A 69,628-nucleotide genomic window follows, 5' to 3' on the forward strand; every position below is an offset into this window, starting at 1 on the left:
TTAAACACCAGCCTGCAGGTGGCAGTGTTTGCATGATGAACTGTTGAAGAGCAGAGCTGCTGACCACTGGACCAGTTCTGCTCCCTCAACTTTATCATATTCTTGCATTTGTACTGATCAACTCCTATATTTTGCCTCTTCTCCACCTTTCCTGTTTATATATTTATAATATATTTATATAACGACTTATAATTATTGGTTTTCAGAGGAGCACTCACAGCTCTGTTCACACGTCTCGTCACATGTTGAAGTTGATCATTTTTTCCTTGCTGTCAGGGCCAATGCAACAAATTCCTGAAACTAACTTCTAGAAATTGTTTTTGTCATTTGAGATCCAGTCCAGTCCAGCTGTACACAAGGCCAGAGAGTTCAGTCTGGTCACAAGTCTCTGTGTGATGCTCATTCTCTTCCTGTCTCTGCTTATTCAGTGCCGCTCAGTTCAGGGAAGGGAAGGAAATACCAATTTGGCAGCACTACAGGGATTACTGTGGTAGTGGGCATTTTTAATCTGGGACAGACTGCAGCATTTGTCTGCACTTAAAACTGTCATCAGTCCTGCCCTGTATATCGGCCTGTCACCACGTCCCATCCTGTAAAAAAAAAAAAAACATGAAACACTGCTGGAGCTGATTAGACTCTTTAAAATAAATAAATAAAATAAATAAACGGCAACCTAAATCTCACAGCCAGGGGTTTACGCTGCCAGAGCCCCCATTACTGGTACTCTACCCCCTGGGAAGAGTTTAATGTCAACAGACCCTCCTTTTGTAGGGGTAGAGGAGAGTCTCCATCATAGACATTAAATGACATGTCTGGATGAAGGGAAAGATTTCTGATATAAACAAGTCAGGGTCAGACCTGTGCAGTTCACCCTGAACATGCAACTGAAGTGAAAACAACCTCTAACGGCCTCAAATCCAACGTAGCAGAGGGGACATACCGTATATGCTTCTGCACGCACACAAACTGAGCATGCAAAAGAGCATATGCTTAATCACCACTGGAGTTTCCCAGGAAATAAAAAAGCCTCTGTGGATTAAATCCTTCGAGCTGAACATTAGAGAAGTGCAGAGTTCAGCTCTTACAGGAAAAAAAAAAAAGGCAAATCATTATCTTCCACAGAGAGAGGGGAAGAATCAGGGGTTGAAGGCGGCAGGCTGTGATAGTGAGGAAGAAAGGCGTCACGTTGAGAGGAAGACAGACTGATAAAAGAACGAAGCCATCGGCGGAGGAAGAGAGAAAGGGCCCCACAAATTGGCAAAGGGAAGTCAGGGTCTCTCTGCTTTGCATTTCATTTACATGGCTGGCCGTATCGACCAATCGGATTGGGAGCGGAGCCCGTGGCTTAGGAAGGCGAATAAAGACTCCAAATGCCTTCACTGCTCTCATCCTCTCTCTCATAATACCCTGTCTGCCCTTCTTTTCTCTCGCTCCCTCTCTTTTCTCTTCTCACTGTCATAATACCCTTTCTCTCCCCATTCTCTGCTCTCTGGCGCGGTACTATAAGTAGACCCTGTCCGATGTGATAGTGGGATGAGGAGAGGGGAGAGAGGGAGAGGAGGGGAGAGGTGAGGAGGAGGAGGAGGAGGAGGAGGGGAGCTTGCAGGGATGACTTTTGCTGCCACCCACTAAAAGTAAAAGAGGCAAGATTGTGCACGTGTGTGTTTGCATTTTAGTGTGTTTGTGGGTGCATGTGCACACGTGTACAAGTTTTGTTTTTTTTTCTGATATCAAGCAGACACAAGCAGAAACACTTTCATTCAGTGTTTTTTGTTGTTTTTGTTGTTGTTTGGGGAATGGTTCCTGCAGTGATCACCTACATGACACACACAGTGTAACACCAGCTGAACATTTGCTAACCTGAAAAGTCCACTGCCACAGAGCACATTGTAAACGCACACAAACACACCCGTAGGATACATAATAGATGCTAATTAATTTAGAAATGACTTATAATTAATAGTAATAATGCCTGTGTGATTACATATTACATGAAGTAGATGAAATTAAGACTGATAGCTATCATGTCACTTTTTAATGTACAATTGATGTACAATTTCCTGAGTGGAATGTATTGGTACACACACACACACACACACACACACACACACACACACACACACACAAGAAATGATAAACTTCCCCTTGAATTCATTTGAATAATGGCATGTAGACAGACACATTAGGAAAACCCATGAATGACCCCAGGCATTTCTCACAGGAGACATGCAACCACTTAATGTTAAAGAGCACACACACGCACACACACACACACACACACACACACACACACACACACACACACCCTGAGGGTATAATTTTGTGCTGTATTACGAGTTGAATAGTTTACTTTCCATCCATGCAAGAGAGGCCTCTGTCTGCGAGTCAAATGAAAGTTTAGGAGAAAGAGGAGGAGGATGAGACGGGAGCTGACTGACTTCTGTCATAGTAGTCAATGTAAAAATCCTCTATCCATAACTTTACTTCAATAGAAGATCTCTGAAAGGCTGCAGAAGATACAAACATCCACCTCCAGCCACCAGCAGCACAGTGCATCCAAGCCCAGGCTGCAAGTTTATGGTTGAAAAACTGGCCTCTTCATCCATGTCAACATCAATAAAAAGTAGTGATGGCAATGATTGATGAATTTTAAACTACTGAGATGTTAAAGTAAAGTACAAGTATCTGAAAACCACCTCGTGTATATGTGATTTTCTTCATCAGTCCAGATTAGACAATGTTTTTGAAATCTTGCATTTGTACAGAACTGGTTTCCTCAAAAGTTTAACACTTTAAACAAGGAGGTTGCTCAGCGAGAAACAGAGAAACAGGATCTCTGGTCCTGGCTGCTCAGGACTCGGTGCCTTGCCTGAAGGTGTGAAGAGTATCATGATCAACAGAAGAAATGACTGTCATCTCAGCCAGTTCATCACTGCCACCTACCTCCATACCGAGGATAATCTGTGGCAACACCTCACTTGTCATCATTATTCATCACCGACATCATCCTCATTATCCTTTTCCCTGTCCAAGCACACACACACACACACACACACACACACACACACACAGTCCCCTCATTGCCGTTAATCATCAATAACAATACCTTATTTGTCAGGGAGAAATGTTTACAATGGAATCACCCCCCCCCCCCCCCCCCCCCCCCCCCCCAGGCGTGTGAGGCCTTCCCTCGACACCACAGTGTGTCAGTGTGCCACCAATTACTGAGCACAAACTGAATGAGGTCACAACAGGATGGGGTCATTAGCAAAACAAACCCACCGACCCCGTGGGGCAAAAGGAGGTGAGGAAGAGGGGGAAGGCAGTGGCAGAAGATCTCCCCCTCAATGTCCCACTATGACTGTATTTACACGCAAGCCACCCAAAGGCCTCTCACCCTTCACCACCGTCCAACAAGTGTACGAGGATTTAACTGTCCCTGAACACACACGGTTGTTCTTTTCTTTTTGGCTGTACATCAGGGGTCTTGGCATCCTTTTACATCACCTTCCTGCAGTTTCTGTGATAGGTTTAATTCAAACATGTCATTGAAATATTTTAGATGACACTTAAGAACCGAATTACAAAAGCAAGTGTTACAGGGATGACTATTAGATTTCCATGCAAGCAGCTGATGGCCACTCTCAAGCCTCTGGATGATGTTTGCTTTCTTTGTTTCATCACTAGTGACAGTTTTCATTCATGTCCCTGTCTTATATGTGATAAATTACTCGCTGAAAGCACTCAAATGTATTAAGATGAAATTACCCTTCTAACTAACATACACACTAAAGCATAGAACTACAACATACTTGAGGTCCCGAATAATATTTTTTTTGCTTTTGCTTTGCTCCAAAGTTCATATATATGAAGCAAATTTATTTTTTAAAAATCACTTATCAAGCATATCTGCTTCCATTTTATGCATTCAAATCAAGTTAGAATGACATGAAAAATGGGGCTTGTTTTCTGTCTCACACCTGAGACTGCGATGAAACAAATGCTCACTAGACTTCATAGGACATTGTGCAGTGAAAGGCCTGTTGACTCATCTATGAGTTGTTGTAAGTTAAAGCCTTATAATAGCACAATGGACTGTGTTGTTTGTGCTTTTATGGGGTCCATGCTATTATTATTAATGTTGATGTTCTGTTTTGAGGACCTTTCTTGGTGATGATCGCCTGTTTGCTCCTCTGTGTTGACGTCACTCTGTTTTTATAGTTGAAAAGTAGGACAGCAGATCTGTTGTGGGTCACAGTGGCATGGCAACCCCCCCCCCCCCCCCATACACACACACACGCACGCAGACACATGTTAAAACCCACTCAAATAACTACTGAATGGTGCAATAATAATAAACACATACAAAAATGAATCCACAGTGAACACACAGCTCAAAGTCTCTCCTGCACCTAACAGCTTCAGTCACCATAAACATCATCTGGCATGTCGTGCGCCGCGTCCACAGTCATTATTTCCCAAACTATGAAAATATTGAAGATGCTAAAAGCGATTAGCAGTGAGGCTGCCCGGCGTGTGTGTGTGTCCTTTGTTGGCCGAGGCCATATTTGTGTTTGTGTATCTCCATTGTGACGCGTGTAATCCACATGCTCTCTAATCCCAGAGCAGGTGGTCAGGCGTGTGGCGGCTGTGGGGGTGCAGAGAGGGCACACTCCTCCTGCTCCCCTAAACACACACGCGCGAACACACTCACACATGTATGATTGATCCATAAACCCACAATCACATCAATGCTTGCCCCACACTTGCATGCTTTATATCATCACAGCAGAGAGGACACCCACAGAGACACACACCTGCACTCATTTAAACACACACCTAATTGCCACAAACACACACCCTGTTACAAGACTTGTAACTGGAGAAAGATTTCTGCAGGGAAGCACGTGCCAGTGTTTCCAGTGCGCCCCTCCCCGGCCACCTCCACCCGGCGTGTGTCCACGACAGACACGCTCGCTTCCAGGAGCTCAGTGCTGCCCTTAACAGGTGGGCCGAGGCGAGGCGGGGCAGCGAGAGAGGCATCTGTCGACAAACTCTGCATCCATCCTCCTCCACTGTACGACCTCTCCATCTGCCCAGACGGACACAGAGTGAGGAGGAAGGCCGATGATGCAATGGATATCAGGAAACTATAATCATCAGGCCTGTGCTGTAGCTTACCTGTTTGTCTTTACAAATCGTGTCCTGTTTGTCTCTAACTGCTGTAAAGATGGACATGAATGGAGTTTCATAAGATTTCCTACACAGTATGGCTGTCTGATAAGCAATATGAGGCCCCTTGACCTTTGCCCTCTGCATTGTAACAGCAGTACAGGAGAGGTTTGACAGTTGAGTTCTCTGCGTAAGTAGCTGTCCAGTTATTGAGCTGCTGGCATTGATGTGACCTTATTTTAAGATATCCAAGCAGTGGTTTCTAAGAATATATAGATATGTATAATATGCAAGTGTGTAAGAAACACCTTCCGCCAGTCCTGAAGCATGATCTGCCTCCATCAACTGTCCCTTCCCCTGCTGATAAATCTGCCAGAATATGGCTCACATGTTCAGCTGTTACTATGACCAACATCAACAAACACAGTCACTGTCTCTGTAAGGTTAAAGTGAGGCTCTGGTCACAGTTTTTCCAAGATTGCGTAATAAAACTGGTCAATTCCTGTTTGTACATATCAGATAAATAATGGCCTTTCTTTTTGGATTGATACACACAGTGTTTCCATGTGAACAGGCTCAAATTTGAGGTTTTAGTTGGATGCTGCTTGCTTCAGAAATAGCGTGTAATATACCTTAAGGTGTAATGGTTTCAGCAACAGTCTCTGGTCACACTGTAGACCTCTGAACACTGAAAGGTAACTTCCTTCATGTTTGTAGTACACAAACACTAGTAGACTAGACATAGCACTACTCTTACAAGACAGACAGCTTCAGATAAGGAAATTGAGATCAAACTTTGCTGAACAAACAACCACTGTGCAGCGTTTTTTTGATTCTGTTATTTATCACTACCCACACTGCCTCCTCCTCGCCGTCCTATAGCTTCCTCGATGAAGCTTCACTCGATCGTCTGTTTGCGTCAAATGCTTTTAGCTCTGGTTTATGGATGTAAATTTGGCCATTAAATGCATGTAATCTGTCATTACAACATCTCCCTTTTGCTCTTATAAGGAGATTTATGATTTTTTTTTTCCTGCTAATGGTCTGTTCTCATAAGGGCAGGAGTGCTTTGTTGGCTGAATGTCCACTGTCGACATAATCCAGGGTTGTAAGGTCCTGAAGCTAAATGGATGCTTTGGGGGGGAAAAAATAAAAAGAAAGGAATATTAACTAGGCATTAACTTTATGTAAAGCACTAATTCTCTGATGGCAATTCATTTTTTTTTTTTTTTTTTAACATATGCTGGATTTTCTTTAAACCCATAATCAGCTTTCTTCTTTATGTCTGTGTGTGTGCAACATATGTGAGTTTTACACTGCTGTTTTTCCTCAAACAACAATATCTAAGCATTAGTAATATTTTTGGCTCACATGTGTAACTCCAGGCCATATGGTGGAGACACCCAGCTCAAATCCCAGCACCACCCAAACCTCATTTAGTTCAGCATTTCGCTAATGTTTTCTTTATAAGAGGTTTGCATACATTCATAACAGGCTCAAGTCTTGAAAATCAGTTAATTCTACATAAATTGAGTGATTATTGGGTGAGATTAATGTACAGATTATTATACAAATCAGAGACATTTTTATGATTTTAAAAGCAGGACTGTGCTCTTCATGGAATGTATAAACGGTTTTTCTTAGCCAGCGGGGTTTCTCCACTCGAAAAGATGACTAAGAGAAATCAAACAGCATTTAATTGATTCAAATAGGAAAAGATAGGAACACACACATTATAGCCTGTGGCCTTCATCTGCGCACAATGTACTTACATGTTCTTCAGACGCTCTCACAGAAAACATAATTTTATCTCATATAAAAATGATTTTGTGTTTGGCAGAGTGTCCTCACAAGAAAATTAAAAACATGCGTGCAGCGTGCCATGGCTGCAGTACCAAAATAACATCAACAGAAGGCGAAAGCAGCTACTATTATTGAAGCAGCGCTCAGGTGGTCCAGTTAGGAAGCATTTTCTGCAGCAGTTTCCATCCTAAATTGGAAAAGAGCCAAGTAAACCTTAATAAACATGCTACACTCCCTCCTAATTTTAATCACAGTAACACCAAACCCTCCATGGGGTCTGGACAGAAATCTGGCACAGTCAACAGCAGACGCATGTCGTCCAACAATGTTGAGACTCGAGACAAACAATTTTGTGTTCACTTTGTTATACAAGGAAAACTTTGTATGGTATCCTGTTTGATGACACTATGGGACATGGAATGACCTGTAAAGAGTATTATACTGATCATCAAAATGACAATAATTAACATTTTAGGCACATGTGAACCCAATTGAATTACCTGGTATCGACTGAGCTTCAGCAGGGGGAGTACAATTTAAAGTTATCTATGATCTACTTGAGAATTTCTCTACTTCATACTCTTCTTCTCCTCCACTACATGTTAGGGGGAAACATTGTACTTTTATTCCACTATATTTACTGGTTGCTTTTTAAATTAGAACTTCTGTTCACTTCTCAAATGCAGAATAATTCAGATCAAACCAGCAGTTCCCACTGTCTTTTTTGTGACCTGTTATTAAAAATCACTGTCTGGGGCCTCCTGTCATCTGTCAGATGTCTGTAGGAAACAAACATTTCTCAGCATTTAAATAACTGTTGGAGATCCAAACAGGTGAAATTATGAAATATTTCATACACAAAAAAGCAAGGATAAGTGAAAGATTTGAGGGGGAAAAAAACATGTGTAGCAGAAGGTTGTTTTCTAATTATTTCCTTTCCCTTTAATCAACTCATGACCCTTCAGATTTATCACATGACCCTTCAGAGGGGGCCAGACCTTTAAGTTAGGAATCGCTACACAAATCTACTGAACCATATAGTATCTAAAGCAGTTAAAACTAGCTCCACGTAGACCAGCTATGACAGTCAAATACTGCTTATGTGTAGATGCAACAGTATTAACAATCTAATAAAGTAATTTGTAAAATATATCAGTCACAGGGGCCATTTTTCTGCAGAACAGGTGCTTTTACTTACTCATGAGTGCCTTATGCACTGTTTTAGACATAGAAACCAACAGAGTCCGTCTACTGTTAATTTTACTGTGCATTTGCACCATAGAGAGGCAGCAGTAAATGAAAGCATATCAATTAACACAAGTTCAGCAGCACCTACTTTAAAGTTAACCCCTAGTTGAGCGTTTGGAGCAATTAAGAGAACATTATGCGTTGCTTTAAGTCCCATTAAAACATGGCACATGGCAACATTTAGTATGTGCATCTGAGTTTAATCTCACCAAATTGTGTAATCCACGAGATGAAATCACTCTAAACATTACATGGCTTAACACAGATAGAGAGGGTCATGAAGAGTTAACGCTGTGTACTTTTAACCATTTACCATATTCCTCAACCGCCAGTCTGACAGGAGTACAGAAACGCTATTGTTTCATTCATTTAAATGAGATTCCTTGACTGTTGTTGTTGCAGATGAATTATGTATGTGTTGCTGTGTTGATATGTGATAGACATCGTCTCTCGGGGAATGTAGGACACATACTTATGCATAACAATAGCCTTCAGTTATATCCTCACCAACAAAGTGGCCGTTTATCTCCCATGTTCTTTTCTTCATAAAAGAAACTATATTCAGTTCATCTTGTACTTATTTTACGCAACTGCTGCTGAGAAATCAGGTCCATATCCCACTTTACCAAATGGCGGTTACTGTGTGCAAATATGCAGGACTGATGCCCTGTTGCCCCAGTACTTTCACTAATTCTTTCTTCTTATAAAACAAAGTCACATGCCTGCCAGTGACATTGTACGGCTGATAATAGCATTAGCCTATTTAAATTCACTCTGATAGGCTTGTTTAAATCATGAATTGTTAATCATAAACATTTCTTGATGTTGTATGCCTTGGCTCTTGTCTCTCCAGACAATAATTGACATATTGGTTTGGTCCCAATGGGCCTCGTTGTCTTGGTCTGACTCAAAATACAATCGCTGTCCATAAGCTGACTACAAAAAGAGCTGCAAAGGATGCATGATATGGTTTTTTACAGCCGAGACACAGACAATCTGAAATATTTTCACATCTAAATCAGCCATTACTAATATGGATTTAACTGGGTTCAGGTGTTCAGACATGCCTGTGGTTTGAAAATAGCTTTTATGATTTCATTCAAGTGCTAATAAGGCAGTTTTGCTGTATTTAGTGATGTAACAGTGAGTTAAAATCCCAATTCCATATTGGTCAATATTGCCAGTAAAAAGATATGGACTATTTTGTAAAGCTCTTATAATGACAAATAGACTCTTTCCATGCTATAAATTTCATTATATATTCTAAATATATGTATATATAGTAGGACTACATAAATCGATCTGTATCTCTGGCAAAAGTTGGTATTGCCAGATGCAATTATTAACTGATTAACTGAGTATATTTATATCTTCATTACAAAGTGAATCTTTTGAGTTGTCCTTGTTCGTGCTTTATTAAAACAGATGGGAAATTGCAGTATCAGTATCATAGAATAGAATAAAAAGTCATAACTATCAGTTCTCAAACACTCTCTTTTTGTTACATTTTCTCTCAGCAGTAGTAGTAGTAGTAGTAGTAGTAGTAGTAGTAGTAGTAGTAGTAGCAGAGCAGGATTGAGGGGCCCCTCCAGCGGCGGTCGGACCTCCTCTCCGCCGGCGGGGAAACCTGGAAATCCTCGGCCGCGGTGAGGTGGTGCCGCTTGGGGAAAGCCCTGCCTCGGGGCGACGGTCGACAAAATGTGCGGTCGCTTCGGCCAAGAGGAGGCTTCCGAGGCTCTTTTTTTATTGTTTAACATCCTCATATGGGATGAGAGGATTAATGAAGCGCGTCTGCCGGACCCATATGTCCCCTTTAGTGCCGCTTGTGCTTAATTAAAACCGAATGGATACTCGGGGGCCCCTGGTCCTCCTGCTGCAGGAAGACTGACTGACTTACTGCTCTCTGCTGACATGTATTATTGAACCTGTTGAAACTTTGAATATGACTCTGGGATCAAGGAAAAGTATATTGAGAAGAGAGCTGTAAGAGGTAAAAGATGTGGAGAGATCAGTTTTATTTATGAGACAGTTTTATTTGACTGATTTTTCATTACAGAGCTCTGATCTTTATGCACACATGATTTAGCTGTTTTATTCATTTAGAACTGAATTTTACTGAAGTTAAATTATAGCCAATAGATTAGATTATCATTTGAAATGTCTATTTTTTAACCTGAATTATTATGTTCTTCCTCAATTGCACATCATGTTTCTGTGTGTTTCATTGTTTTTATTTTGTTTTTTATTTCTATTATTTGTCTTAATTAAGGCAATTAGAATTAAGTTTTTAGGTTGCTGTTGTTAAAGACTCCAAACTCTTTGTCATGGTAACAAATTCAGCCAATTAGAAACATTATTCCAGTGTCATCCCTAAAAATCAAAAGATCTAATAGGCCACATTTTTCATAATGTGACAATAGTCAGTTGTTTGTTGTCTTGTAATTGTGTGATAGCCAGGGGTCAAATGGACAAGAAAGCACTTGAACGGCAGCAAAAAGCCATGCCAGAGTTCTGAGAAGCCTCTCTGACATCTCCTGTGGCATCTCTTGCCACATCCTAATTAGACCAATAGCATGAACCTTCCTCTTTAATCCATCTCTTTAAAACCGCAAAGAGGCTGCATGGCTTTATGTGCACACAGATCCATATGTGCAATGCAGGGCTAATCAGAGTCCCTGCAACAGATGCCTGGACACATTGATTTTTCATTGAGATCGTTGTATTCATCATAATTTATGGACCAAAGGGTAAAGGCTTGAAACACATATCATTATGATAATATAATTTTGATATTGGCCAGATTATGAATTATCCAATAATTCCTTATCTGCTGCATTATCTGATCATTTAAGTTTCAGCTCAGTCTACAAATTGATGATGTCTTTAACCACTCAGTGGTGTTCTTTAATTTCTTCTTCTTTAATTTGAATAGTTTATCCGTCTTTATCTGGATCACAAATGGAGTTATTGTTTGAAGTCTTAACATCCACTTCCCTTTTCGCTGTTTTCTTATAAAACCCATTTTTAAACTCATGTTTGCCCCTGGACTCTTGAGCAGCAGAGCTCATTTCACATTTCTCTTTGTGAACTGGCCAGCGGTGCGCCCTGAACCAAAGAGCAGCCGTCAATAAAAATGTTGGATTATCCTCTTTATGAGACAGGATTAACATAGCTCTCCCATAATTCACATTCCTCTTAGCCTGGGCAGAAATCATGGACTCTAATGATGTAGGCATGAAAAGTATATAGGCAAGAAGTGGATGGAATTTGGCACCGTACTGACACTTTTAAGGCAAGATCCAAACCAAAAAGGGTAAAATCTAAATAAAGATGTGGGTAAAATGAGCTGGGTTTCCCTCCTCAGGCTTGCTGACATGCTGTGGTGTGTTTGTGTGCAGAAACAGGTGATGAAAACTGGAATAAAGACAGAGGATTTAGATGGATTTACACATGCAGTCACAGTGTTGGGTCAGGTCAAGTGGTCTTTATTGTCAGTATGTGTGTTTGTGGCCTTCTCACCGCACTTTACAGCTCAAGTGGACATTGCTTGCTGCTGACTTAATTTACCCTGCCATCCCTATTTCATTCAACTAATATGTCCTTAGAATAATTTACCATGGAAATAAATCTATCAAATTCACAGCTGGGTTTGTGGCACGAAGAAAAATTGCATACAGGTAGTACAAAGAATCACAATTTCCAAAAGAAATCTAACACAGGGGAGAAATAATTCAAAACACATAAGGGACATTTATGAGCACACGCAAACGGACTGATTGTCTCTTGAAACTAGTCTTAAACATATTTCTCATAAATTAATAGTGCATCCAGGTTCATGTCAGAGCTGCTCTCTCTCTCTCTCACACACACACACATACACACACACATTCTCTATAACACACACACACACTCATGCACAAGGCTTTGATCAAAGGGCCCCTTCAGCGTGCCAACAAAATAAAAAAAGAGACAAGAGAGGGGAGTCTTTAAGGAGCTTAGAAGAAAACCTGACCTATTCCTCAAACTCAACCAAGTTAGGCTTGGATCTTTCGCTCTTTTGATCCTTTTTTCCTTTTGGTCAACACATTTGTTCCATGTCCTTGATCAAAGTTGGGGAGAATCAGTCTGAATGTTCAATAAATTAACCCAACAAGTGAGACAACCGGCTGGCAGTCCTGCTCTGCTCTGCCCGAGGTAGAAGTAGGGCCTGTAGCCGTGGAAAAACGCCGCACTTGCTGCTCCCAACCTGGGGTGTTAATCTGTCTGTTATAGTCTGCAGTTTGTCAGAAGTGTCCCTTTGATTCTCTCCTCTCACAACACTTGAAACTTCCACGCTGCTTGGTCTTTGTAATCCAAACAGTCCGCGTTGAAATTGAGCTTCCATGAGGAGGCTGTTTGGTCCTTATAGTCCAGGCAGTCTGCAGCGCCGCTGAAGCCCAGACCGGCCGCTCCGTACGCCGACGAGGAGAGGGAGGACGCGGGGCTCAGGTGGCTGGATACCCCGTTGCTGCCCATGGGGCTCATGGCGGAGCCCGCGGCGGATAGTTGGTGGTGCATAGGCGAAAGGTAGGAGCTGCAGTCCATCCCGGTGAAGTAGGACGAGGAGGCCGTGTAGCCCTGGTTGTAGCCCGACGCCTGACTGTAGGTCATGGGATAGGAGCGCTGCATGCAGGAGGAGGAGGTAGACAGCGGGTCGGAGAGCGGGGATATGGAGGCCGGGCTCCAGATAGACACCGGTGCCGTGCTGCTGCTCACAGCCGGGAGTGAGGTGGTCGAGGGCGGCGTGAACTGCCCGCTGGCTCCGCTCTCCGAGCTGGCCTCTCTGACCGGAGAGCCTTTCTTTTTCACCGGCCTGCTCACAGCCTTGTTCTGCGCTCCACTTTGGCTTTGCTGGGCCTGCTGGCGATGTTTGGCTCGTCGGTTTTTGAACCATACCTGGAAGAAAAATGGATTTGAAGTCATTAGATTTAGCTGTAAGGACTTTGGAATTGTTTTGTTATTATTATTTCCAGGATTAAAAATATTCCAGAAACCCAGTGAAATGAACGATAAATTAGTGACTTCAGCAGATTATTAAAGTTATTAAATTGCCAAAAATAAATAAATTATAGCTATGTGTTCGTTCATAAATTGTGTATGTTATTTTCCAGACTATCCATTATATTCATTTATATCCATGGGCTTTATTATATATTTAGGTATATTAACTTTATTCTGAAAACAGAAAAGTGATTCATTCAGAAACAACATTCACAGTTGCAGAAAACGACAAAATAGCATCATTAAATATCTCATTAAAGTGACTGCTATCGAGCACTTCAACGATGAAGAGCACACCTTGCCCTGGAGTGTCTCGCCTCTCAGAAACAAATGACTAATTATGGACGGCCATGAATAGACTGTGTGCTCAAAGTGTCTGTGCTGGTGGACTCACCTGCACTCGGGACTCGGGCAGGTTGATCTTTAAGGCCACCTCCTCTCTCATGAAGATGTCAGGGTACCGAGTCTTGCCGAACAGGTTCTCCAGCACGTCCAGCTGGGCCCGAGTGAAGGTCGTCCTCTCTCTCCTCTGTTTGCGAGGAGTTCCTGATAAGTAGAGGGGAGAAAACAATGCTTTAGAAAATACAGATCGAGGAAATAATAATATTGCTAATTTAATTATGTAAACTTATGTAACTTTATTGTAGACAACTGTTTATTAAAAAAAATACTGTCCCTGTAGTTTAAAGGCAAGATGATACTCAAACAATGTTTAGTAATGATAAATGAAGCTTTAAACGTTCTTTTAAGGCACTGATGTTATGAGAAATACAAGCCATTCATCATTCACGTGTTGATATTAATATGAAAATAAGTTCCTCATTGCACACGACTGCAAATAATTCTCATTTTCAGGTTAATCAGCAGCCTGCATGGCATTTTGATTTGCCCATCCAAGCGGTTGCACCCTGGGGTGGTCTGTACTACCTTGATATCCCACTGAAGGATGCAGCAGGTCCACTCCTGAGGTAGATAAGCTCAGTCCGTTCATCGTGTACGGCGGCTGCTTCAAATAGGACATCATGCTGGCGGCCGGACGAAGGAGCACCAATGAGAAGAAGTCAGAAAAATGGGGCAGAAAATCGTCTTTTAATCCTCTCGCGTCTCCGTTTGTATTTCACCTCCTCCTCCGGATCGACCTGAAGCAGGACACAGAACAGGAAGGTTTTACGGCTGTTTGGAATCTTCTGCGTCCGCTGAATTTTACGCGCAGCCTTTACGCACCGCGGTGGGCTTAAAGAAGTGGGCGTCCTCGGACTCGCAGGACTCTTAAAGGCGAGTGGAGACCCCCAGCTGTCCCTGCTGGACTGAGGATGCTCTGTCTGGCTGACAGGCGTTTACGCCATCACCCCCCACCACCGCACACACACTAACTGCTACTATAACCCCGCCCCTTACCGCCCCCCCTCTTGCCCAAACACACTCCTCTCTTAGTGCCACCAAAACAAAACATTGTCGTTAAAATGCGCACACTCGTTGGGCCCCAACCGGGATCCCAATTAGCATATACCCACAGGTTAGGCGAAGCTAAATAGACAGCTGATTGGGGGGGCATTTGCAGAAACAAAGCCCACTGTTGACCGATAAGTAATGCTGATAACAAAAGACTTTAGGGAACAAACAAAGAAGCCAATACTGCAAACTGTGCGCTCATTCCCATTTCTATATCTCAGGCCTATTGTTGGTTTCCACTAAAACCCTTGTACATTCAAATGTAACTAAATTAAAATACGAAGGACAACTTTAGCAAATAATTAGAAACATGCAGGCACTCCCCAGAGTGAATTCTGACATATTCTGGACACTCCTCGGGGCGGCTCCCCCTCCTTTCCTAATGAATTGCTCCTGGTAATTAGATTTGGAAGGTGAGACTATTGAAAAGTGTTGATTAGAGAGGAACACTTAATCTTAATCTAAACAAACAAGGAGATAGCTCACTAAACTTGTCTCCAGGTGTAGAGAAAACCAAAACTTTTTACAGGGACAACGTTCATTTTGGTCTTGTGATTTACTTAAAAATTATTAAACTCTAATGGCGAGAAGACATTGAACGAGCTCTGCTAACATCTTATTCAAATGATCGAGTTCAGACAAATTATTGAAACTTTTGCAGTGATAAAATAACAGAATAAAAATGTAGCTTCAGCAATACTCTGTTCTGTTCAGAATATTACAGACAGATCAATCAAGTTTAATTCGCTGATTAATATTTTTTAGATAGGTGTGCTTTTATAGGAATATTATAGAAATATTAGCCCTATTGCAGCAGATTAAATATGTACAAGGACAACATTATTTAAGTATTGGAGATACAAACTAGTACCTCGGAATTCTAATGAAATATTAAATCTATTTTTTCCTGTAGAGGTGAAGCCCGCTGTTAGGCCTGATAAACTGTAGGAGGAAAAGTACTGAACACAAAAAATGTTTCAAAGCTCTTATATATATATATTTTTTTAGTAATAGCTAATTAATCTACACACCATATGCTTCTGTCTGAGGCCTCTGCTAACGTTTCCAGTGACACCTACCTGTAGAATAAAGTTCGCAGGACCCCGGGGTGCGCCTCTCTGCAGTCGGACCCCTCGTTTTTATACAGCCAATAACGGCCACTCCTATACTCAATCTGTCACTTTTTGCACCCGAGGTTACCGGTTGCTCCACATCCGTTCAATAACAAATATCCTGCCCAGCCATTAATTATTATTGGCTACAAGAGATTTTTTTTTCTTCTTCTTCTTCTTTCTGTAAGAAATTAACGAGATAATCCGGACGGCACGCGCTGGCCTGATTACAGGACGCCAGCCACGACTCCGCATTCAGGCCTCCTTAATTTTCTGCGTCACGAAAATAAAACAAAGACTGGCATTGTATTTATCAGACCAGCTGACTGCCAGACAACCAACCCCCCCCACCCCCTTCAACCCCCCAAAACCCAGCACAAGCAACCCTGAAACTCACTTTCCCAAACCGACACATGCACCTTCATATGAACCTTTAAAACTATTATTATTATTATTATTATTATTATTATTATTATTATTATTATTATTACTGCAGGCTCGCAATATATTTAAAAAGTAAGTTGTGAATGTTGAATACTGATCTTTATTTATTTATTCATTACATAACACCAGAAAACAACTTTTTTTAAAGTGCAATATTACGGATGGATTTGATACGATTTAAGATATTTCTGTTAACCTGCAACTTGACTCGAGGTGCGTTTGCCCTCCCCTCTCTCCATGCCTCAATACATCCGGAGCCTGTAGTCAAACATCCAGCAGTTAGAGTGTATTATCTGGGGTCGTGGGCTGCTCCATCGTCCCGCTATTAATCGGCTGAGTGCCCCTTTGCTCCGAGCCTGCAGCCCGGAGAGGCGAGAGGGAGAAAAGTTTTGAAGCACGCCTACCCAATTATCTCCCTGTGGGCAATCTGCATTTCCATCGCATGCAGCTCCTGATGGCTTTCACCACCGATTTAAGAGATAAATTAAAAAAAAAAAAAAAAAAAAATCAAAACACTCACTTAAATCCATGTACAGGAAAAAACATTAGGCTGCTCAAACAGCCGAAGTTAAATAAATCACTTACTTGAGTTGTCAGACGTTTGATTTAGAAAAGGTACTTTTGTGAACGCCTCTCTCTCGGCGGTGCAGAGTGGTTGAGCTATCAAACGGCTTTGATTAGTTTCCCCCCGGGTAAGCTTGTTGGATGCGGATAATACTCAGAGATGCTCAGTATTTATGGAGAGCGAGAGACTGCGAGGAATTTTAGCAGCCAATGGAAATGAGAGGAAATATGATGGGCAGAGGTGTGAAAGGATGCAGCAGCTGGAGTGAAGTGGCCTGGTGGTGGCAACATCACCCCCAAAGCACCACAGACTAAACTCCGCTACCATCAGTTCAACATCTGAACTCAAACATATTAGACGCCCTTCTCTGCAGTAACACGTACTTTATTTCCAGGTCGAGAGATGCCAGTAAAGGTGTGGCGCATTGACCAACAAGCAACCAATCAGAGCCGAGCACCTGCATGGTCAAATCATTTTGACATACATACAAAAAAACAAAAAAAAGCTCATAATAACAACCAGAAGATTAAAGCTGCAGCTCGCAGATCTAAAAGTCGAAATGAGCTGAGCAAGCAAACCTGAAGCAGTGTTTTGTGGCGAGAGGTGAAAACAACTTCTGTCACGGTCTGATTCTGTGTAACCCTGTAAAGGAGATTTAAAAGGAGGGGGAGCGTGAGGCTGTACACCCCCACGACCACTTCTACTAAAATAAATAATAATAAAATAAAATAAAATAAAACAAAGACAGCAGCAGCCCGAATTATGTGTTGTTTATCAAATTTCCGTGAATTACAGCACTTGAAACAGGATTTGTGTGTGTGTGTGTGTGTGTGTGTGTGTGTGTGTGTGTGTGTGTGTGTGTGTCCAGTTGCATTTCAGGGCTCAAATAGAGCGCCTGTGCTGTATCTCACACAGGGCTAATTGCGCTCATCTCCCTCTGGCTGATCTGAATCCAGTTGTCTCTCCTCAGCGTAAATGTCATTTTTAAAACGTGCTGACAAAACTCTGTCCTCAGCAGCCCGGAATGAAGGTTTTGATTGATGCTCCCAAACAAGCAGCAGGTTAGAGAACTAATTAGGAGTCTACATGCCAGATGAACAGCCTGCGAGGCTGCTGGGCTCTTAGACATCACTAAAATCAATACTATGGACTCCATAGAGCAGAAAAAATCATTTACAGTTGCCTTGTGGATATTTGTGGCATATCTTATTGTTTATGATGATGCGCAATTACATAAAATCAAATTTAGGAAGAAGCTTTTATTATAATATTGTGATTTGACTTTTTTTTTTTTTTTCAATCCTTCGTGTGCAGTTTTACTGTAAGTGGAGTTTTCCCTTTTTCCCTCAGCGATCACACTAAAACAAACAGCCTAACCGGGCTTAAGTATCTGGTCCCCTTGTTGTCCCACAGCTATGTTCTTGGCTCACGCAGAGTCCTTTCATCTTCAGCTCTGATATATAATTCATCGGAAAATATCTAATAGCCCTGGGGAGCGTTTCAGCTAAACGGGGCCGCGGTTGTAAGAAAGGTGAAGTCGCTTGTTAATGTCTGTGGCAATATGCCCTCCCCCTGTCTCCCGGCCAATTGACGAAGTCACGGTTTCTCCTGCTGTTAGGGAGACGAATTGAAGGCTAAGAATCGTGGGACTGAGATACCACTCTCTCACACTTACTGGATAATACCGGCTGGCATGAGGGAAGTATGATGTGCTGCCTCCTCTCTCCTCCAGCAGCCTTTTGTTTGCTCCCCATAGGACTGCTTAATATGGTTACACACCAGAAATGAGGGCAAAAATCACAAGAACCCTCTCTGGCGGTGGGATTTTTATCCATTAAATCATCCTCTAAATTCTCTAGATCTCTGCATTCCTTCCCTCTAATTGTCATCTATCTATCTATAAATCTATCTATCTGTCTATCTTTCAAAAGTGATGAGTCAAGAGTATCATATGCATTAATATAATGTGCCACTTGCTTCTTAATAGAAAAAGGAAAAACTAAATACCTTCAGTATTTCAGGCCTTTTGGTTTTTATCATTGTATATTTCAATAACAATTTCTACTTAACTTTTAACAGAAACATTTCTGTGATTTTGTTTTGTACTTGAAGAAGTACAAAGTTGGGGTCTTCAAAGACACAGAATTAGAGAAGGACAGATGAACTCTGGATATCTTGAATTTTAGACACTATACAGCATTTTTCACAGGCGGTGCACTGCTCTCTGCAGTAAAATTTACATTGAATTTGATTTGAGTTTTAATCTATCTATCTATCTATCTATCTATCTATCTATCTATCTATCTATCTATCTATCTATCTATCTATCTATCTATCTATCTCATGTCCAATTATCTAATATTCAATCTCAATATTATTGGACTTGCACCAACTATTTCAGTTCCCTTCAGCTGTCCATCTCAAGGTCAAATCAATGACTTGGCCCACTCAACCAACCCCATCTGTTACACACACTGAACTCTCTTGGACATATCTGACGCTTGCTTTTTGCCATCTGCCCTGTAAAACTCAAATTGATAGATTTATTGATAAGCATGGCGGAGGAAGCGATATTGATGATTGCACGACAAGCCAAAATGAGCGTCCATGGATATTGAATAACTGTATTTTCAGAGGAGTCAACTGGAGCTTCGGATAGCAGGTGTTTCTGAGGAAAAAAACAGACAGGTTGCAGGACCTTAAAGGTCCAGTCACACCACAAAGAGACAGCGCTCGTGGCTTGTTGACGTGGGACCAACTCGCAGGCCTAGGCAGTGAGCTACTATAGCTGGCAAGCTAATTAAAATGCTAGCAGGCCGTTATTCAGCAGCACCAATTTGTGCACAGTGAGACACTTACATCTGGTCAGCAGAGAGACGCTTTCATAATAAAAAAAGACTTGAAGGATAACTTGTCTTTGATAGTATCTGTGTGTTGGGTTTTATATTGCACCTGCAGTATTATTACCATTTAACCCCCTTAGCACTGACCTCCACATGTCTTACATCATATCGTATTCATGCCCTTCATTGAGAGACATCCACCACTTGTGGTTTGCCTATGGGAGGGTTGAATGTCTTGTCCCTGCTGGTACCTCGTTAACCTCCCACAGCCTGCAGCTAGTGTTAGCCAAACCGAGATTCCTCATACCTGGGTATTGGTCAGCAGGGACCAGCCCCGGGAGCCCTGGACCCCCCATCGGGCAAGGGGAGGGAGGCAGGCGGGACAGAGGAGGGCCAAACAAAAACACAACCTGGCATCCCCACGGCAAACAGCCCACCTACTGTCAGCCAGCATCTGGGGCACAGCACACAGCTCCTCTATTCACATTCTGATGACGGTAAATACTGAGCAGCACACACATTCACTCTCACACACACACATACTGGTGCAAGTTGCCGGGCTTCTACAGCAAAATGTCACCTTGCAAACAAATTCACTCCTCACAAACCTGCAGCAGAATGAAAAAATATCCAACTTTAGTGTCTGTAGATGAAAAGTATTTTTGAAATGTTACATAGTCTGTAACTGCAACCAGTCAAGGTTTTGTAAAGAGATAAGCTCAAACAATATGCAGAGGTAGCTTTTTGAGGCCACTCTAATATTGCACTGTGTAACTGTACCTCCACGTAAATAAAGTGCATGCGGAGAACAAAGTTCGGAAATTGCGAGATAGAAAGAATGACAGAAAGAGATTTGGGGAGAGAGTGACAGAGAGAAACAGGGAGGAGGAGTGTAAAGTTAATCCAGTCTGAATCGATGGGCCCGGCTGCAGGAGTGACACTGAAAACAGTTTTTCTTTTCTTTCTTTTCTCTGCAAATTTGCTCTCCCCTCTCCCTCTCTCTTTGCTTCCTCCCGTGCCTCTCGCTATTTTTCTGCCGTCTTATCCTTTTTAATTAGAGGGGCTATTCTGCTGCACAGAGGACCTTAATCCCCAACTGACCAACAATGCAAAAAGCCAGCCTTTGAACAGCCGACCTGCACCCCTCTTGGCCCCCAAACCTTCCCCCACCCTTACCACCAATCACTGCGCTGCCCAAAAACTCCATTGCTCCCATCGTTGGGAAAACAAGGCTCTCTCCGTTCACCATCTTTTCCAGCATTTTGGACAAAGCACTTGGGGGACCACTGCAAAGAGAGAGCGTCTGAAAGAGCATTTCAATATCCGCCCAAGGTTCTCATAAGGCTTTGGTTTGGTGCTGGGACAAGGCTGAGGTCAAATGGCAGGTGACTCTGAATGAAGGAAAGTTACTAAAATGACCTGGTAACATCTGATGTGTATGGACAAGAGCTTAAGAAGGAAGCGTTATAGCAGAAGAAGTAGTAGAGGGGAGAAGACTGCACCTGTTGAGTGTTAGAGAGGCCAAACCAGCATGTCTTTAAAAAGTATATTAAAGCATTTATTTATTTATTCACTTGATTGTTCTTGAGGTTTTTTTGTTGTTTAACTGGCATTGGATACAATCTGAAAAGTAAATATAGTTGTATCGTATTCATATTGTATATGCACACCTAAAGATTTGTATTTTAGAGGATTTGTTTTGTTTTTTTTAATTCCTATACTGAAGAAAGAAGAGACAGAAATCACAGATGAGGTCAAGTTAGCAGTTCTGTGTCGAAGATGAAAAAAACATCTTTTGTTAAAGGAATAATTCAAGGTTAGAGGCAGGTTAGAGGGCACTGCTATTTAGAGCAGGAGCTGAAGCAAATTCCCCCACTGGGTCTCATTTCCATATGTATGTGCATCTCAAGATGGAGTCTATTAAGAGTAACCCTTGTTGTCTTGTTAGATGATTGTGTGCCATTATCAGCAAATTACCTACAGATTGAGATGATAAGTCAGGGCCAAGGAGGAGAATGTAATGAGGGTTTGGGGAAATTACTCATAAGAGATAAAAGATAGATAGTAAATGTATCAACCAATCATGTGTACCAACCTGCTTTGTGCGTTTGATCACGCTGTTTTCTTTTATTGACTGAGGGTGCAGTTAGAGTCCGCACTGGTCGTCCAGATATCTAAACTAGAAGAGGGCAAAATAATTAGCCTCATAATAATGTCAGTGCGAATGATAACAATTCTCCAACTCTGCCTAAAAGCAACTGAACTAATTTTCCTGTAATTTTGTTCAAGTTGATTTTCTATCAACATTTCGCCAACATAGCAGTCTGACAAATTGCCACTGGAGCACAATGACAGTCCTCACACTTTCAACCCTGACTCGCATGTGAATGACAGAAAAATGAATTTCCTTTCACCAGCGATGACTGCTGTTTCCTATTTTTACGCCCGGCGTGCTGGCTCGACGCTCCCTCACACAGACAGGGAAATACACAGGCCAGCCAAACCTTCTGCCTGGCTAATCACAGGCCCAATATTTCCATAGCAGGCAATTAGCTTCTTGCTTTTATGTGTGAAATGGCTGAGGCGAGAGAAGGAGCGAGTCGGGGAGAGAGGCACAGTAAAAACAGAGAGAGAATAAAAGAGCAATTAAGATGTTGGGTGAGCGGAGGACAGAGACAGGCAGTCTGCTGCCGTGTGATTTGAGGCTTGCAGACCCAGTAATTAGCCCTTCATTGTGAGATAATGGACTTGGCCGGTCTTCCTGGTTCCCCGAGCTGCCCAGCCCGACTCGACCCATGGAAGGTCAAAGGGCACAATGTGCAGTTTGGCTCCTATATGTCTGTGTGTGCTTGTGTGTGTGACTGTCAGTGTGTAACCCATCTTTCAAGACTTGCATCATCTGATATTAAAGTCGGAGTCAGAAAATGCAAACAATGATAAAAGAAAGGGAGTCTTTGCATGCAGGTAAATTAATAATCTCCGTAAATCTGCAAAGGTTTTGGGATAAATCCTTGCTCTGCTTTAGTTTTTTAAGGAAGGGTGTGCCAGTGGCAGCGGCGCCCGGCTTTGAGGCGCTGGGAGTCATCACTCTCCCGGCCCATCGCTCCTTTCTCCCGCCATCTTTAGAAGAGCAGTAATCTGTGAACCCTGAATCATAAGCTTTGGGTAAATCTATGTAATACGGGTAATTCGATGAAGCAGTATTTTCCTGGTGAGAGGCAAAATCCTGTTGACTATTCAAGGATTGAATCATCCAACAGTAATGCCATTAGACCAGTGCCACGGATTCCTTGGAAAATGCTGTTTAATTGCCAGTAACCAGCCATTGTTTGGTGACGGGCAAGCACTAGCCGAGATGAGGTGGGGGGGTTGGCGAGTGAGGAAGCGTGTGAAAAAGATGGCCCCTTCAGCTTCAGCCAATCACCATTGAGAGACGGATTTACTCGGGCTCGATGAAGCCCGCGCTGCAAAGTGGCAGAGGCACTGGCTTAACTAAAGTCTTCAGGAGTATAAATGCAGAGTAACTCTTTGCTTTTAATACAGGATTTGCTCAACAATGCGATTTAGGGGGGTGTCTATTCAAGATAGACATTTTTTTTTTTTTGACTGGCGAGGTTTTTAAGGATCAAGCCTTGTTGCTCATGTTTATTAGCGCGGGACTGCACAGCTCAGGGATTGTTGGTCGTTGTAATCGTCGAGCAGTTTATCCATGTTTGTGCTTGGCTTTACGTACATACACCCTGACACTAAGTCCCATTCTTTCCACCTGTATTGAAAATCTTTAAGAACAATAACTACCTACATCCAGCCGTTGATCCCAAGCCACACTTAGGCCAGCTTCCTCACAATAAAAACTGATATTAGCTGCCCAAATCGACATGAACTGATCTAAAGCTACTTGAGGAGTGTGTTTTTACTTTTACTAGTTAATCCAATTCTCAGCACACACAGATTTTTTAGGAGAATTTGAACATTTGAGCTGCATTGTTGTCCCTCCCCGCGGCCCACTCGCTCTCAGGCCTGTCCTGCAGGATGCAGATTGGAAGTGAGAGGTGTGGCGGCCGAGGCTCGCCTCCATTGTGAGCTGGTGCCTGGGAGACGAGCAGCACTGCCAGACCAGACACTGATTGGGTTTGACACTGCGTCCAGGAGGCGAGAAGAAGCTTTTCTTTTGCTCTTTTTTTTTTTCTCTTTTATAAGTAAAAGAGAGCCTTTTTGTATGAAAGGCCCCTCCTCTGCTCTCCTCTCTCCTCTAACTCCCCCTGGATCTGTTGTGCTCCTCGCCCTCCTCCTCGGTTCTCTCTTTCACTCCTCTCTTTACGTTCCTATATTGACTCCCTCGTTTTTTTTCCTCAGATTAAAACCAGTGGACTTCTGTTTCTTTTGTCTTCCCCTTTTATCGTCCCTCTCACTTGGATGTTGACCAATAAATTTGATCCTCAACATCAAAAAATTGCTTTTGTCCTCTATTGCTATAAGCAAGTAGTTGTTCCGATGAAACATTGAGGGCAACCAAATCTCCCCATCCCTAAGCCTGCCACATACTGAGCCCACTAGTATGTCCCAGGGTGGACACTTTGCCACATAGGGATCCATAATCACCATGCCTCAGGCTATGATCACACACTTCTTATCACTAGGCTTTTACATGTGATTTATCCTTCAGTTTTTTAGGCTTGAGGTTATTTTTTGTTCACTGAGTGCCCAAGTGATACTTTGTGGCCTCTCTTTCTGCCATACGACATCACTTTGAAGGAGGAGTTTGACAGTTTGGGAAGAGGGCAACAGTTTACCTGGCTGACGGTAACAAACTCAGCCTAAAGATAACTAGTCATGGCTACAGCCAGCAGCTGGTAGCTTAGCTTAGCATAAATATTGGAAACACAGTGAAGCAGCTAGCCAGCACAAATCTGCCTGCAGTACCAGAACCTCAAAGCTCACTAATTAATGTTATTTCTCATTGATCTCAACAGGACACGTGCAAGTCCAGCACATAACCTTCTGTAACACCATAGTGCATAATTTTTACACCTCAGTGAGATGGAAGGTTCATTCATGACCTTTAGACAGAGCTGTTTCTCTTGTTTCCAGTCTTTATGCTATGCTAAGCTAACATCTAGAATAAATCTTGTCATCTAACTCTTGGCAAGAAAGTGAAGAAGTATATTTAATAAATGTCAAACTGTTCCTTTAATGTAAACTACAAATAGACTCAGAGGATTATGGGTAAGCGATCTTAAATTTGCCGTACAGCTACTGTGCACACACCGAATTAGGACAATGCAGGAAGGAGGAGTTTTATTGGTATTGATTAATCTTCCTCGCTGATCACCAAAGGAGAGCACAACCCTCTCGATCCGCTTAATAGGGGCACTAATGACGAGCTCCATTAGTTTAATATATGCTTTTATCGCTGTGCCCTTAGATGACTGTAGCGTTTCATTAGACATGTCTGCCTCATATCTCACTTTGCACCCAGAGGAAACTGTGAAGGGATTAATTTTATGATGGACCCCCTGCCTCCTCCTGCCTCCCTCCTCCTCCTCCTCTTTACTCCTTCCCTCCCTCCTCTCCTCTCCTCAGCTCAGCTCCCAGCCACAGCCAGGGGACCCAGGAGGAATAGTGTCTTTGTCGTCCTGCCGTTTTTCGGAGTTGAGGAACAAGAGGAGTTTAATCCTCATTGTCCAGGAGACTGCAGAGGGTGAGGGGGGGTCCTCCGGCTGTAAAATGATCCAACTGGCCTCGGCTAATCCTCTCCTCCCTCCTAACCCCCACTCCCGGGCCTGACCCCCCTCCCGGCCTTAATTCACGCCCCCGTAGTACCACAGAATCACACTATAAACACAAACACACATCCAAAAAATGAAGGCCTGGGATTGGATGCACATCTTTAAAATCAGGTGAATGATGACACCAGTCGCTCAACACTGAATCTTAAACTTTCCTCACACACATACAGGATAATAACCTCATTCATAGTTTTGCAGTAAGTGGTTTAGGGGGGTATGTTTAAGTGGGATTTAACTTAATCACCTACACACAGGCTTAATCAACTAGTAACCCATCTTCCACTCTGGGGATCCTCACCAGCGGAAGAGGTGTCTAATCAACAGAGACACCCCCCTACACACACACACACTTCTTTCGCCATTAAAACGTGTGTGTTGTGAGTTGTGGTGTTGCTTGAGGAAAAAGAAAACAGCCTGATTTTGTACTTTTAACTGGTGACATGTATAAATATGTGTGTGTCGGTAACAGAAAATGAACAACAAACAGCCTCATGTCACCATTAGCGTGATGTAGAGTGAAGATGTGAGTGTGTGTTCGTGTGTGTGTGTGTGTGTGTGTGTGTGTGTGTGTGTGTTTGTCTGTGTGTTGACAAAAATAAAAACCAATAAATAGCTTGGTTTTATTGTTCTTCTCATTAGCTGAAGGATTATTTCAAGATTAGGCAGGACAGGGCTGGACATCTAGTTGACGTTAAGTCTTTCTGTAACAAGACGGATGCTCTCCAGTCTGCTCAAATCTTCTCCTTTGAATTTTCCTACCTTGCACAGACCCCTCCCTCCCTCCCTCTCGATCTCTCCCGTTCTGTCTTTATTTCTCCTCTGTTCCTCTCTCCCCTCCTCTCTTTATTTTTCTCCACTCCTCCCTGAGTGACAGCTCAATACCCAGCTCTCCCAGGCTTATCTAGCCTCAGCAGATGGTTGACTTGGATCACTGTTCATACGCCACGATCTGGGCTGGTGATAAAGACTGTTACAGAGGGAATATATCCTATCTCCCTCTCGCTTGCTCTTTCTTCCTCTTACTTCTTCTCCTCTCACCTCCTCTTGATCCACACTGTCATTCTCTCCGTCTCCTTCCATCTCTTTTCAACTCGTCTCTTGTTCAGCAGCTCCGTCCGTGTCTACCTGGGCCTGTCTACTCTTCTCCTTGTCGTGTCCTCCACCTTTTCTCAGCTGTGCTCTTTGTCCCATCCCACCCCCCCCCTCCTTCAATCCTCCCCTCTGTGTCTCCTCATCTCCCTCCATCCCTCCATCTCATGTGCATTGAATCTGGTGCTGCGTGATTGTCTCTGCCTCCCTGCTGGGCTGGCGCCTGTCTAAAGGGCCCCAGGACCCTCACACACTGAGGGTCTCCAGCCATGCCAGAGATGCCCTCTCTCTCCTCTCCTCTTCTCTCTCTTCCTCTCCCCTCATATCAGTTCATCTGGTCCATCTTCAGCTCCACAGGATAGAAGAAAAGGTCAAATTGTGTCTCTTTTGGCTCTCCTCGCCCCTCTTTGTAATCAAAGTCGCACACATAAGTCTGTAAGTACGTATTTGCTGTACATCCATTAAAAACAGCTCCAGTTACCCACTTTAATATGTTTTAAAATAGTGCATGCCAAAAGTACAATAAGGAAGCAGGTAACCTTCAAAGTGCTGCAGCCTGAAGCTTTTCTAGACTTACATCTACTGTTTTCAGTCATTTCATTTACATGATCACTGCATTTAAACAACTGATGTGGACTTCACAGGCTTGAATTGCCCATTTTATGTATACTTCACTTGTCTGGATTGGTCTTTTGATGTCCTCCTCACATGTTTTTCATTCTACACAGCCAACCAACAAAGCAAAAGGAGAGGGTATAGCTGCCACGCACAGATGAAAAAGGGGACTGAGTGCCTGGGAGCGATATGAATGAGAACATACAACACTGCACCTTGTATGGCAACGGGGAAACGGACTGGCAAATACATCACTTGCACACACCATACATTAGATCAGCCCTGTGTGATGTGTGCCAATGTAATATGAGAGGGAAAAGCCATGAAAGCAAAGCTGAGATCCACTGAATATAAGCTGGTTTCTTGTAGAAAATGCAAAGAAAAGATGCATCAAATAATAAGCACAATGGTGCCAGCATGAGGGTATAAGGAGCTGCCATCCCATATGTGATGGAAAACCTCCCACCCTGCAATTCATGCCTCTCTCACTCTCTCCCCAATACTCCAGACAATTTTCGGCCATCTTAATCTGAACGGTGGAATCTGGCAACCACACAGGAGCACCTGCATCCGTCCAGCCTGACCCGCTTTTGTTCTGGTCCGACCCCCTAACTTTAGCCCCTAATTAACCCAACAGAAACTAATTAAATACAGCTCTAGTGGACCAGACGCCAGACAGAAAAAAAAATTAAAAAAAGAAGAGGAGGAAAAAGAGGAGGAGGAGGAGGAGGAGGAGGAGGAGGACACAGGGAAGTGAGCAGAGTGAGGGGAGCAAGCCAATGTGACAGGCAGGAGTAGGAGAGAGGAGGGGGGGTAAGAAGAGGAGATCCAAAGGTTGGCCTCCAGCCCCTGACACCAGTTCAGACAGGCACAGAGATTCGAAGGAGGATGGTACTTGGGTGTCATTATCAGCCTGGGTTGTCCTGAGCATGTTGCCGCTCTCTGCCGAGCTCCACACTGACCTCACAGGCTACTTCTTTACATGCTGTCATTTTTCAAGGTATTTTGAGTTCTTCCTCATGGAGTACGGCTGCCAACTGCTGTAATCACAAGCGCACCAGTCACATGACGCAACTGACGCCCTGGAGATATTTGGAAAAGGGTAAAGACAGGATGGGGAGAGCCACAGAGAGACAAGAGCAGCCTAGAATGAAAGCGAAGGGGGGGCGAGGAGGAGGAGGAGGAGGGAGAAAAAAGGAAGGTACGGGACAGGATTGTGAGAAAGAAGATATATAAATATGGGCTCCAACCAGCCAAGTGTCTCTGGCAAGACGCTGCTGCTCCTAGTCCCAGGCACAGCTCGCTAAGTGATAGAGAAAGTAATTAAGAGAAGCCTGTTCAAGTAGATAGGCCTGTAAAGGAGATTTGAAGAGGGGGAACTGATTGTGCATGTCTGATTCCAGCTCTTCAGAGAGTTCTCAGCCCCAAGGCTTAGCTTTCAAAGGGCCGTCTCTCTCCCCGTCTATCTCTACGTCTCTTTCTCTGTAACGTATATCTACAAACACAATATAACTCCATCTCCTTTCACATATCAAGCACACATGTGTTAGAGGTAGCTGAATGTAGGACAGAGGAGAAGGTGTTGACCGTAGAAGCTCTGTCTATCTATCTATCTATCTATCTATCTATCTATCTATCTATATGTACAAACTATATGTCAGTCAAAGCATCTTGTCTCCTCTTTCTGCGTACAGGAAATAAGGCAGCATTGTTGGACTTGAAAGTTCACACAATGTCTTTTCCAAATAGTGATCCAGCTCTCTGTGCATGGACTTGCTTGAGGACCCAATAGAGAAACACTGCCTCCTCATACAGGCCATGGCACCCTGCAGATAAACATGGGCTCAAGTGAGTCTGTTGTCTCAGTGTTTAAGATTATTTCCAGTGAAGTTTGTCATGGTTTGCATGATCTACACAAGTGGTGTGATTGGTATGTTTCTCCTTTGTCCTCAATATGAAACAGATCCGCAATATTAGCCACACATTTCACTTTGTTTCTCTTTTAATTTGTTTTATTTATTTTTGTCATGTTTTCTAAGGTCAGTGCTGAGAGGGCAGGGGTTTCTATCTTCTCCAACCCTTATACATTCATTAATAGGATAAACAGGAAAATAACACATTTCTTTCCTCTTCTGTTTTCTTATGTCTATGAAAACCAGCACTGAGGTTTATGTGAGTCTCACACTAGTGGAGCAGAGTTTTGGGGAAGGTTTTATAAAAACAGTAAATGATTCTCACTTCAGAGAGATTGTAAGCATTTTTAGGGCAGCTGAAGGCACATACCTCGAAACAGACCTGCAAGTGCTTGGACGAGCAAACTGAAAGGACAATAAAACTGATCCGATGGCGACATCTACTGGAGAAACTGCAATATTGTCACTGTAAATATATATACCGTACTGTATATCCGAATCGATCCTCAACTTGGCGCCCTCTGCTGGTAAAAGAAAGTAGACAGGTCCTGACCTGACAGGGTTAACCCTGTTCGAACCTTTCGGTCGAACAGCTTCTCAAATCACACTTGACACTTGAACTAATTTCACCATTTAAGATGCTCCAACACAGAACAGGCTGTACGACAAATTCAAAGACGGATTATATGTAGGTCTAATAAGTATGAGATGAAATGCAAAAGAGTCTGCATAAAACTAACGCTATCTTTGAACAGAACAAAAATTCATTGCTCAATCATAATGCGCTTTGCCTTCTCTTGTCAGTAATGTAACAATTTTGCCGAGCAAAAATCCTACAAAATTTTTTTTAGATAAATAAATACTAAATTAGATGCGTTTGTTTGACATTTGACCCCTTAAGAGGCTTAGAAATTACAGGCTATACACCAATGTAAACATTGTGAGTCCACGGAGAAATTAGTTTGAACACGGAGAAATTACTTTATTTAAGTGGTTAGCACAGTACAGTAGATAAGTGTCCCTGGTGGTGCTGAATAAACCTGCATCTGTCATGCGTTACACTACTGTCGTAAAACGCTTCTGCCTGCTGTGGCAATGGCGTTTGCTGCGACAGCACTTTGCGGCAGCAGGGAAATCGAGGAGAAAGCAGCGACAAACGTCGCCAGCGGATACGTTATCGACCCAAAAACCCTTGGATTTATGTAATATTCGGTGAACTAACTTGTATATTGATTGTATACCCCTTCGCCTTGTGGATGAGATAGTGTTCAACGTTTTCCAAGCGTGAATCTCCACCTTAATGCGGTGGGATGGCCACAGTGCCGCCTGGGCCTAGTAGCGCACTGCCTGCATCCCCGGCTGAAATTCCTCCTTTCCCCGGGGCTGGGAGCGCGGAGCCGGCAGGGGAAGGCGGAGAGTCGGCCTACCACAGGGAGGACTGTGTACCCACCGATACAGGGAAGAAGTCGCAGCCGGTAAGCGAAGTTAACACGTCGGTTAAGAATAAGCAGAAAAACATGCTAGCGCGAGCTAGCCCGGCGGCGCTGCACCTCAAAATGCAAGCCCGAGAGCAGCAGCAGCTAAACGGCTTGGCCAGCCCCTCTGAGGACGCTGACAGCCACCAGCATACAGGGAACCGGCCTGACAATCCGAGACCGTCCGTGGACAACTGTGACAGCAGCAGCAGCGGCAGCAATGAGGAGGCTCCAGCCACTAGAAACAATAGTGAGCATTGCCAACACGAAGGCCACAGCCCATTCTCCAAAAACGGCAGTCACTCTCCTCTGGTCAACAATAGCATGAACGGGATGCCGGGTTTCACGAGAACTGAGGCGGCCCACAGCCACTCCGGGGACGAAGGCAAAGAGGAGTTTGATCATACAGAGCCTCCGAGACCACCGAGCGTCGAGCCGCCGGACGCTGCCGGGCCCGGCGGAGAGGAGAGCCTCGCTGACCCGCAGCAGCCGCCAGCCGCGGAGCTGGCCCGGCTCGACCTGAGCAGCTCTCCCGGCCGAGCGGAAGAGGACAGCCACGGCATCCGCTATGTCCGCTACGAGTCCGAGCTACAGATGCCGTGGATCATGAGACTGATCACCAAGGACTTGTCTGAGCCTTATTCAATTTACACGTACAGGTACTTCATCCACAACTGGCCGCAGCTCTGCTTTCTGGTGAGTACGACACCGAAACCATCCCAGTGTGAAGAAAATGTCTGTATTCGTTGTTAAACTTTGTTGATCAAGTTAAAATAAGGTGTGAGCGACCCTCCCAGCCCATGGACTCTGTCTGAAGCAGCATGCCATTCCTGGGGCTGGGTGTACCTGTATGCTCATAGCTTTCACCTGTCAGTGTGTCTCAGTGGCGGCCAAAAAGTGCTGATATGCACTGAAGACAAACACACACAGCTTAAACACACACATGTAAATGTCTTACTGGTGGTGCATTGATTTGGAGTTTGTATTGTATCAGTTGGCAGCGACAAACCCACTTTTCTCTCACAAAACCTCCATCCTGTTTAGTTTTCTAGATTTCAGTCTGAATTAATAGCTGTGCAATCAAGACAAGCTGAACTGTCATGACCATATCCTGTTTAGTTTGGCAGTGACGTATGGATTTTGTGTCCAGTCATATGTGTGCAGGAATTTAAGACCAAGCAAAGTTTCCAGTTTAGGTAGCAAGTAATGTACTTGAAGTGGGTGTTTCCTCTTGTACCTGCAGTGTCCAGTTCGGGTTCTCTACCCTGAAAAACACTGCCCTTTCTTTGTTTATCCTCTGAGCCTCAAGGTCGTAAACTTCCAGTTCCAGTTTGGCTGGAAAGCCGCATGTGACATAAGAGGAAGTGCCATGAAATAAAGGTCAAAGGTCAGCTCTGACAGCCAGCAGGGCTGGCAGGATGACAGCAGCTGTATAGGAACTGTTGCTAGGCTTTCAGCGGCTGCACAGAAGAACTAATTTTGTGTGTGTGTGTGTGTCACAGGCAATGGTGGAGCAGGAGTGTGTCGGAGCCATAGTATGTAAGCTTGACATGCACAAGAAGATGTTCCGTCGTGGCTACATTGCCATGCTGGCCGTGGACTCGAAACACAGAAGGAAAAGCATCGGTGAGATCAGCACCCTGCACGTCCTGTGCAGAATAAACAAAGAGCCTGTCCTTTCATGGTGTGCAGCCGAGACCAAGTTGTGCAACAGCGTCTTTTGTGCTTTTTTGACAGCCAAATCACTTTATGCAAATGCAACATTTAGATAAGTCATACACTCTGAGTTGATGTGTAACACTGTGACACTGCACACCTTTTGCATATCTTATGTTGCCAGACATCAAGCCAGAAAAAGTAGAAAAACCAAGTGTTCTTTTCTTCAAGTTCGTGTTTTGTTGAGTTGTGTTCCATCACTGACTTGAACTCTTCTGTGTCAGGTACTAATCTGGTGAAGAAGGCCATCTATGCCATGGTGGAGGGTGACTGTGACGAGGTAAGATGCACAGACCCTTTTCCTGCTGGAGGATGTTCAATCAATTCACGTTTTCCTTTTTTTAAACTGAATTTTAATCCGGCAAATATCTAAGTTTTTGAGAAAAGCCTGAAAAACAAACACTTATGGGTTTGTGCCAACATACAAAAGGTTTCATGGCTGACATTGGCAGACATTCTCAAGCTTTGTGCCAGCGTATTCACTCACACTGTTAATGTAGGCAGGAGAGTAGAGGACAGTTTTACCAACCAGACTGAACAGCAAAAGAAGAAGAAACCAGAAATTCCTGGAAAATACAGTTAAAACACAAAATGACAACACATTTGAAAATGACTGAAATAAACCTTTCATGTTCTTCATTTGATTCTTTGTTCTAGTTTGGTGTCGGCCTCTGTGCGAGCATGAACCAAGAAAAAGCATAAGTGCTGCTAGTGTTTCAAGGTCCACCTTCTTTGCCGTCCTTCACTTATCTTAGGTTGATGGTAGCCTTGATTTGACAGTCAGCTGCACCCGAGCCCTTCAGTACCCCCCTGTTACTACAGACTGTTTCACTGGTTGTGCTGTTCCTGAATAGCCACATGCTCACTCACCTGCTTCTTACACACACAATACACTGTGAACTTGAAATATTTTGAAACCTCTAGAAGTTTGTGGTTGAAATAACCCGTGCTAACCTTTCTCAAATCCTTTTGTCGACTGAGGCCAAAGGACTGACACAGTGATTCACAGCTGTGATCGTTTTTCTGTTGGTGCAATTGTGTACACAAAGCCACCAAGTACATTCTTTTATAGAAATGGATTTTTATTTCATCAATCAAGCGACCACAAACTCTGTAACTGTGTTGCAAGCTGCATTTTTTTCGGCTTTGGTGCTCTTGTGTCACCAGGCGGTTTTTGTCTGGGTTCAGCAGAACATTATGCTAACCTTGGTCGTGGAAGTTAAAAAAGTGTTAGCATAAGATTTAAAAAGACTCATTATTTGATCTTCCGGTGTCCGTCGGTTTGTTGATGTCCTCAATAGCTTGTAGGAAAAGATCCTGGACTACCAAATCCAGCTGAAATTCCTAAATGCTTTGCTTATAGATGCAGTGACTGTTGACAGCACGCTTTTACTACTACTACTCTCGAATGCTCAAATGAGAAAGATTGCTAAACTACCCCTTCCTGCTACTGCATGACTACACAATTACATATGTGTTACAGAAAATATGTTACTCAAGGTCACTGTAGTGGGGCACCCATCTCAAGCACGTTTAAGGTAATGGCTGCTTGATTGGAAAATCGAGCACAGTCAATAGAGACTGTTAGCTGCTGGGTAGAAGGGAAAGTATTCTAATAGCTTGTGTTCACTTTAGGAAAATGGTTGGCAGCAAAGTTCACCACCACATCTTGGATGTTATGTTTAGTCTTTGCACAGTATTGAATCACAGTGGATCTCATTAGATCCGTTGTTGTCACCACTAAATATTGACTTACGGATGTACTTGAATACTTAAACTTAATTCAGATCAATATGTTTGAGGGTTGTTCTCTGCTTTGATCAAACACTTAAGGTGACTGCATTTAGCTGCTTCAGTTTCAGGGTCCTGGTGCTGTGCGTGCTGGCTCACTGTCACACTGTCACGCTTAATGGGACAGCGTCATCGTCATTTGTTCCCTGTTTTCCTTACTATGACCAGTCAAAATGTCTGCTCCTTGACTTGGTCAGCCTACTGTAGCATAAAGACTGGACACATCTGGGAAACAGCTAGCTTAGCTCAGGCACAAAGGTCAATACCACCTTTTTTTTTACACTTCGTATGTATGTTTGAGATAGGCAGAAATAGCACATGAGACACTGCGGTGTAATTAGCTGCTAGCTCACTCATTGAAGCTACTAACGCCAGCTGCTAACCCGAGTCCCCTCTCCATGCACACACCCACACACACACACACAGAAGCTACACACAGCATCCATGAGGTCATGTGCCTTCAAGCTAATTTGCTGGCTTTGGTTTTTCTAATTATGTACAAAACCCAGCTGACTCTTGGAACTATCTATGATTAGCTTCCTAGCTAATGTGTTGCAACGTGAAACTAAGACAGGAGTAGAGTTGTGGGGTTGAGCGTGTTTTCTTAGCATTGGATAAACTATCACTGCACAACCAAAGGACCAGTCTGTCTACTCATGTGTACAACATACTGACGTGGCCATCTGTGTGTCCCCAGGTTGTATTGGAGACTGAAATCACCAACAAATCAGCCCTGAAGCTGTACGAGAACTTGGGTTTTGTCAGAGACAAGCGGCTGTTCAGATACTACCTGAACGGAGTGGACGCGCTGCGGCTCAAACTGTGGCTCCGCTAGAGGAAAGAAGAGGGGACGGGGGAGGACGGGACAGCGGGTGCTGTTCACTTCGTACACTATCAGCTTGACAGCCTGAGCTCTGCCCTGGTCATTTCACTCTTACACACACACACACACACACACACACACACACACACACAGGAGTATGCACATAGGTATGCATAGACGTGCAAACACACCCTCTTTTTGTCCTTGACCTCTGAACAGTTGTGTAGGCAGACACGGACTAACATCCCGCCTGATGTTTTCATGAAGGGGCCCTGATACTTTCTGTGACGAGGAGGGGGGGCGAGTGAGGGTGGTCTCTGGGATGACCTTAACTGGGGACTAGGTGACCTTTTTGACCTTCAAGCTTGGACGCCGCATTGACCGGGACGCGAGGCAGCTCAAGCGAGGGCGTGCATCCGAAACCCCCAGAGGACATGGCACCACACCAAATCCTCCTGCCGAACACAGGACAAACACAGACTTAAAGAAAACAACACGTGAAGCAAGGAAGCAGGGCGGTAAAAACAGACTGGGAAGAAAATATTTGTGGAGTTTATTTTTGTGTTTCTTTTTTAACCTTGTAAGTTGGACAGTTGATGGAAAAGCTATAGTATGACTGTGTGTTTGTGCCGCCTCTTTTTCTTTTTTTGGGAAGTGTTTTCGTGTGCATGTGTATGTGGCGTGGTTGGTCTCACTGTGAGCGTGTGTGGCGAGCGCATGCGTGCTGTTGTGTGTTTTTGTTTCCCATCCTGTCCAGTGGGCGCAGCCACGCCCTGCTGCTGTTTCCATCACCTGCCCCGGCCTCCAGGACTGAAGCCTGTAAAGATATGCATGCGTTTATTTTAATATGAGTGTGGGGGGGGGGGGGGAGCGTGACGAGTGTGTGTTGATTAACCCAGTCTGAGGCCAACCCTTTGAGCCCCTCCCTGTGCTTGGTGTAAGCATGTGCAGAGCAGTTGATCGAACCGAGTCACTCCATTAGCACCTCAAACCTTGCCCAGCAGGTGGATCTGCCGCCTTTTCGCTTCGGCGTCCTTCACTAAATCTCACCATCAAACCCTGACAGTATATGTGAGGAGCTTTTCTTCAGAACTTGTTTTTTTTCCCCAAATGCACTGCCAGCTGCTACAAAATTCCCAAAAAGGAAAAAAAATGGAGTCTCTTTTTGAGACTCTTTGCCAATGATGGTGCAGTCAAACGTGTCCCAGCCGTCTCACTTTGCTCCTTTTCAGATGACGCGTCTCTTTCTACTCATTGCAAGTGCCACTCAGTCCATCAGCACTGTCGGCCACAGCTGCAGGGATCCGCCTGCTAACAGGCGTCACGCGGCGGCCTCGGTCCAGTTCTGGTCTGCGCTCGGCACCAGACCGGAGGCGAAGTGTTAAATATGCTGGTTTCCTGTTTGAGTATGCTGTGTGTGTGTGTGTGTGTGTGTGTGTGTGTGTGTGTGTGTGTGTGTGTGTGTTTATCTCTTGATAAAAAGGAAAAAAAGACAAGTATTCTTAGCAGATTCTATTTTATTCTTGTGTTTGCTTTCAGTTTATTTAGATTGTCGACTTTACACCTGTATAACCTCACGCTGCTGCAGAAGCGGCTGAGTCAACAATGCACTTCCCAGGTGCCCTAACCCGACGCACAACCAACCTCGCTCACATTTTAAGATCTCCAGTCGTAGATGCACCCGGACGTTCCAATCCACACTAATTAAGGCAAGGAAAGTTTGCTTCAGCCACTTTCGTTTTTTCTTCAAAAGTAAAATGAACAAAGGTCGGATGCACTTCTTTGGAAATTGCTGCAGTGTGTATGTGTACGTATGAATGAGTCTGTGTGTGTCTTGTTATTTTGACAACGGCGTGGATCTGTTCAGTTAGACCTTCATTTCTCTGCTTTCAAAGGCCCCTGCACAGGAAAATCAGAGCCTTTTGAGGTGCTGTGTTTTGCTCCAGCCTTATAAGGACAACAGGAAGGAACAAATCACACCTTTTTTTTTTTTTTTTTTAAGCTTTCCAGGATTCAAGTTCATGCTCAATAAGATGGAAAGGGCAGGAGACAGATAGATAGTTGAGGGGAGAAAAAACCCTACATCACAATTTGGAAAACCAGCTACATCAAGGGTTTTAAATGCAATTTTAAGTAAACATTTTGTTTTCCTTGTAGCGCCTCAAATTATGCAGATGGACGTGTGTTATTTTTAGTATGTCCACAATACGGAGAGTAGAAAGCACTGCAAGACACTGCCATGTGGCACAAGTGAAAGTCAAAGTAAAATCTGCTATAGAATCTTACAGAACAAACCAGGAAACATGCATTGTCGTCAGATAATTTAAGAGTTGGTCTCTATGAGTGACACTACAGGACTACAGGACTGTGTTCATGTTTTGGGTGTGTTTCCCCTTTATTTCAGCTGATATTTCACCCCAGGAGTCCAGGACTGAAAGGGAGAGTAGATGTTTACAGAGTTTCCACCCACATAACAGCCCGTGTATGCAAGTTTGTGTCTGTGTGCATTTGGAGCAATGGATCAGATGAACTATATTTCTTTCTCTTTTTTTTTTTTAATCCCCCAGATTTGTATACAAGTGTTGTTCTATATATTGAGAGCTTTTTTTTTTTTTTTTTTTTGAATCGTCTGTTGGGAAAGGGGCGGTTTGGGTTGATTTATCAGATTTGACTTGTATTTTTAATTTCTGTGCTACTTTAGCCCATCAAGAGGTTTACCGAGAATTCGGAGCAGTTCATAGTGGGCACATGGAAACGCTCTACACCCCGAACTCCGACTATTATCTTTACTGCTCATCTGACACTGTTTAGATTTCCTTTATCACCCTGTGTAAACTCCTGGTTTATTTTTGACATTTCTGTCCCTGTTTTGACCCTTGTTTCTCCTTCCTGGGTCCCCTCATGGTCCTGGCCTTTTCTTCTTCTACACAGTGACTACTGATGGATTAAAGGAGAGAATATTGGTAACACTTTACAGAGTGAAGCTACTGTATCTCCAACTTTCAAACCAGTTGTCAGTATGAAGAGGTGTTTTACATTTTGAAGGAAAAGGCTCTGTTGTCTTTTTTTTTTTTTTTTTTTTTTACTCCTGTGTAACTCTGGCAGTTCCATTAGGTGTATGGGCATTACAGCCTGTGGCAAAGAGCCAAAGGACCATGATCACAGACCGAAGGGCTTCGTCATCACTATCAGTTTGTAGCCATGGCTCGTGGGGCTGCATAGTTCTACTCAGCTCTGTCTCTGACAATGCATCGAAGGTTTGACTTGACATGCCAACTCAGTGTTCACAGATGTCAGAAGCAGTTTTCTTTCCCCGTCCTGGACTTCTGCTCCATTCAGGTGGCTTATTCTAACAATCACAACCCCCACCTCTCTGTCCTCACCTGGGGCAACATCTGCCATCCTACATTTTGAGTGTTGCAATCATAAATTCCCCCCAGATTCCAGTTTGTTGTTCAGATAAGCAAGATTTGTTTGGCTGTGCCACAAAAAGCTGTGGTCCCTACATTCAACCAACCAACCATGGGGGCTTCCTGCAGTCTTTCCGGGGTGGCCAGCACCGCCTCCGCCGCCATCCACCAAGTGTGTGAAAGGGGAGAGCAAAAGGTTTTTCTGCATGTCAGATTTCTGTTTGCCCTGTTCCTCTTCCCTGTCCCCTCTCTTGATTTTGATCTGGAAATGTCCGATAGCTTTTATTTAATGTGGAAAAAGAACACAGAAATAAATTATTTGATTTTTTTAATGCTGTAAACTGAGTTATCTTGTCTGCTGTCTAGTGGTTTTTCATTTCAAACAAAATTCACACTCGAAAGCTGTATGATAGAGTCACAATCAGGCATCTAAAAGAATTGTTTATTTCATCACATCCTGTTTCATATCTACATAGAGACCAAAAAGTGTCCACTATTTTACACCACACTTACCCTAAAACAGTATTATTGCATATAAACAGGCAGTTGTACGTAATGCATATCAGATGGCACATGAAGTTACAGAAAATATGTTGTCTTTAAACAAAAGACAAGTGAGTAGAGTTCAAATGTTTCTTGTATCTTTTCTGTCTGAACTATGGCTATAAGTTTTTGAGAAATTATTCCTTATTTTTTCACAAAACTTAAACTGCAACTCCACAAAGAGACATTCTTGGGAGGAACGTGTCAGCCAAAATGTCTCCTTTATCTGTCCTTGTCTGAGCCAGATTAAAACATAAACCACTATTGCACAAAATGAACTGGTTCAAGAAAATGTCACTTGTGAAAAACTATGAACTTCTGCTCCCGGTGGCTTCAATGTTTGTGCTTTTCCAGCCAACAGAAATCACTCTGCAACAGGTCTGTGTGTGAATAGACTTGGACAAAGTCATGCACTTAAAGAAAGAAACATTTTGCAAGCGGCAAAACAATGAATTCATAGCAGAGTTAGTCTATATTGTACATCAAAATCTGTTTTATGCTACATATTTTTGTAGGATTATTGTATTTGTATGTGCGTCTCACAGTAACTTATGAACAAATTGAATAAAACATTTACATTTTCACAAAATTCACATTTAAACGAAACATTAATTGTAATGAACTTATGTGAAGGTTTCTAAAATGTGTGGGAAAAGTTCAGCATTTCGGGAAACAGTTGTTTGCTTTCTTGCCAAGAGTTACATGAGAAGATATGAAGCTAAAGTTAGTCAAGAGATGCTTAGCTTAGCATAAAGGCAAAGGGGAAAGAGCTAGCCTGGCTCTGTCCAAAAGCAGCTAAAGCTAACCAAATTAATACTTTATATCTTTTTTTTTTTTTTTTTTTTTTTTAGCAATTAGCAGTAAGGTATCCAGCAAAGACTCCAGGATGTTTTCATATGGATTAAACAGGCTCATTAGTGACCTTTTACAGCTGCTGGAAGGTGGGTTTTTGTTCCTTCAGACAGAGCCAGGCTAGCTAAATTTATGCTAAGTTAAGCTAATTGGCAGCTAGCTAAAGGTAATGGACACAAGCGAAAGTGGTATCAATGTTTTCATCTAATTCTCGGCAAGAAACTGAATCAATTCATCAAAATGTTTAACAATTCCTATAAACATCCTACATGTGTAGCAAGAAATAAAACGTTATTTACACTAACATGACTGACCCCAAGTCAGCTACATATTTACATCATTTATGCAATGTAACTCTTCTACAGCCCTTTATTATTACTTGACAGAAAACCTGCTGGTCCACACTTTCTCCTCGACTCTAAGCCAGAACCTCAATTCACCAGCAACACCTTCATCTCGTCAGTCACCCTGCTAATGCATTTGTTTTTACAAGCAGCAACATTATTTTTTACATCAAAGTGCATCACACCAACCCTGCCAATCTGTTAGAGTCAACATCACCTGACTGCTTTCAGACAAGTGCTCACATTGGTACTTTTTGGAGGGGGGGGGGGGGGGGTACAAAGCTGACCTTTGTGCAGCCTGTGCAAATTGTGCCCTACACTCTGTCTCACTCTGTGGACCAGATGAGTCATAGCCACACAGCCCAGGGTGATTGGAGATGCGGTAGTCATAGCGATGGGGATGTTTGCTGAACCTCCTTTACAAGAGCATCAGCCACTGGTCACTGACGAAAGGAGCCCGAAAGGGTCTCATCAGAACTCGTCCTCGGAGCTGTCGGCCAGCAGCATGGCCTGGTCCTGACGGCTGGTCCCAGGCTCTCGAGGTTGCTGGGGAAGAAAAGTAAACTTAGGAGACTGATCCCCAATAACAAAGAAAACAAGCGATAATGAATGATAAATACGAGTGGGGTATTAACCTCTGGCTGTCTGACCTTCCTCCTCTGGTGTTTGAAGCTGTTCCTCCTTTTGCGGTGAATCATCCTGATGCTATAGAGGGCACCGACGATTAGCAGGGCCCCAGTGATGCCAATGCCCACAGGGGCCAGCATCCCAGACACATAACCCGCCTGCCGAGGGTGCATACGCAGAGGTCAAAACGGAGCAGTCGTAAACACGTCTAATCCAGGTAAATCCATTTAAGCTCTCTTGTACCCCAAGCTGGTGGCTGCAGTTCTTACCAAATCTTACTCAGACAGGAGTAAATGGTCCATTTGTTATGGACTACTTTCAGTTGCGGAGTAACACACATTTGATGCCCGAGAGATAATTTAAGGTTGCAGGATGGTGTGTGTGTGTGTTGGATAATTGACTCAAAATAAACAATAGAGCCAGTGTTTATGATAATGAAGGAACATCTCGCCCAGTGCAACAGTGTGGCTCACTCATGTCTTTTATAGTTTCTGGATAACAATGGAGCTCTATGGCATAGAGGAATAAGATATCAGGCTTTGGATACAGAGGACTTAGTAGGATCAATTTGTTGCTAGTTCAGGTCTTTTTATGGGATTTGTTGATAATAAGAAACACAGAGAATATTGTCAGCTTTGTCCGTAATGCCACATTAGTGAAGGAGCGAAGGAAACTGGCATTTTGTGACGGACATCCAAGACTTTTCAAGGACAGCAGGTGGCAGTCTTACCTTTTCTCTGATCAGTTCTACCCAGCTCCGCACTGGAAGAAAAGAGCCATAGACTTAGCAGGGCAACATCCTACAAAACTATTTCTGTCTTATAGAGGGAGCAGGTTAAATGCTTCTGTGTTTCTAGCCACAGCAAATGAAGCTATGAGCATTAAATACATTGTTTTAAATCCCAAGGCTCATGAAAAAATGATTTAAAACCATGTTCTCATACTCAGCCCCTGGTTGCGCTGAACCCAGACGGGAGGTGGAGGGATGAGGCTGTACGGAGGCTGCGTTGAGGATGTTTTAGGTGTTTCTGTTAGGTCCTCTTCACTGTCATCCTCCACCGATTCCTCAGAGTTCTCATCATCCTCATCTTCATCTGGCTCCTCTGTGGGGACCAAAGCACAATGATCTTTTCAGCAGCACAAGAAACAAGGGTCATGTTTATGATTGAACATGGCATTTTAAAAGAAGATCTAAATTGAAATGAAATCGTTTTCAGTTGGCAATAAAACTCATCTCACCCTCAGACTCCATCTCCTCTAACCCTGATCTGGATTTATGCACCAGCTGATGGGTTGCCATGGTTACTGTTGTCATAGCATGCTGGAAGGATGAGAGGGAGGATGAGCCAGTGGTGGGCAAGCTCTCCTCCAGAGTCGGTGTTCTCACAGCACCTACGTGTCACAAATCACATGGCACAAGGAGAAAAGAAGACAAGTAGAGATCTTCACACACTGTGTGTACAACTGCAGCCACGACTCACGGCTCATTTTAACACATAACTATGTGTGAGAGGCTTGGTCTGTGCTGACATCTGCAAAATGAACTGGTAGATATCTGAAAAATTACTACAATTAGTAATTTATTATCACATCTGTCACATCTTCCTGGTGCACCCAAGTGTTGGTAAGAAATTCTAATGTGATTTAAGAAATGTTAAAGGTAAACACCAGCACTGCCATTACAAGTTATGTTGGAAATTCAAGGATACAGTAAGCAGGCATGCTCAGAATAATGGATTGTCAATCAAATTTCAAGTCTGGTACTTATAGTAAACAGGACTATGTTACATTACATTAAGTAATTGTTCCATAAAGCATTTTGTTTTGACACTGAGAGTCATTCAGTCGCTCTGGTCCTGCCACTTCACCTCTCTCCGAATGATCTTCTGGCAGAGCTTGCCGCGGTGAAACAGACGGATCTGACGAGCTGATTGGCTCCAGCAGCTCAGCGCCAGACGTCTGCCAAGGTGACGTCCAGTCTGGCATCAGCAGGGGCGGGGCACGCGAGGGACCGTCGCTGTCTGTCTCCACGGTGACCAGCTGGTCCAGGTCCACCTGTGACAGAGGCATCCCTCCGGTCGCCATGGCAGCAGGAGGCTGAGCGCTGCCGGGCGCCGGTGTGACCGACCCCTCCGGTGTGACATCCTCAAAAGGCTCAAAGATGAGAGGGAGGGCCTCTGATGACATGGTGCCCTCTGTGGCTTCGTCCTGGGACAGCGGCACCGCAGTGTCCACTGTTATCGTGTCAACACAAGCACAGAGAATGAGGGTCAGGACGTGTGGAATGGTCGGCTACCTATTTTCCAAATGGCAGGGTTGTCTTGGTAAAAGCCTGAAAATGTTTTTCTGATGAGGCTCGATTCAGTGAGTGAACTAGGGCAAGTGAATGAGGACACGCTGAGGGCGTAGCAGTTTCTCCACACAAAACTTTGCTGCCAGCTAAAAATGTGTATGTTTTCTATTGCAAAACATCAACTATATAGCACTTTATGAGAGTATGCATTGAACCAGGTGCTTCTTTAGGCATGCAGTTTTCTCATTAGGAACACTTGCACTCTCAGAGCTGAGTCCCCGGTGCAGCTATGGCACAATGAAAGGGGTATTGTTTGAAAAATGGTTCTTTCTAGATAAGAAGCTGCTACAGAGGGGGCTGTCAGTGGGAAAGAAATGTTACTGCATATCTCTCAGGCATTTCCTTTAGTCCAAAGCATTTCTAAAGTAGGCTGAAAAATGCTTATAAAGACTGCACTCCCTTTACATAATGCCGTTTTGGGAGTTGAGGGGTTTTTTTTCTTTTCTTTTGGGAGGAAGCTTCAACAAACAGACAAACCCCAAATGGACGGCAGGAACACATATTGGCTCAGGCAGGCTCCTTTAATCCATTTCCCTCTCCTGCCTCACTGAATAATAACCTGCCTGCTTCTTTACAGTAGTCTGGATGTGGAGGATGGAGGCTGGGGAAGAAAGAGGGGCGGGGGTATAGATATAGAGAAAGAGGGGTTTAATCCTCCAAAGACTCGTGTAACACACCCTGCCACCAGCCTTTTCCTGGCAATTGTGTGTGTGTGTTCTTTTTTGTTTCCAGGCTGAAGTCAGGAATAGAAAGTAATTAGACTGCCACGGGTCCCAGCTGGGGTTCAAAGTGGAGCGTGGAAAAGCGAGCGCCTTCTTTGCCAATCATCAAAGGCAATCTTTGCCACTAGACGTGTCGCTTTCATTTCCGCCTCGCTTTTTAATGAAGCCTCCTGAAACCCTGCAAACTCCAGCAAGCCGGAAAATAAAATGTTGTGGAGGGAATTCTGATAGGGTGACTGCAGAGCTTTACCTTAAACCACTCTGTGCGTCTGTAAGTTTGAACACGTTGAATGAATGACTAATAATTGTATTACACAAGGTTTTATCCAGATAAAAATCCTGACATGTCCCTTTTCCATCAACAGTAATTATGCTTCTCTAATTCCTCTGACTCACCTCCGCCAGGCCTCGCTGCCTCAGTCCACAGGCTTTCTGGTCCATCCTCTCTTGGCATCAGGTTTGGTCCGATTTCAGGCAACAGGGGCTCTGGGAGGGAGGATACTGTAGCTCCATCATGGCCCCAAATTGACAAAAGGGTGGAGGTCTGAGGTGAGACAAAGACCGAGGGTGGGATGGGGCTGTGGGAGGTCAGTTTCTGGATCTGTTCTCCAGGATTGGGGGGGTCTGTAGAGGATGGCAAGCTTGTTTCTGGGTCTTCTGTTTCTTGGTCTTTGGCCTCCCTTGCTGTGATGCTCAGCTGTGGTGGTGGTGCTGTGGAGGAGGCTGAAGATCCATCTGGAGTCAACCATGAGGCACTCTCGGTTATGTCCAACTGCTTCCTCCCACCTGTAGGACCGAATATGGGCGCACTGGTGACAGATGCATCCTCGTGTTTGCCCTCTGGATCCACAGGCGGAACTGAAGCTCCCCCCGACTGTCTTTGAGCATCTCCCATCTCAGATCTGCTCTCGACCTTCTTTCCCTCGCTCCTTTGGCTCCATGCCTCTCCGCCAGCCTCACTCGGCCCAGATCTTCCAGCGAGGCTGTCCCCGTTTTCTGTGCGCGTCACTGGAGCTGTCCCCTCAGGGCCAGCCCCTCCTCCTGCACCCAATATCAGGCCAGTCACATGTTCTGTATCTGAGGGTTCAGACTTCACACCTGTGGTGTGCGTTGACCCGACAGTTGTTACTGAGCGGGCACACGACCCATCACAGTCGCTGTCCTGCGTGCGGCCGAAGTCTGAGAGGCGTACAGGGGTTCCGGAGACACAGAGACAGGTCCCGGCCAAGAGGAGGCGATGGAGCGTCCCAAACATCAACATCTCTGTCTCGTCTCAGTGCCTGCTGAGAGTGGACGCACAATGACAAATACTAATAAGCTTAGCTGAGGCAACTTCTACGCCCTGTCACCCACGCAGACATGCGGACAGAGAGACAAAGCGGGGGTGGTGGTGTGTCTGCGAGGGAAGATGAGGTGACAGGGCACATTACCAAGGTGTGCAGCCGCAGATTAAAGGGTCGGAATGCAACGGGAGAACTTCACACAGCCTGTGACAAGCACGGAGAACAGGATTAACTGTGCAGTTCTGCCTGCATTTGCCTTGATGCTGCAGTCTCACCGTTTTGAATAATTCGGATGAGATTCCTTTTCATCTCAGCCTCTTCTGTTCATTTTGTGTAAACAGAGGGAAATGCTGGGCGCGCACGCACAGAGGGAGAGCGACACACACACAAACACACAGAGAGAGAGAGAGTGAGAGAGAGAGAGAGAGAGAGAGAGAGAGAGAGAGAGAGAGAGAGAGAGAGAGAGAGAGAGAATCTGACACAGCAATCCTTCGCACCCCTCCGCGCTTCGCCTATAAATAGCACCAGGTTTTCTACCCTGTAGGATCCTCTACAGATGGATCCATGAATGTTACATTTTCACACTACACAGAGCCGCATCTTCAGAAAAAAAAGGCAGTTTTCAAGAATGATCCTGCATATTATCAAATGCTAAAAACAAAGCAAACAACAGCAACAACAATGAAATAATCTGTGATGCTGTGGGAAAAGGGAGAGAAATGACGTGAGGTGCGAACGGGTGACACCCTTTCATACTGCCCGAGTCAGACAAAACGTCTGAGAGAAAGCATCATCCAGACCCGATGATGATGAAGATGATGATGATGCATGGTCCAACAATGTCACAACACACAGCCACTTCTCATGCCTGCGCACCTCCCCTGTGATCGATACAGTTAACGCACTCCGCCGGTACGCTCGTGCAGCCCACCACCTGGCAACGCAACGGCTCGAGCACTTGCACTGTCAACAAATTGCGGTGTTGAATCACGTTTCACCAATCTTGACTGCACAGAATTGCCATTTTGGAGCTAATCATACCCGCACAGAGGCTGGAAGGCGCCCCCCTTCCATCGCACCATCACATTCTGGCATTGGAGAGCGAAATGCACATGAGGTAACGATTAAAAATAAAACTGCCTTTTACCTGCCAGAGTTCATGACGGATCGATGTGCCTGGAGGACGCAGAGCTTCTCTCGCACTGTGCAAAAATGAATAAATAACTACATAAATAACACAGTTCGCGCGGACACAAATTCAGGAGAGTCTGGTGTGGAAAGCAAGCTGAAGGAGAGGCTTGTTGTTGTGCAGCGCAGCGTCACTCAGTCTTCTCTACGTATGTCCGCCTGCTTCACAAGCGCTGCCACCAGATGCTTAAAGTCTGCAGGATTCATTCTAACTGACGGCTTCGACATCAGCGTTATGATAAACGCTGCTGTTGGCTTCCACCGCATCTAGTCCTTGACCATTTTCACTGCCTTTACTTTTATTTTTCACTGACTTTCCCAAAGGGTCACATGAGGCTCCCGGTGGTGCTGAATGGACAGCTCCTTCACCTCAAGTGAAGGGTCGCCTGCTGCGCACACAGAGAGCAGCGGAGACCAGGAGGCTGTGACAGCGTCTCTAAACTTCTTTTACGAAGAAAACGTCTTTCACTTCCTTATGCTGCAACCTAAATATCACATAAACCTATTTTTCAAATGCTGGATTTACATGAATGTGATCACACACAAGAGAGGCAAACATTTAAAGTCAAGCAATATTTACCTGACATAAAATGTTTGTAAACTACTCACTATTGTAAATGCCATTTATCAAAAGTCCTGATTTATATCCACAATTCCAAACGTTGATTTCAACTTTGAATTCTTTTGAATGGAGTTGTGGCTCATGTGCAAGTTGACATTCACAGTTTAATGTCTCTGTTAAGGGTATGAAGAAGCACATCTGAAAAAATCTGAAGTTAATAAAGTGAACTTGTTACAATGCTTAATTATGCAGTCCCATATTTTACGTACTATTATTTTGCAACTACTATTTATTTAATTTTTTTGTTCTGTTCTGTGGGCAGCTAAATTAATGCTGTATGACTGCATTGGCCCATTCAAAAAACACAGTCACTCAAAAATAGCACAGCTTAGAAGCAGGTGCATGCAGGAGATGCAAAAACAGCTACAGGAGGAAGCTGGAGGAGCACCTTCAGGGGAACACCAACAGAGAGGTTTGGAGAGGCCTGAAAACTGTCTCAGGCTGCAGCACTGACAGCAGGAGGGGCCCTGAAGCTGGACACAGGGAATGGACAAATGAGCTGAATCTGTTTTTCAATAGGTTTGATTCTTCCCCCGTTGGTGTGGAAGACGTAGTGATCTACCTGCTTCACAGAGCCCGTTCTCACATAGATAACACTGGGAACACGGCGAGGGTCATGTTTGTTGACTTCTCCAGTGCTTTCAACATAGTCCAACTATCACTGCTCCGGGGGAAGCTGGAAGGAGCTGAAGTGGCCTGCCACCTGACTGCATAAACCATCAACTACCTCACCAGCACACCGCAGTGTGTGAGGCAGTTTGCAGCACGAGGGCTCCGCAGGGGGCAGTGCTCTCTTCCTCTTCACCCTCTACACATCAGACTTCAGACACAACACTGACAGCTGTCACATCCAGAAGTTCTCTGACGGTACAGCCATCGTTGGATGTGTATCACAGGGGAACAAACTAGAATACAGGGAGGTCATAACCAACTTTGTCAACTGGTGTGGACCGAACCACCTGCACATCAACGCCAGCAAGACTGACTGAACAAACTGGTCAGGAGGGCTGGCTCTGTCCTGGACTGCCCTCTGGACACCATCAAGGAGGTGGGTGAGAGGAGGATGTTAGCCAAGCTGACATCAATCATGGGCAACCCCTCCCACCCCTTGCATAAGACAGTGGGGGGCTTAAGCAGCTCTTTCAGTAACAGACTGCTGCATCCATTGTGTGAGACAGAACGCCACCGCATCCTTCATCCTAACAGCTGTCAGACTGTTTAACTCCAGCGTCATTTAATGTAGCACTGTGTTGATGTTGTTTCCTATTGCAGCATCACAAACCTATTGTTTCTGCACTACTGTTATTTATGCTAACATATTCTCACATCCATTACATCTTGGGCAATATGACACAATTTCTACTGTGTTATATATTTTTCTACTGTGTAATTGTACAAACACTTATTATCCATATTTGATACATCTGCAATTCAATTTTTTCTCGTGTGCAATTCAATATGGCAATGGTATATTTTCATGGCAACAGTATTCTTATAATAGCACATAATGTACATATATAGTTGATTTTTATTTTTTTACACTGTATCCCTTTATATTTTGATCTTTCTGTGCCTCTCCTTTTATGCTTTACTGGCTGTAACAATTTGATTTCCCCAGCGTGGAATTAATAAAGTTTTATCTTATCTCTTATGAGCACTTAATATAAAGTAATGGTGTATGTGCATTTTCACAACCACAAGCAACAATCTTAAGTTACATATCCCAAACTGCATGGCCTCAATTGTGTGTCACTTCCCAACAAATCAACTCTGGAACAGCTCCACTGAAGGTTCCACCGCAAACTAAGGGATTCAAATTGTTCTATGCCAATGATGAGGTGAGCATCTAGGCAGGAATTAGGTGACGATGAATGTGGTATAATGATTTGCTTGTATTTGCTCATTAGCCTTAATGGGAGAACTTTTCACGGACAGTTCAGCAAACCTGGAGTATACTTACAGTTGGGCCATATTCAAGTTCCAGTGACACCCTGTGGTGGCCCAGTAAAGTTACACCATCAGCATCCACATGCTACAACTGTGTATTTCAATAGCCTGGGGGGACAAAAAAAAAAATAAGGAAAAAAGACAGAAAACTTTTGAAGCAACGTGTTTCATTTTTATTCAGTGGGACTCAAGTTGTTGCAGCTCTTCACTTTTCCAGGTGTTCCCGGTCTCCTCTTTTTTTCAGTGCTTTAGATATATATGCGCAATACACAACACAACAATATTTATGCAATGTATGAAAATAAGAGTGAAAATGTCCTTAGAACATGTCTATCAGGTCTGTAATCGAAAGCTACTTGTGAAAATGTGTTCACGTTGTACTCTTTGTAACTTTAAAAATCTGCATTTGGGTGTCTCGTGTGAAATGTACCAGTTGAGCAGAGAGTTTCCATGAAACTCATATATTTGAGCACATTTTGATCAGGCAACACTTTATGACGTCATTCCCTTTCTGAAGACCCAACCCAACCCAACCGGAAGACAACAGATTTTTTTCTTTATCCTTTTGATAGGATGCAAATTTGCGACTCTCAACGCTAAGTATTGATATCATTTGTGCCTAAAGGCGAACAAATTAATAAAATGCCCTTATTTGATGGGTTGGGAAGTGGAGGAGAGAAGACTGCGATCGTCATTGATTTGGGAGCAGCATTCACAAAGTGAGTGTCAGTCGTTTGCACGTCTTCTTATCGGTTAGCATAACATGCTATCGTAATGTTATATATTTGTTTTCTTTACTCACCGCCTTTATCCCGGTACTTTAGGTCAAATACAGGGACTAAACCTGACAAGCACATGATACAGACTTGTATGGACCGGTAATAAATGTTGTTGCGGTGTTAACACGTAAGCCACGCAGTCAGTGGGCATGCTAGTGTTTAGCTAGCTTTAATGCCAATTTAGAGCTAAGAACAAATCCAATAAGTAAAGAAAAACTGCGACACTGAACGCCATTGGCATCACAGCGAGCTGCTTTTCCAAATAAAAGTTTTTCAGCACCGTGCAGGTTCGTATTTGGGTGCATATGACACAATGAACCAGTTTCAAGCTGAAGCTAGCTAATTTTTCTCAGAATGTTTTAGCTATAAGTGCAGATATTGTTAAGCGTTATATTAAATTGGTGGAAACTGGATAAATGTGATTGGAAAAGACTAACTGAACAACACATCTAACTTTGATTTCCTCAGACCGGAGCAGGTTCTTGTCATTTGTCTGTCTTGAGATGAAATTCCGCCTCGTAGTGACTGTTGTTTGACTGACCTAAATAGCTGTATTTAAGCACCTGATGGTCTGAAAGCTGTCTTACACTGAAAGTCACGTCGGCTATCATTATACCTGACATATCAATCAGTGTTTGCAAAGAATGCAATACTAAATATTTATGGCAAAAATGCATAAATGCCACAATAAAATTCTTAATTTATTCAATGTTGCATATATGTCTTGCATGTACGTGTATGTGTGTGTGTGTGTGTGTGTGTGTGTGTGTGTGTGTGTATGCATGCATATCTTGCTGAAATTTTAGTTCAAAGTATTATGAAATAAAGATGAGAAACTGGCCTGAGGGAAGTCACATGAAGATCAAGAGGACTGGTCTCTTTAAGAACGATGCCTTTGTCTACAGTTACTCTCCTACATCATTTGACACAGAGCTGCAGCTATTTTATTTCAAATCACTTGATTGCAATGTTGGATCATGTTTACATGCTTTACATGTTACACACACAACAAAAGCAGGCTACGGATTGTATTATTTTTGCGAGTAATGGTATTGAACAATCAGAAATATAAGTATCTATCATGAATATCCTCTCTGCACGTCCTTGAGCAGCTTGGCTGACAGTTTCTGTTTCTTGCAGATGTGGCTTTGCAGGGGAAACGGGGCCCAGGTTCATAATTCCGAGCGAGATCCGGAAACCGGGACAGCAGCAGGTGAGATGAGATGCTGCTGTGCTTTGCCAAAGCAGGCTGGTTAGAAATTGCTAATTGTATTGCTGACACATGTTTATGTGGTATGAAATGTCTCACTTTCAGGCCATCAAAGTGGTTCAGTACAACATCAACACAGAAGAGCTTTATGTCATCCTCAAAGAGTTTATCCATATACTGTACTTCAGGTGAGGCATCAGTTATTCAGTGTAAGAAAATGTTTAACATCCTTTTTACACAACATGCTGTATACCACTATCCACTGAAACATGAAGAGGTCTGGCCTCAGCAAATAAAATTCTGTCTTTCCATTTGTGTCAATCAGGCACCTACTGGTGAACCCTCGCGACAGAAGAGTGGTCATCATCGAGTCCATCCTCTGCCCGTCTCACTTCAGGGAGACGCTCACCAAGGTTTTCTTCAAGCAGTTTGAGGTATGAAGACCAAGCAGATCAGTGTTTTATGGCAGCTGCAGAACGTGTTTGGAGAATGTGTTGTTTGCTTATTAATTCTGCTTATTTTTGAAAATTCATACAAAAGTTTAGCTTTGGGCTCATAAAACTGACAGCCACAATGTGATTTCTGCATCTAAGACTTAAGTTTGACAAGAGTAGAGACAGTCTGACAGTAACTAGGGTTGCAGGAGTATATCGGTTTCATGCTGTAGTGTGGTATAAATCTACTGTATTGAGTTCTAACATATTCATTCATGTCTGTCAGAACATAATATTTTATGTAACTGTAGTAAACTATTTATTCAGCCAAGAACACCCTTCCATTTTCATCCATTTAAGGGACATTTCAACTGATGATGATAATAATAATAGTGTAATACTGTGGATACTGTGAAACTGATATTTTCTGAGATGGTTATTGTAGCGTCAAAATCTCACACCCTGGCACTAACACATTTCTTTTTAACTTTATTGACAAGCTTAATAGTAAGTTGAAGGTAGAGTTTTCTTCGATGGTGTTTTCCAGGTGCCCTCTGTGCTGTTTGCGCCAAGTCACCTCATGGCCATCATGACTTTGGGCATCAACTCTGCTCTGGTGATGGACTGTGGCTACACAGAGACGCTGGTCCTGCCTGTATCCTTTTCCTGCCACCCTGGAGTCTTTGACACTTAAAGGAATACTAGAACTGTAATGTTGGATCTATTTGCTGTCTTACCAGGAGACGATTGGTGTCAGTTTAATCCCCATTAGTAATGGAGAGATGCTTTTAGTACATCAGTACATCACAGAGTCAGCTGGGAGTTGGAAGGCACCCTTGTCAGAGATAGGCTGGTTGTTTCCCTGCCTTTACCAGTCTTTGTGCTAAGCTAGTCTAAACAACTTGTATTGATGAAGGTTTTTGTGTGTTTTTATATTTTTGTTTTATATGTTACTACCTTAACTGTGAAAATCAGGTTTATGAGTGCACTCCTATTCTTCCAGCTTGGGAGGCTTTGCCTTTGGGAGGGAAAGCCATCCATAAGTAAGTAGCTGCAACAGATTCAAGAGGAGTGTGTGACTTTGCATGTTGGTGTACTATAAAAAGAAACGCTTATACTTGATGCTTTGTTTTGTGAAGATTTCCTCCCTTAAACTGCACGTGTCTGTATTTCCTGTAGAGAATTAGACGGACTTCTTGTGGAACAGTGCACTGTGGACACAGACACCACCACTGGGCAGAGCGTACCAGCCATCATTGGTAATTACAGACAAATGTCTTACACTGTGCATGTCTTTGTCTTTTCAATATAAGGGCTTTGACCCATTATGCATCATTTACTATTCATAAGATCTAGTTTCTGTGTGACAATTTGAGTGAATTCCTCTCTCAATTTTTAAATTATACATATGCACACAGTCTATTTTAGAGCTTCCTCTCCACACTTTTACTTGATGGAGGACTGAGTCATCATGTTCAGCTTTGAGATCTACAGCTGCAGCAGAGTGAGAGAGGCTACACACATATGCATCAATAATTAAGACAGACAGCAGGCCGACTCACTTGAGTGGACTGTCAAAGGAACTGCATTTCTGCAGCGGGCACGGAAGAGCTGATGTCTCTGTAATCAACCCTTTGCACTGCGCATGATTCAGGGAGGAAAAAGTGTGCCCAAAACATGAAGCCCATCGTTTGTTAAGTTATTTACATGACAGAAGTGACAAACTACCAAAAAAACAAGTTTCTTTTGCAGCAACGTTCCAAGACTTGAGCTTGTTTTACTGCAAACAGTCGTATTCGACTCTTGTCATTTGCTGCACTGTCAGCTCACACAACGCTGATTCAGCCTCATCATAAATCTAACTCTGAAGTGAAGTGAAAGAAATGGCCGATTTCTGCGTAAGTGAACCGAAGAAAATTAAGTTCCACTTCATCCATATGTCTTTTTCTTCTCTTTCTCCAGGGACCATCCCAGAGGAGACTGTGGAAGACATCAAGGGTGGGTTTGAAAAGTTGTTTTTTGTTTGTTTTTTCATTCCAAATGCCTCACTTGACTCCTGTGAGGGTAATTGATTAGGCTTTTTATTTATTTCCCTTCAAAGGTGGCATCCCAAAAGAAAACAACACATAACAATCCAATGTTCTGTCAAGACTGTGGCTGCTTAATCTTTGCCATGCTTATTGGTTCTTTTTTCTTTCCTGCAGTCAGAACATGTTTTGTCAGTGACCTCCAGAGAGGCCTTCAGATCCAGGAAGCCAAGTTTAACCTCGATGGAACAGCAGAGGTAAGTGAAGTGTTGTTTGTATGCTTGTGTTTATGCGAGTTGCCTTAGTTTTCCTCAGTCTGTCAATCTGTTTGCATTATGTAATGCATTGCTGTACATTTACTGACACTTCGTCCTTCTTGTGAATGTGTTTTTAGCGTCCAGCCCCTCCTCCTGATGTTGATTACCCCCTGGATGGTGAGAAAATCCTGCACATCAAAGGATCAATCAGGTAGTTCACTGAATAATGCGCTTGGCCAGCTGACAGAACCAGAGATTAGGTTCTTATTGCTCTGTCTCAGCTACCCTCCATCTGTGGGACAGTATGTGGGTCCTTTAACTTGCTCGTTGTCTGCACTGTGTCTTTGGAGTTCCGTCAAAAAGTTGTCTCTCATTAGATTGTGTGTTTTTTCAGAGACTCTGTGATGGAGATGCTGTTTGAACAGGACAATGAAGAGAAGAGTGTGGCCTCTCTGATACTTGACACTCTGGTTAAGGTATGGAGGAGTTATTCTTGGCATGTATGAGGGCAAGGTGTTCTGCTTATGAGCAATTGCTGACTTCATACATTCTGCATGTAAATAATGTAGAAGATCTAAACACACACAGTATGGAAGCTAGATACTCTAGAAATGCCATTTCATGTAGACTTTAAGTACAGGGTCTCATGTCTCTGCACTGGAAGCCTGATTCTTTTACACAGGTACCACAAAATCCATGGCCCTCTTCATCTGTTGTGTCTTGGTTGACATTATGTCATTTGGATTTCGCCTCACTACTCTTCTCTTTTGGTGGATATTAGTTCTAATTATCCTGCTGTAAACCCTCAGTATCTTTGGCAGGAGGAATGCAGCAGCCCAGCTCTGTGCTCCATATAGGAGTCGAGCGTACAGTTTGACTCGGCGTGGTTGCCATGGCGACGCTCAGCTGTGGCCATGTAACTGAGCACGGTTTTGTTGCTCCATGTGGGGATCCAGTCAGCACACTACAGCCTAATTAATCTCAGTAGGAGCCGCAGCAGCAGACACTATGCAGCCTCAGATTGCAACAGCAGAACATTTAAACCTGATCTGTGCATTGCTCTGCTCTGAATATACTGATGCATGATCAGGCCTCTACACACGAGAGAGGCTACTGCAGTAATGCTGCTTCAGCTACCTCCATCATCACTTTTCGTTTTAGCGTGCACCTGCCCTGAAAAGCAGGAAGTGTTGTCCGGTAGTGTAGAGTCGCTTTTTCCTCATCCTCTCTTGTGTCTCCCTGTAGTGCCCCATTGATGCACGTAAGGTGCTCTCCGAGAACCTAGTGGTGATTGGAGGTACAGCCATGCTGCCGGGTTTCCTGCACAGGCTGCTGGCCGAGATACGCCTCCTGGTGGAGAAACCCAAGTACAGCGAGGTGTTGGCCAGCAAGAGCCTGCGCATACACGCTCCACCTGCCAAGCCCAACTGCACCGCCTGGCTCGGAGGTGAGATGTGAGATTTTATTTAAGCATTTGTATTAAGTGTTTCTCCAACATAAACGTACTTCATAAACCATAAAAGATGTTGAAAAGATATTGTTTGAGGCCTCGTGTTATTTGTAAAGCCCTGTCTGTATTCGCATCTGCTCTACAGGTGCTATCTTCGGGGCGCTGCAGGACATCCTGGGCAGCAGGTCGGTGTCTCGAGACTACTACAACCAGACGGGCCGCATCCCAGACTGGTGCTGCTTGAGCTCCCCTCCTCCTGAATCTCTCTACGAAGCAGGAAAGACCCCTCCTCCGCTCATGAAGAGAGCCTTCTCCACAGAGAAGTAGACTGTGCATCATTAAATCCATGTGCTCTCCTTTATTTTACCTGATAGAACAGCTGTAACACTAAATGTAACAACGAAAGTGTAACATCTCGTTAATGTGTTAACTACACAAACAGCTCCAGATGTTTACAATGTGTAGTAGTCACACCCTTGTTTTTGTATGATCAGGTGAGCTGGTCTCTGACTTTAGCAGACATCAGGATTTTAGGAGGTTACATTGATATTCTACGGGGCTTACAGTGTCAGAATTTCAAATAGTTCCTGTGCTACATGCCACCATGTCTCCTGTTTCATTTGAAGTCTCACTGAGCGAGACACCGAACCCGTTCGTGCCCCCCCCCCCCGCTCTACTTTGTGCTGGATTTTGTTGGCAGTTGATCTGAAAACACAGCAGAAATGTTTCCGACGGTGACCCAGTTGAGCTTTAGTCATTCATTTGTCAACAAAATGACAGAAAATTTGCTAAACTCTGGAGATGTTATTCCAGTGTGACGTTTAAGTGTGAAAATCTGAATCTAAAATGTGGATTCTGACAGCGATGTCGAAAACAAAAAACGTATTTATTGTATGGATTTAGTGAAGGCCCTGCACGCTCACACAGGTGCTCTCAGTTCTTCCAGCCAGGTAACAGTTTTTCATGTGAAAGCAGGGTGGAGTTCGATCAGGTCACCAGACTGCTCATGTACTCCACCACAAAGAGCCAAAGTCACAAAGGGTAACCCATGCAACAGGAGGGTGAGGGATGTGTCAGTCAGTCATGGGCTGCACTCATCCACGCTGTCCTGAGAAGTGCTCTCGTGTATGTTGTCCATAGTTGTTGTTCTTCCACACAATGCCATCCTGCTCTGTAACCTTTAAATTCAATTGTTACAACAAATAAATATTCAGAATTCACTCAGACATGCTTTTCCTGTCCTGTTTATCCGAGAGTGGTGTTGGTTTAAAAAAAACAAAAGTTAACAACTCACATGTTTTATAAAGAAAGACCTAATTAGTTGTTTTTTTTCCCATTGTTCCCATTTCAGAAGTCTTGAAACAGTCTGCAGGCATACTTCCAAAACCTCAGAAATAAACAGACTAATTTTTGATGTTGCACCACAGCCCGCTGTTACAGATCCTCCAGTAATAACCTGCAAAGACACACAATTTGTCAAGTTTGAGTACTGTCTAGTTTTCAAACGAGTTGTAGGTAAAATAAGACTGCACTGTAACTGTCAGCCCAGCAGAAGCACCTTTTTTCCCAGAGTGTTGCCTCAGGTGCTGCTAAAATCAGTTTTTCCCACTTGAATCTCTGAGCTATAAATTTTCACAGTATCAGAGTGAAGTATCGTGTTTTATCAGGCCTCGCCTCATTCTGAATGTCTTAACAATGCGTAGGAGGAAACACTGGAATGGTTTCCAGCATCCCTCTGGCTGTAAATACAGTTAACACAAAGAAATGCTTGCATCTCACTTCTAAAGCAGCGGAGCACCGTGTTCATGTATCACCTTTACAGGAGTTTACCTGGAAAATCACTGCAGTAAGTTGCAGCCATCAGAACGCAATCTGCACCAATCAGCTGGTGATTTGGCACTCCAGGCCTTTATGTTTATTATGTTAACATCCACGCTGCAGCTCATTCCCGAGTTCAGTGTATTCAAGAAACTCCCAACGCACTGTTAATGTGTGTGTACGTGTGTCCCAGAATGGAGTCGCATCTGTTTGGCCTTCTGGGTCACATTCACCACTCAGCGCTGGCCCGTCTGGCTGCTGTGGGCTTGGGAACCAGTAGCGTGACCCACAATGCACCTGCAGATCAAGACTGGCAAAGAAAAAAAGGAAAAAAAAGTGTGGGAAATCAGATGGAGTTTGGATTCTGATCACAGGCTTAAAAATAGGCACGAACGTTGAGCGGAGGAGAGGAGAAGACAGCAGCGATGGAGCTGGAGATGGATGTTTGGAGGTGTGTGTCCGTTTGTCTCTCCTGTCTTCTGCAGTGGCAGCATTTATATCCATGCTGGAGCAGTTGATTGGATTTTGGTGATTTGTAGGTGAATAATCGTGGTTTCCAGGCTGAAATCTGGCAACCTTTCAATTTTATTGGTTTCCATTTGATGTAGGGTCAAGAAAAAGACATCGATTGAGCTTCTTCCAACCCCACAGGGATCCTGAAGAGGAAAATAAGAGTCTATATTTTAGACTGTGAAGCAGAAGGAGTGCAGACCTCCTACCTGTGGATGCAGGCCAATGTTTGCACTCACATGATTTTTTTCTGACCGTATAACTGAAGACAGCCACAGCCTCACCCACATCCCAGAACATAGAGCTGTAGATAGTCCCACCTGCTGCCTCTGCTCCAGCTGAGGAAAACCCCATCCTCCCTCGGTGGGGGCTGGGACTGGAGCATCAGTGTGGTTCCCAGAGACAGGAAGCAGCAGCTGTCTGTCTGACTGTCTGACCTCTGGCCATCAGACTGGGACTCTGAGTGGGAAGGGGAAACCCCCGGAAGGTGGGTGAGCCCTGCCTATAAGGAGTGTTGGCCCAAAGTGTTCACTTTTACAGATGAAATCCTGACATTAAATAGCTGCTAACCCCACACTAATCTGTATTCTGCACTCGTCTAAGAGATTGTTCTGATAGATTTGGGTGTTGAAACTCTTCTACGGATCTCTGAGAACAATGTTTTTGTCTTTTGTTTTTCCACTACTGAAGCGTTCAATTAATGCAGCGATGTCCTGTCCAAGGTGACATGAACATGACTTTCCCTACATGAGCACAAGCACAGCCTGCAAGGAGTGAGAGGGGAGGCATCATCCATCTCAGTTATCTCCTCCACAGAGGCTGATTTTCAACACACACCAGCCCAATTACCCCATAAATCACAGTGGCTGTGAGAGTACATCTGAGCCCTCCTAATAAATGTAGGGGCACCTCGGTGCTTGTCATTCACACCCTGCAGAATGAGCAAACAAGAATCATGGTCTGTCCCACTGCACCTGGAAGTCATTTTGGGAAGTAAACATAATCAAGAATCAGCATTTGCTGTATGTCGCAGCAACTGCAAAACACAAGAAGCCAGATACTGTGTAATAGGAAGGCTAAATTTATACAGCAGTTGTTTATAGTGCTCATACCAGACATACACTGATGATAACAGATACGGTATCTGTAGTAAACACATGATAGTGTATAAACATGCCAAAATCTGGAAGAAAGGAGGATGCCTCTGAGACATTCTGCTCATTCCTGCAGTGTCGGTGTTGATAACCTCAGATCTGCCTCGTTTGTGCTAAGGCTGTACAGGCAACACTCAGGGCCCAAGTACATCAACAATGCAGAGGAGCCAGACTGCTTAGACCAGGACCCACATCCAGAAGTGGACCCTGAGCGGCTGTGTGTTGGCAGTTAGTGCAGAGATACAGGGAGCTCCTCGTACACAGTATCGCACCGTATTTCATGATCATAATCAGGCCAGGACAAAAGAATGAGAGGACTTGAAGGCACCATATCTGTGTTTTTTTTAGCTTCTTAGCAACAAAACAAGAATGTTTTTAAGTTTTTTAATGCATGCTGTATGGTTTTAGACTTTTTTGTCACTCCTCTGGGCAGCCGTTGGTTTTTATTAATTTCTGTAAACACATTGCTGTCCCGTGAAAACCATGTATCTGGATTTTCACCTTTATTTTCCCCAGATTTGTTTGTTTGTTTAGCTGAAGAAGGAGAATTTTCAACCCATAAAGAAACGCCAAATTTTTCCTGTCATTTGAAAAATTAAAAATCACCTAAATTAGAGGCACAGTATCTCAATCAATTAAAAGGTCTGCACTAAATTTCTCAGTGTTACAACATTGTTGTGTGGTTGGAGATTAAGTGCAGATTGATTTGAAAAGCCTGCACTGTGTTGTTTCCTCAAAAAGATAATGAAACTTTGAGAAATAATAATGCAGACTTCCCTCGCTGTAACAGGTTGTGCAACTTTCCAGAGTTTGCTAATAGATTTTCATATTATGGTCAAAATGGATGGAAGCCAGTTGATGCCTGCTGGTATAAAAACAGTGAAATTCCTAAAACACAGGAGCGTGGTTTGCGAAGTATTTGACGTGTGGTTCTTGAATAAATACCTCATTCATGTAGCATCATATCCTAGAACACTTCAGGGTTTTATAACACTTCAGTGTTACAAATGTAGAGACTCACAAGTCAAGACCAGTTTCACCTGAGCAGATATTAATTCAGTGTTTGCTTTAGCCTTCATTAATCATGGCTACTTTCCCCATTACAGCAAAATACGTTTCCTGTATTATAGTTTAGGCTGTTATGTTGCTTAAAGGATGATTATTTATCCATCCATTCATCACTGTCTATTTATATTTAATTCATAAGATAATATGATTGATTCCTGCAAATGAAGAAATAAACGCGCGTGTGTGTGTGTTTGCATGCGTGTGTGGGGGGGACAGGCTGGGGTAACGTCATCTTTTCCTTTCACTTCAAGTTGGAACCGTTTCCTATTGATCATCGGCTGCACGTGCATATTCTAAGGGTTTGGCGCGCGCTCTCCATCCCAGCTCGCGCACAGCGGGACGGCGCGCCAATCAAAACCCCGGCCCCTTCACGCCGTCGCTATTTAGACTTTTTCAGTTGTTACTGATCGACTGGAGACGAGGGGAGGTAACTCGTCTGTGGCAACATGCAAAGTTTCGTTGGAATCTCGCACCTCTTAATGACTCTTGTACTGCAAGTCGTACCTGCGCAGGTAACTCAACATATTTCCAAACTTTTTTATAATGTTGCTCCCAGCAAGCCTCGTTTTCTTTATTGTTAAGGTGGACAATTGTGCAGTTTTCTACGTTGCAGGTGTTTGGAAAGGGCTGTGTCATTTATTAGTGATATATTTAAATTATTATTATTATTATTATTATTATTATTATTATTATTATTATTATTATTATTATTATCAAAGTGACATTTATTTTGAAATTCAGTTCATCCTGTGGTATTTTGCATGCTAAGTGTTGCTAAAGACAGCATACAGGTTTCCCTTTTCAAGTGAAGGCTGTCTTTTCTCTTTGAGTGAAACAGTGCATTTAAAAGAGGACACATCTGAGTGTCAGACTGTGCCAGGACACATCTGCGCCACACTCCAGCCTTGTTACACACTATCTGTATTTTGACTGGTTGTGCCTCACCATGAAGATACCGTCTGCGTTTAGGGCTTTGGAAACACCGTGTTTACAGTCATGTGTGCAGATATCGCCTCATCCAGCCAGCATCAGATGCAGCTGCTGCATGTTAGTGATTCAGGTTCAGATAGAAAGGCGTGCACAGCTACATACTGGAAAACTCAGCCAGGAGCTCAGCTAGAGGTGCCTCAGTTATTTGGAGACCATTGGCTGACTGACACAGCACAGCAGGTTTGGAGACGTCCATGTCCTGGCTGTGATGAGGCTCTAATCCTCCACATCTCTTTCAGGCTCCCTCTTGGTGTAAGAGCATCTGACCTCAGACAAGACAGATGCAGTCAGCATCACCCAGCAGGGAGCAGGCTGCACAGTGAATATGCATTGCAGTTTATGAGGGGGAGATTATGGAATTGAGTAGCAAGCAAAAATCTATAAATGTGGCTCTCATATGGACTGTGGAATAACACACAATGTTTTTTATGCACCCTGCGGTCCAGAAAGCTTCTCACAGGAAGAATCATGTGAGACGAGTTTGGCAACTTTAAAGTCACCTCAACATATTGTGAAATGGCGTTTCATCCCTCCACATAGTTCTGTTGTGTTTTACAGATGTTTGACACAGCAGCAGATCATGAATGGGAAATTTACTACTCGTACTACACAGAATAGTGCCAAGAATGGAGGACAGAGTTCAAGTGCAACTGGTTAGAATTCATTTAAAGCAATTAACTGATCCATGGTTTGTAATATAGCATGAACGGTCTGCATGTAGGGAACAGAAGAACCCAGTTGGTAGATCAAGTGCTGGCGTGACAGGGTAAAGGGCTGGGAATGTAAGTAAGTAGTTTATTGAACAGTGTATTGGCAGTGAATAGCAACATGTGTATTTTTCTCCTGCTGGTACAGCGAGGACCATCCTAAAGATTCATGTGTAGAGCAGTGGTGAGTCCATGAGTCTGCACTTAGAAAATTCACTTCACCATAGTCCAGTACAGAGAGAAATGAGCTTTGCACAGGTTTCTTCCTGGCCTCATATAGACAGCATTGTCATAAAATGGACAAAATATTTTCCAAAGGGTTATCAATCTGCACATTAAAAGCCAACTTATCATCAAGCCATATTTGCAGGAAATGACTGGCAAGATAGTGGCGCCAGCTGCCTCAGAGTGAAAGAAAGCATCAATAACAGGGAAAATCTATTTCCTATTGGTTGTTCTGGCTTTGATTTACTAGACTCTCATCAGCCCAGATGAGACTTCAGTGGTTTTTAGTGCAGTAAAAGAGCAAGCTCAGCTGTGTTATTTGTCAAGCTTTGAACCAGAACATAGGCGTGACCTTTAAAAATCATATTGAGAGAAATAAAAAAGGCAAAAGGGGAGAGAGAGAATGACATGTGAAATCAGGCAGGTTTTGTTCAGTATGATAATAACCGTTGCACATTTAATTGAAAGTTTTGTTTAAGTTACAAAATTAAAGGGGGGGAAACAATAATGAGAAAGGAACGAGAGAAGAAGCACATAGTTTTCCATGTTTAACACTTTTCCACTTTTTTCTTTGTTAACAAAGCAACAGTTTTAGAAAAAGTATGAGATTATGTCCAAGCCACTTTACCATCACACCGTGTTGTTCATGAAGGTCTGCATGTTTTATGCTCCAGCTGTTTTATTGCATCTGGTTGTCTTGTTGGGTGAAGCCATGCAGACTCTTTGGATTTGCTCTGTATTTGGCACAAACTCACAAATCCCACAATAAAACCCACTGTAGTCCGATGAAGCATTCCCTGCCTGTGACATTTAGAAGACAGCGTTCCCATCGATGTTCGCTGAGTGAGAGGAAAGCAGCGGAGAGGTGAGGAGTCACAAAGAGATTGTTGATATTCAAAAGAAGAAGAGAGCCAAGATCAACTTTGCATTTGTGTTTCAGCTCAATTTGCCGTTCAGAAATCAGGGACACTGCCATTGTGAGTTTGGAGGCTGGGTTGTGAGAACTTAACAAAATTCACGCTGTGTCACGATTCTTTTCAGTACTGCCTTTGTTTTAACTGTGTTTATTGTGTGTAACCCTCCCATGAGTAAAGCAAGCAGCTACTCTTTGCTGTTATTCTTTGCATACTTCGAAGGGTTTTCATTCCTTGTAATAATAAACCTAATAGTGTTACAACAACTTGAGAAATCTAGTGTCTTTTTGTTGTTGGCTGGCTCATTTTACTGCTTTTTTTGCTGATTTGCACACAGAGGCACAGTGGTACACTCATGAAACCATGCAGCGTCACTGTTTTGACAGGATCATTGTCTGTGCATTGCTTTTTTCTCTGCCACAAGAGGGCGCTCTGCACCTGCTCAATGAACCCACTGTTGCTATATCATTGTGTTGAGGTTCTCTATCATTACAACCATGTTTGGTTGATTTTTTCTACTTTTATCAAATGAAACCAAAGGGTTGATCTCTGTATTTTTTATGTGTTTTACAGATTTCACACCCTCCAGAAGAGGGTCATTCAAAAGGTAATGGCTGTGATCCTTATCATATCCCACTGAATAGGTATTCCCAACTCTTGCAAATGATTCAAAGACTGAAGATTCAACTTGTCTTGTAGTAATGGCGTTCCAGGAGGTGTGGGCAAAGAGCATGTGTCGGCCCATGGAGCAGCTGGTGGATGTGGAGCAGGAGTACCCTGGAGAAGTGGAGTACATCTACATGCCTGCTTGTGTCCCACTTTGGCGATGCTCTGGTTGCTGTGGGGATGAGAACCTGGAGTGCCAGCCTACCCTTGAACGCAACATCACTCTGCAGGTCTAGCGAGATCTCTGATCAGAAAAGATTGATCAGACATACTGAAAGGGAGGTGTGAAAAATGCACTTTCTGATTACTCTAAATGTATGGCCCTATATTCAGGTTTCCTTTGTTTCTCAGGTGATGAGGATTCATCCCATGACATCTATGCACCATGTGGAACTCACATTTGTGGAGCATCGGAGATGTGAATGCAGGTACATTGCGAGTTCTTTCAAGCAGACGCTGAATGCAAATTGAGACAGCTAACTGCCAGTTGTTTGTGTTTTTGTTCCCTATTTTAGAGCCCGTCAGAAACTCCTAAATAATAAAAGGTCAGTAGATGAACATTTTATCTGTCAGATATGAACGCGTCAATATCTTTATTGCACTTTGCTCATCCTCCACAGCAGCAGCGAGTCCATCAAGAGCAGACCTCGGAGGAGGAAACACAAGAAGACAGCAAACGGCTGTGGCAAGTAAGAGATGGATTGCCCCCCTGTGGCACACACACACACACACAAACTGTTTCATAACCTTTGGACATTTACAGCTACATTTGTCATGTTTCCTCCTCACTGTCAGACTCCCAAGGACAGATGAGATGAAACAACAGCACCATATATTGTCTGATGTGTTGTTCGTCTCTCTGGCAGGCCTGTAATCTACCAGCCACAGAGCATTTTCAACACAGTAATCCAAGGCTGCTGATAGGTCCAACCAAGGAGTGCCAGTGTAAAGATTTAGTCTGATAATAACCAGATCCATATATCAAGAACACTCCAAAAACAGAAAAGAAAGGAAAGGGATCAGTAAGAAGTCACGTCCAAGACACTATACACAATTTTATCCACATTAAAACTAGCCAATATGCATCTGACTCAATCCTGCTGCACCGCACCAGAGATACAGCAGAGCTCAACTCTGGCCTTAAAATTGAATGTGACCGATTGAAGAGTTTTTGTGTGCAGGGAGTTTGGTATTTTGTTTGTCTGTGGGCTTCACTGTTTTCACACAAAGGTCAAAAGGGCAGCGTGTGCCACAGGTAATCTCTCTGTGCCTCGTTCTCTTTTGTTTGACAAGGAAAACTGGCTTGTAACCAATTCTGAATTAGTGTACAATGAAGGCGTTGCCATAAAGAATGAGATGCCCAAAATAAATAATGAGCACTGAAAAGGCTACAATGTGAGGTTTAAAAGTTTAAAGCTGCAACTGGATTTGTGGAGTGTTATGAAGCAGCTCTGTTAAAAGGATTTCACACATGAAGATCAGCTTGCTTGTCAGCATTAAGCATTACTCAGCCTGTGAAAACAGCCGTGTAATGTCTTCTGTCCGTGGCTTTAGAGAGAGATTTCTAAGGTCTGTGGAAATAACTCTGATGATGTCATTAGGGTTGTCTCTGATGTGGCCATTGACCATAGGAGTAGCTGGGTCCAGGGCTCGCTGGATAGATTCACATTTTTTCAAGTATATCTCAAAACAACCCTCATTGAAACCTTTGCAGCGCTGTAATCATGTCTCCTGGCCACACTGGCCCTGAAAACATCCCTTCTTACAGCAATTCCAAAGTATGAAGTGTAGGACAAAATCCACAATCCTCCTTTTGTGCAAATTTGCATTCTAAAGATAGCTGAATCTAATATAAGACTGAGATATGCAAATGTAGTATGAGCTGTCCGAGTTAAGTCAGTTGGGGATCTTGGGTAATTCTTTTTAGTACAAAGAGGAAACTCTTTGTGTCACTATCTCTCCACCTCAGCTCAGTAAGGAAAGACTGTCACACTGAAAAGACTGTAAGGTGTCCTTTTTATTTGTTGAACCCAGTGGTTCTCAAACTTTTTTTGGCAGGCTCCCTTCAAACCAAAAGAAGTTCAGGCCTCCGTCCCACAATTTTCATCAATCATTAACAATGACGGGGAAAAAACAAATAAAAAAAGATCCAAGATCCCCCCCCACGGTGGTTCTATGGCCCCGCAGGGGAGTCCACCCCCCAGTTTGAGAACCGCTGGTCGAACTCAAACTGCTGAAGCCTTATATTAGCTTCAGCTGAACTTGATAAAGCATTTTTGGACACACAGTTGTTTTCATAAGTGTACAATCTTAAAATAAGAATCATGTTTTCATTACTTCACATTTACGTTTCTGCAGTGGCCCTGAAAGGACAAACCAAACACTGACTCCAGGGAGCACTTTTCATATTTTTTTGCGAGTTTCGTGGCCACAGAATGTTCTACTACATGCTTGGAAAGGGAGGGTGAGGCGAGGGGTATTCAGTTGGTTGCAATCTGCAGCCTCACTGGTAGATGCCACTAAATCTTACACACTGAACCTTCAAGCAGATGTATCCTCTAGCATTTGATCTGTCATTGAAGCACAGAAGCTATTTGCTCATGGGGAACAAGGAACAACTGTCACCATCTCCCCTGATAAGATATAGAGTGAGGGGATTTGTTATCCAGCAGCCTTGAAAGAGTTAGAGAGAAATCCATCCTCAGAATCAGCCCTGCCAAAAGCCAGACCTTGGACTTAAGATCGCTGTGGGGTAAGGCTGTGTTTGAATCATTTTATCAACAGTGTAGGAACCTGTGTGGCCATGTTGTTGTGGCTGTTGTTGTGATCAAACAAACATGTCTTGGCTCCTATTCCTTTGTAAACCATAGCTTAGGACCCCCCACCTCATCTTCAGTGGTCAAGAGACCACACAGCTGCAGAGTTTTTAATTTCTTTCAGCACATTCAGGGGCTCCAAATTGTATGGTGAACATAAACTGAGCTGGAGTAAAACTTCCTACATAAAACCCAGGGGAATAAACATTCCCTTTGATGGTTTCATGATGACTTAGTTCTTGTAGAAACCTCAAAGGGAATGTTTAGGATTTTACTTTGGTTGTTCTGAAGGACAATTTGCCTCTTCACTCTGCAATGTCACTTCATAGAGGCTCAGTCTGAAGGGACCTGTGACCCCATGGGCCCCTGGGCCTGCGCCCTGTAGGCCTGCTCTGTAATCCATCCAAACATGTGTCAAGACTATCATTTGGGTGGTGATTTATACTTCTGAGATAATTTTCACACCAAAATCATCCGCATAAAGTTAAAAGCCAGTGAGTTTCACGGTCAAGGTCACTGGAATCTCACAAAACACATTTTTAGCCACGAGAATTTATATATTAAATATGACTATATTTCACACGAATGTCTCACAAGGTAAAATGATGTAGTGATGACGATCCAAAAGGTCAAAGGTTGACTTCACTGTGACAATATAATGTTCTGCAGCAACACTTTTCAGGCTATGTGGGGCCGATACTGCATTGGTGACACTAATCTTGGGTGTCTACCTTGAAACTGTACAGATCCTCTGTGCTGCTGGGTTGAAGAAGTGTGTAGCGTCCACGTTTACAGTTTGTAACCTCTATGCAGCAACATCCATATATGAAGCATTGTAGTCAGCACAGTTTCATTGGTGCTGCTGATACTGAACTTCAAATGATTGTCTTTGCTCCGTGTGATGAGGCTCTCTACTGCTCCTCAGTAAAAATAGCCTTTAAGTGAAGACAGCATGTTTCTCACAGAAAGTAGTTTATTGTAATGTCATTAAAATGATAACTTTCTATTCACCTAAAAATACACTTAATAGCTTTCATTAAATTCCTTCAAAGCCTTCACTACGTTTACTATTTGAGTGTGGACAGACATTGATGTAAACTGCAGCTTGACTGGTTGGAGGAGGCAAACAGCCACGAGGTGGTAGTTCTAGTTTTTCTGTGGTTTCTGTTCAGAGGTGTTATGTAAGTACCATAAAATGTGAAACAGTACTTGTTATTGCTTCTCTATTGATTTGATCTCATGCAAGGATGCATTGGAATAAATCATGTAGAATTGTCCCTCAGTGTGATGTCATACTTCATGCAAATAACCATATTCAGTGACCAGTTCTTCAAATTTGATGTCTAAATCTGGTTTGAATACTGTGAGATAGGATCTTGAATAGACAAGATTTGTATTGATAGAGGGGCAAACCAGCCATGAGACCAGCAAAATGGAACAGTAGCTCATGAATAATGGATAAACAATATGTAATAATTAACAGTGAATGCACTGCTGCCTCAGAGCTGGGTTGTAAGATTAGAAATTCAAATGACATTGGGTGAGGTCAAACACTGACAAAAGCAGACAGCTTTTGGTGACAAAATGAACACAGATGTATTTCATAGACATACTGTAGTACCATTTGAATTTCTTTGATTGTTTATTTATGTCTTTTCAGGTGCCAGTTCCCTCAAAACAAGATAAATCTTCACTGATTCACACATCTGCCCAAGACTTTGGAGAGGCAAACAACAGCACATCTGTGATTGATCATATCTGACTATTCTTCTCCTCTCCTCCAGTGCATCCATCAAACACCACCTTGTCTGTGACGTTCTTTTCTTTTTGAGTCATTATTGGAGCAAACAATGAGATGATGTGATATTTTGTTTTAATGGACCAAAGTCAGTATCAATTTTGATTAAAAAAAACTGCTTTTGAGTGTGGTTTTTAAAATAGACATCGGATTCAACAGATTCAGAAAAGGTACACAGATAATGGGTGGAATGCTGCCATGGAAAAGGATTAAGGCCTCCATCCATCCTGAGGTGTTGACTGGTTAAGTGTCAGATCAATGGCAACATTCACAGAGAGGCCAGAGACTTTTTCCATGACTTCATCATCATTATGATTTTTATGGATTGACCAATCCCTTACTGGTAATCTATGTGACTTTCTCAAAAAGTGGTCTTTACTCTGCATTGGAACACGATAAGTTCATGAAATAAAATCCACTCCAAATACAAGGAACTTCTGTGTTATCTACATTTGCACTGGTAGACCATTAGGATGGATAACATGTGAGGACACTGTGAGCCCTTTATCCTGCAAGACTGTGTAGTAAGCGCATTGTTAACAAAGCACAAGGGGTTACTGTTATCCACTGATTTGTATTGCATTCACAGCCTTTCAGAGACATGTGAGATGATAGAGTTGTAGTTCGATTCAGCAGTGAAGATCCCTTTAGTATTTCTCTTCACTAGTATGACTTAATCACAGACAGAACCCTGTTCTGGTTTTGTTTTATAGACTTCAAATGAGTGACATCAGGTTCTCTAAATTCTGCAACTGCAGTACTTTAGTGAAAGCATTCTTTTGCTCGAGCTGTGTTATAAGCAGTTTAATGAGGTTGACTTCTCTCCCAAGGCATGTCTGCACACTACCACAAACCTTTCCACCTCAACCACCATTTTTGCTATTGCAGGTATGGAAAAGACCAGTACAGTAAAAGTGTAAGAGCAGCATGCCTGCACGTGAGGACGCTATGTTCTGAGAGGCAGTGTTGTGTTTAATTCCTCAAACGTGCTACAGAGAAGAGTTGCCCTGCTTAGGTTAGCTGTAGGCCAACCAGGCTGTTATGTAATACACAAGAACATTACGCTCGAAACCTCGCGTCACTGGGTTCCCCGACAGTATATTCAAGATGCCTGCACTGTACCGCACTCCTCCCAGCTGCATGGTGAACACAATGTCCTTAACTTGCCACACATTTGGCCGAGGTCACGTTTTTCAGCTGCTGGTTGGGACGGCCAATCAGAAGCCAGTAAATATACCAGGTGGGCGGGCGTAGACGCCTAAAGAATGTGACGTGTCCGGTAGTCCAGCTAAGGCTACGCCCCTAACTACCAAATATGGCAGAGTTTGTCTATCAAATATCCTGTTCCTTGCATTTTTCTCAACTGTTGTTGGTAGATGCGCGACAGCCCACGGGCCACGGGTCTTCTGCTTTTCATTTTGACGTTCGTAGAAGACAATTAAACTGCGTCGGTTAACGGCAGCTGCCACCGTGCTCCACATGTGACCGTGCGGACAGGGGAGGGGCGCTCTGTCTCGTGTATTGTACCGTGGAACACATAGTTCGAGGCAACGTAGCTGGCCAGTAGCCAGCAGCAGTAACGGCCACACCAAGGAAGAGAAGCCACCGAGACAAAAGCAGACAGTTCGACCCGGCTGCAAGCCCGTACCCCCTCAGCTTTGAAGACAGCGTCGTTGGAACAGCGACAAAAACAAAGTGCGCATTTTTGTGTTTCTTTAGCGTTTTGTGGTGTGTCTGTAACGTTACCTTTAACGTTTTTGCGTACTTCGTGTCAGTAAACGCTCTGACGTTAGCTTTGCTTGCTACCGTTGTTAAGTCAACGTTAGCATTAGCGTTTAACGTAGCTAACCAAAGTGCTAACAATTGTATTCTTCGGCTCTCAGCCGCTTTTAGCTAGTTGCGCCATCATATGTAAAATGTTAGATCAAGCTTACTTACAGTTACATCAGTTATCTAATTTTGCCTTTTTATATCATGCAAAATTAACCTTAGTGGTACTTAAGACCATACAATAGTCCAACTAG

The 69,628-nt window shown here is 43.4% G+C and overlaps 6 protein-coding genes across 13 annotated transcripts in view; 4 read left to right on the forward strand and 2 right to left on the reverse strand.

Moving 5' to 3' along the window:
- Window positions 1-11,692: 11,692 nt before the first annotated feature.
- LOC143336774 (homeobox protein OTX2-like) lies at window positions 11,693-16,980 on the reverse strand. Of its 2 annotated transcripts, none has more exons than XM_076757098.1 (4): window positions 16,857-16,980; window positions 14,191-14,402; window positions 13,658-13,809; window positions 11,693-13,158 (listed from the first exon to the last, which is right to left on the reverse strand). In XM_076757098.1, exons 2-4 carry the CDS (start codon window positions 14,285-14,287, stop codon window positions 12,535-12,537), a joined length of 873 nt encoding a protein of 290 aa, XP_076613213.1. In that variant the 5' UTR covers window positions 14,288-14,402; window positions 16,857-16,980; the 3' UTR covers window positions 11,693-12,534. The 2 variants fall into 2 exon arrangements, with proteins under 2 accessions (XP_076613213.1, XP_076613214.1); XM_076757099.1 differs by lacking the exon at window positions 16,857-16,980 and adding an exon at window positions 15,795-16,153.
- Window positions 16,981-30,197: 13,217 nt separating this feature from the next.
- naa30 (N-alpha-acetyltransferase 30, NatC catalytic subunit) lies at window positions 30,198-36,028 on the forward strand. The gene is made up of 4 exons (XM_076755753.1): window positions 30,198-31,256; window positions 32,063-32,186; window positions 32,501-32,556; window positions 34,765-36,028. The coding sequence occupies exons 1-4, from the start codon at window positions 30,396-30,398 to the stop codon at window positions 34,900-34,902; spliced, it is 1,179 nt and encodes a 392-aa protein (XP_076611868.1). The 5' UTR covers window positions 30,198-30,395; the 3' UTR covers window positions 34,903-36,028.
- A 2,682-nt stretch (window positions 36,029-38,710) lies between these two features.
- armh4 (armadillo like helical domain containing 4) lies at window positions 38,711-46,588 on the reverse strand. Of its 6 annotated transcripts, none has more exons than XR_013078486.1 (9): window positions 46,172-46,520; window positions 44,138-45,024; window positions 42,535-42,900; window positions 41,906-42,058; window positions 41,611-41,769; window positions 41,397-41,428; window positions 40,675-40,824; window positions 39,857-40,585; window positions 38,711-39,618 (listed from the first exon to the last, which is right to left on the reverse strand). XR_013078486.1 is itself a non-coding variant. In XM_076755750.1 (8 exons), the coding sequence occupies exons 2-8, from the start codon at window positions 45,000-45,002 to the stop codon at window positions 40,511-40,513; spliced, it is 1,800 nt and encodes a 599-aa protein (XP_076611865.1). In that variant the 5' UTR covers window positions 45,003-45,024; window positions 46,172-46,588; the 3' UTR covers window positions 38,711-40,510. The 6 variants fall into 6 exon arrangements, 3 of the variants coding, with proteins under 3 accessions (XP_076611865.1, XP_076611866.1, XP_076611867.1); XR_013078487.1 differs by having other exon boundaries at window positions 38,711-39,613; window positions 39,832-40,585; XR_013078488.1 differs by having other exon boundaries at window positions 44,138-45,021; window positions 46,172-46,349.
- A 2,706-nt stretch (window positions 46,589-49,294) lies between these two features.
- Window positions 49,295-56,164, forward strand: actr10 (actin related protein 10). Its single transcript, XM_076756745.1, has 13 exons — window positions 49,295-49,500; window positions 50,701-50,773; window positions 50,876-50,958; window positions 51,096-51,204; window positions 51,752-51,859; window positions 52,180-52,247; window positions 52,384-52,463; window positions 53,167-53,202; window positions 53,409-53,488; window positions 53,626-53,699; window positions 53,883-53,964; window positions 54,734-54,935; window positions 55,084-56,164. The coding sequence occupies exons 1-13, from the start codon at window positions 49,424-49,426 to the stop codon at window positions 55,263-55,265; spliced, it is 1,254 nt and encodes a 417-aa protein (XP_076612860.1). The 5' UTR covers window positions 49,295-49,423; the 3' UTR covers window positions 55,266-56,164.
- Window positions 56,165-59,869: 3,705 nt separating this feature from the next.
- pgfa (placental growth factor a) lies at window positions 59,870-68,034 on the forward strand. Of its 2 annotated transcripts, none has more exons than XM_076755661.1 (7): window positions 59,870-60,000; window positions 62,898-62,931; window positions 63,024-63,220; window positions 63,342-63,418; window positions 63,506-63,535; window positions 63,611-63,679; window positions 67,467-68,034. In XM_076755661.1, exons 1-7 carry the CDS (start codon window positions 59,935-59,937, stop codon window positions 67,501-67,503), a joined length of 510 nt encoding a protein of 169 aa, XP_076611776.1. In that variant the 5' UTR covers window positions 59,870-59,934; the 3' UTR covers window positions 67,504-68,034. The 2 variants fall into 2 exon arrangements, with proteins under 2 accessions (XP_076611776.1, XP_076611777.1); XM_076755662.1 differs by having other exon boundaries at window positions 63,614-63,679.
- Window positions 68,035-68,947: 913 nt separating this feature from the next.
- Window positions 68,948-69,628, forward strand: part of cipcb (CLOCK-interacting pacemaker b) — a 7,757-nt gene continuing 7,076 nt past the window's right edge. The window contains exon 1 of the mRNA XM_076756678.1: window positions 68,948-69,299. The gene's annotated coding sequence lies outside the window, so the exon portion shown is untranslated. The remainder of the gene's footprint in view (window positions 69,300-69,628) is intronic.

Source organism: Chaetodon auriga, chromosome 18 (genome assembly GCF_051107435.1).
Source record: "Chaetodon auriga isolate fChaAug3 chromosome 18, fChaAug3.hap1, whole genome shotgun sequence".
Taxonomy (NCBI): Eukaryota; Metazoa; Chordata; class Actinopteri; order Chaetodontiformes; family Chaetodontidae; genus Chaetodon; species Chaetodon auriga.

Bases quoted from the DNA above. Each gene is read 5' to 3' on its own strand.
- LOC143336774 (XM_076757098.1), bottom strand. From the start codon at position 14,287: ATGATGTCCTATTTGAAGCAGCCGCCGTACACGATGAACGGACTGAGC. The intron at 13,810-14,190 runs GTAGTACAGACC...TCTACTTATCAG, and splicing joins TCCTTCAGTGGGATATCAAG to GAACTCCTCGCAAACAGAGG. The intron at 13,159-13,657 runs GTGAGTCCACCA...TTTTTCTTCCAG, and splicing joins TGCCCGAGTCCCGAGTGCAG to GTATGGTTCAAAAACCGACG.
- naa30 (XM_076755753.1), top strand. From the start codon at position 30,396: ATGGCCACAGTGCCGCCTGGGCCTAGTAGCGCACTGCCTGCATCCCCG. The intron at 31,257-32,062 runs GTGAGTACGACA...TGTGTGTCACAG, and splicing joins GGCCGCAGCTCTGCTTTCTG to GCAATGGTGGAGCAGGAGTG. The intron at 32,187-32,500 runs GTGAGATCAGCA...CTTCTGTGTCAG, and splicing joins ACACAGAAGGAAAAGCATCG to GTACTAATCTGGTGAAGAAG.
- armh4 (XM_076755750.1), bottom strand. From the start codon at position 45,002: ATGTTGATGTTTGGGACGCTCCATCGCCTCCTCTTGGCCGGGACCTGT. The intron at 41,429-41,610 runs GTATGAGAACAT...CTTTTCTTCCAG, and splicing joins TCAGCGCAACCAGGGGCTGA to TGCGGAGCTGGGTAGAACTG. The intron at 40,825-41,396 runs GTAAGACTGCCA...CACCCTCGGCAG, and splicing joins TAGAACTGATCAGAGAAAAG to GCGGGTTATGTGTCTGGGAT.
- actr10 (XM_076756745.1), top strand. From the start codon at position 49,424: ATGCCCTTATTTGATGGGTTGGGAAGTGGAGGAGAGAAGACTGCGATC. The intron at 50,774-50,875 runs GTGAGATGAGAT...TCTCACTTTCAG, and splicing joins GGAAACCGGGACAGCAGCAG to GCCATCAAAGTGGTTCAGTA. The intron at 52,248-52,383 runs GTAAGTAGCTGC...TATTTCCTGTAG, and splicing joins GGAGGGAAAGCCATCCATAA to AGAATTAGACGGACTTCTTG.
- pgfa (XM_076755661.1), top strand. From the start codon at position 59,935: ATGCAAAGTTTCGTTGGAATCTCGCACCTCTTAATGACTCTTGTACTG. The intron at 63,221-63,341 runs GTCTAGCGAGAT...TTTGTTTCTCAG, and splicing joins AACGCAACATCACTCTGCAG to GTGATGAGGATTCATCCCAT. The intron at 63,680-67,466 runs GTAAGAGATGGA...ATGTCTTTTCAG, and splicing joins ACAGCAAACGGCTGTGGCAA to GTGCCAGTTCCCTCAAAACA.